The sequence below is a fragment of the Watersipora subatra genome, chromosome 8, assembly GCF_963576615.1.
Source record: "Watersipora subatra chromosome 8, tzWatSuba1.1, whole genome shotgun sequence".
Lineage (NCBI taxonomy): Eukaryota > Metazoa > Bryozoa > Gymnolaemata > Cheilostomatida > Watersiporidae > Watersipora > Watersipora subatra.
Window position 1 is genome coordinate 24,985,686 of NC_088715.1, and position 72,089 is coordinate 25,057,774.

A 72,089-nucleotide genomic window follows, 5' to 3' on the forward strand; every position below is an offset into this window, starting at 1 on the left:
GTGTATGAGAGAGAATGTATATCCATGTGTGAAAGTATGCAGAGCAGTCTATGTAAGTGATTGCATGAAGTGAATGATGAATTATGAAGATTTCAATGTACGCACTGCATGATAAGCGCAGTGACTTTGGATTAAAGTTATTAATCAGGCTTAAACATAATCTTAACCCAGTCTTATATATGCTTTCCATATGCTGTGTGTGTGTGGCTATGAAACAGTGATTAATCATGAGTGACAGATCTGAATGAATGAACCAGAATGAGTCAGTATAATGTGTGACAAGCTAGTAGCTTTTACTATATTAACTAGGCTATGTGCGTGATTTGATTGATTGTGTGTATACATGTATGCTCTATACAGTTCTGACTGTTAAAAAAAAGCAAACTTTTTTTCTTCCATTACAATAATTATGCTTAAAAAGCTTAAGATTTAATGATTCGAATACTTCCTTTCCATGATTTGCTTTCCTATATAGCCTTTCACAAATTAAACTTTTAAACTCGATAATTTAAAACCTTGGTTAAATACCTTACCACGGCTACAGAAATCTAACTTTTTGACCTAACCCTTGAAAAACGTAAAATGATTATACTACATGCAATGTACTATCAAACATGAATGATAATTTTTACTAATATCAGGACTTGCCTGCCCAGTTACATTAAAATATACCGAAATGAAAACTCCAAAAACAGTATCAAATCTTTGGACTGACATCCACATATAGTTCAATAGAAATGGAAAAACATTATCTTATAACGTTTTTCAATCAAAAAAAGGGAAAACAACTTCTCAATGGTACTTCGGGTACCCATGACTATTGCTGGATAACTGACTGGTGACTATGACTCACTGCTAACATACCCTAGCCAGATATGAAAGGATGGCATAGATTTGCATGTGCTTTATTAACCAGTTACCAACCTAACACTACTTATGACTGATGACAACCTTCTTTATCACTGAAGTGACTTCGCATGTTTTACATTAACTTGCTAAACGTTTTAATCTAACACTGCTTATGAACAGACTTGACTTATTATTCCATACACAATTACTTCCATTAACTTGTCTTACATACTCATCTGACCCTCAAAATTATTTTTGCTATCAAGCTGAATCTTTGTTACCTACTTTTCACTTGAAACTATCACGATTCGCTTGCACAGACTATTCTTCACTGCTAAAATTGTGGTCTTTTGCCAACCAAACTCACCTAACCTTTGATAATGCCTTTCCTTATTGACCCCAACTTTGTATTTACTGTATTACATTCAAAGTTTTCTTGATTCATTCACATTCATTCTTCCATTCACCTAACATATACACCCTACTGAAACATACAATTCTCCCCTACCCATCTCAATCACCCCTTTAACCTTTTTTTCTGCTTTATACATGTACTTGAACTACATAAAATTTCTACCTATTATTCGATCTGTTGGGTTATCATGTTCCTGTAGGAACTCCCAGTAGTCTCTTAATTATGAAAATACTTGAGAAATGTGGAATATTTAAACAAAACAAAAACAAAAAAAATCCAAACAGAAGAACAGAAAATGAAATTTTAAGCAGGTAAAAACAAAAGCTTTTTTTATACCTTCTATAAAGATTAGTAAAAAAAAAATTTCAAGTTAAAAATAAATAGCTACTGCTGAATTAATGATAACTATTTAAAAGAAAATGCTGTATTATGGCAGATCATTACCGTTCATCTTACGGTAAACTGTTGTGCAGAAACTTGTATTCTCTTACAGGTATTGTGCCGTATATTTATTTTTTAGAAGTGGCTAATTGACTGTAAATAGAAATTTACTATTAATTGATTTTCTGTTTAAAAAAACCTGTTGCCACATTAAAAGCTAGTGGCGTGCTTCACCCTAATGTTATAAAAAATTTGGTTTCCAAATTTTTAGGATAGATCCTTTGTTGTAAATAGATCGGCACATAGAAAAAAAAAAGACGATCGCTTTATTATATTTTTTTAATTTTTATCTGTGACTTTCAAATTTTTTTAAGATAAGATAGGCTAGTTAAAACATTTATGAGTGTGTTTGAAATAAACTATTAGGTAGCACCCCAAAACGAACTTGCGGATTAAATCATTCATTTAATAATTACTGTTGAATAGTTTCTAATTTATGTAAAGGCACGCCAATTGATGTTTGAAATGTATGAAGTTCCTATTTCAAGATTTAGCTCCTTTTCGTTGACCAACAACCACAGCCCACTGACAACTACCCATGCATAACGACAAATGGGAGGACCCATTTACTTTACCAAAGGAGGTACAATACAAACTGCAAAGCAGTCACAATTGACTCTGAAACAATAATTGACCGTTGCCTAAACTGCATGGCAAACCAACTATTTTTGTTAGTAGGAATTGGGAACTTTATGTTTATTACTGCTTATGACTTTTATGACTAGTTTTTTATGTTTACTGTCGTGAGACAGATAAGATGATTTAGTAACACCAAGTATCTACAACATGAAGATTGACCTCGTACTCACAGGAGGAAATTAACACTATTCTAGAAACATCGACATAACAATATTTACACATAGGACGAATGCCTCATGACACTTTTATATAATCATACATACCTATATGTGGTACATTATTCATAAAATTTGCTAAATTTTAAAAAAATTTTTATGTTTTTTTTAGAAATTATCTTACCTACTATACCTATTTTGTTCTCTTACATTTTTCAAGACCCTTTTGTTCTCACACCGCGACAGCTACATACCAACAACACCAGAACTCACTACATTGAGGACAATGTTCTTAAAGCCGGGAAGGATGTTATATCTGATATCAGCCATGTACAAATAGACGTAAAGAAAATTACAAGTTATATCATCATATGGCTCACTAGACAAACTCCTAGAGTCACGACACCCATAAATCTCATCCTTGAGATTAGTACCATCACATGACGACCCACCCATTCCACTGTCTGAACATTGAGAACATTACATTTGAAAATTCAAAACTATGGCAAAAAAAGCCAGTAATTAAAATCCTAAAAACGGCATCACACCCCAAGCCAACGACAACACCCAGACGATAACAACTTTCGTCATGCGGTACGAAGATCCGCGTCTGGTGCCAAGCTACACCAGACAAGGATTAAAACTGAAGATTAAAAGTGATAAAACCCTTGCTGATGGAAATACAACAGGAGGTAGCTAGGAACCCTCAAAACTACAAAACCCAGAATTGAAGAATAGAAACTTATAGTTCCACCATTGGGCACTAAGGCTAACTCTCAACCCATATATAAGGACGCGTATTTACCCATATACTTGACTCTTCAATACAAGCTTCTTCACAGCGGTCAGACGTGTCAGCAGAAGAAATGGAAGAGTCAACTTTAGGAGAACAAAAGGGGGTGACTATATTCTAAGTCTCTAGAAATTTACTTGTATTACTTTTATAAGTTTAGTCTAGGGTGCAACTTACACTATTATATATCTTTCATGTTCTTAAATAAACATAAGGTATTGCGAAACCCTCTTCGCATACCTTAGTGATTCCCATCTCAGAGCATAGTCTTAGATTCTCACATCTAGGAAGGTCTTTTATAAGATCCTGAATACTTAATCAACAAAACATTGGTTAACAGTCATTAGTCAGGATTAGGCCTATCTGAGTTTATTATAATAATTTAGCAGTGCATCTGCTCGTGACAATAAACCTGAGCTTACTCCCTAACCGTTGTAAGATTACTTGGTAGGATAATCCAATACTATCAATAATCAACACAACAATACCAAGAAATTGCACCGAAATTCCAGTCTTCATTTTAAAGCAGATTGCTGCTGCTTGCTTGCTAACAGGAAGGGAAAAGAGACAGTCGACACTGCATCATCTTAGCAACCCTTTAGCAATATATTCAGAAAGAATGATATGATATTTATTTCATTGATATTTATTATGTTTTTCTTTGTAAATGAAAATGATGATCTGATGGTTGTTTGGAATCAGTTTTATTAACCTTTTTGCAGGCATAGCGACATTTTGTCGTTTTGCGATACTAACGTTAATGGGCAGAGCAACTATTATGTCGCCACACGAACGGTTTATATAAATTGATTTATGGTTAGCTAATTGCCTTTTTTTGTTTAATTTTTTTACCGATTGTAAACTACAATATGTTTGTCTCTGTTAGCAACAAAAAATAAGCCGTTTGCAGAAGAAAAAAACGATCGTTTTTGCAATACTAAACAAACGAAAAATCCGAAATAAAAACGTATTTAAATAAAATTGAAAATGTTGTTTGTAGCTTTTTTTCTTTATTAATGCATGAATCATATTGGATGTTTAGCGGGGCGTGAAACCTGGGCGCCCTCTAGGGAACTCCCAGTGTTTAGGGGGTGTATTTCAAATTGATCAACCAGGTGATTGGGGGTACAATATCAAAATTCAAATTGACCAACCAGGTGATTGGGGGTACAATATCCAAGTCTGGGCCTATCCAGGTGGGTGTTTTTTTCAGAGTATCAGCCCTGGGGGTAGGGGCTGTCCCCACCCCACTTTTACAAGTTTTCTTCAGGTGGCCTGACACTCAAGAGTGTTTTCACAAAAAAGGGTATGTCTTTAGCTTGGTACATGAATACCCCTTTCCACTGTTACCCCTTTCCACACAGTGGAAAGGGGAGTTCATGAGCAAAAACGGGGCAATTAGTCTGTGGTGATGACGTAATAAGGGGTAGTTTTTTTTATTAATGTGTAAGTCATTGAAAAGGGTGCATTTTATAACATCTCAGACTAGCCTTTGGAGATGAATAGAAGAGAATAAACCCCTGGGCTTCAGCATACATGCATTCAGCCACGCCAACCGCGCATTTGGCTGCGCTGAATTGCCGTCATACTTGAGCAAGTTGCAGTTCTTGTTATTTACAACGGCAGTTGTCGATACGCGAGCTAATAGCCGTTTTCATCGTTATTAGCCTCAAATAAAAGTCGCACAACAGACTAATAAAGGAGGTGTGAAAGGCACTCACTTCGCGAATGGGCGGAAGTGGCTTTTTTAACGCTTTAGAGTTAATGAGAAGCTACGATATAGTTATGTTGTAGGGTATTTGAAGCATTGTGTTATTTATAGATTTAGCATGCAATACCAAATATCTACTCCTAAGGTAAGTTGCTGACATCAGATGTTAATATTTTGCGAGTATTTAAGTCATAGTTGACTATCAATACGCATATTTATTAAGGAATTCACAATATCATATTTTATCATTTGCGAAAGGAAAACGTAAGAGGGTTTAGTTAGGTTTTTATACTGCTGCAGAAAATTTTTCACGGACGTTCCTAGTTTTAAAAGCACGATATAGTTATGCAAATCGACCACTGAGCTTGTTCTAGTATCAGTGGTAATAAACTCTAAAGCAGTTATATTATGTAGTAATATTTAATTTCGCTTATATTACTCTTTAGTTTTTGTATTTAATCAGTTAAACTGCGTGTTTGAAAAACGAACGTTATTGTACTTGCATGATAGAGCGCATTCAATAGGTTTTACTAATGTAATATAAAAAATAGATTGTAAACATTGTAGCGTTGCCTTTTCTGTTAATCTTTTTTTTTGTAAAAGTTGCTGTACTGTCTAACACCAATAACCATGAAGTATATTGCTGACTAGCAGTAAGCCCAGAGTTGCCTGGAATTAATTTTCTTTTCAATCAGATAGCCTGCAGCACATGTGTAAATTTTAAACTCAAAATTGCTACACTTTGCAATTGCAAAATTAAGTGAAACTAATTGGTGCAAATAACAAAACATTGTATTAAGCGTTTATGTATGTAACTTATGCAATGGGTTAAGCATTTCAAGAACCTGGGCTCGTTTTAACATTTTCAACACCGGAAACTTTCATTTATAAATAGGCAGCGCTGTGCAAAATTACTTAGCTTTTAATTTTCTTAGACTACCTCTGAAACAAAAAAAAATTTAGTGAGAGCTATTAACGTGAAAATATTTTAACACATCTAATCATTCGTAGGCTTATAAAGCCTATGCATGCAGCAAGTGGGTGTTTAAATGGCTGGTTCTAGGCAACTTGATAGAATTTTAAAACCAAATATCCATGGCGACCTGATGGAAAGCACGGAGCATTGCCTGTGAAGTTTGAACGAAATTTGCCAAAATATGTGAACTGTGGAAAATATGGCCAAAACACATAGTGTTTACCTAGATTGACAGTCATGCGCTAAAACCCACACAATAACAATTTGGTTTTATTGATATAGTTTTCTGAGAGTTTGTTAATAGCCTAATAATTATGTAGAGCAAAGAGACCAGTTAGTGAGTGATTTTACGATTTTAAACGTGTGATGGCTAGTGATGTAGTTTTTCACATTATAAATTGTGCGACTTAGTATGTTATGTACAGCAGAGTGTAGAATTAGATAAGCTCAGGTTATTTAAAACATCAATTTTCTTGTAACTAACTAGAATGTACAATTGTACATACATATTTACCCGCAGTTTGAACAGCAATTGTAATCTTGGTTAGTCATTTGGTGTATACAAATTATTGTTTGCTTGATACTAAAATATGAGTCTAATTTTCTGAGTTTGACATAGTGCAATCTGGTCTGATATAGTGCAGTGTAATCTGATATAGTGCAGTGTAATCTGATATAGTGCAGTTCGGTCTGGTATAGTGCAGTGACTGCAATCTGATCTGATATATTGAAGTCTGGTCTGATATAGTGCCGTCTGAACTGATATGGTGTAGTCTGGTCTAATGTAGGGCAATGTAATCTTACATAGTGCCGTATGATCTGACAAATACAAAGTAATATGATATATATATATATATATATATATGATAATATGATATGGTGCAGTGTGACTCTTGTAATGTATTATATATTCCTGCACTATCTGATGTATTAGTTGTTGTCTGACCTATGTGTGATAGATATAACTCATTGCGAGTTGATGTAACTTTGTGTGGTTGCATATAACCTTTCATGGTCTGATATCATGTCTGATTCATCTGATATCTCAAATGCGCGAAGGTTTGCTCTATCCCAGGGCGTAATTTTGCGTGACCACATACAATAGGGCTGTGCGGTTTTGTATAGCACTGTTAAAGAAAAACATAAAATTTTAGTTCTTTTTATCAGAAAGTATCAGTGTTTGTCTATCATTTGCGATTGTTTTTGATGCTTGAGGTGATCTGTGTGCCAGATTGTTTCAAGATTAAAATTGACAAATTTTTATCACGATTAAAACGTTCATAAGAAAAATACGTGTTGGAATTATGTCACTAGTTATTATTGTTGCAATAGTTAATATCAGCTATTGTGTTCAAGTTGAAGCATTCCATGTCTCTATTCTGTCAGTATCTTTGCAACTATATACATCAGTCCATCTTTCGCTTGATCTGAGCATTTTAACTGCTATCAAGTTTTGTCAATTTTAATCTTGAAACATCCTGGCAGTCAGATGATCTCAAACTTTAAAAACAATCACAAATGGTAGAAAAATACTGATACTTCTGATAAATCGACTAAAATCTTCGTCAAGTCTAATGTGTTAATCATTTTACTTAACCTAGCAGCCAGTTTAATTTCTTCACTCCATTGGGCTGACAACTCCTTTAATATTTACTGACGTAAGAGGAGATAAGCACCACATATTTGATGGCTTCTAAATTGCTCTAGAATATAAAAATGTGTTTATTCAAAGTGACCCTCTGTCTATAGTATTTCTGTCATGGAGATGAGGATTGAATGCCGTCTTATCGACATTGAACTATCTTGTGTCAATCAATAGCTAATTCATCATTCAGTTTGGAGTCGGTTTGTATTTGTCTGTTCGCTGTGTGCGTCTATAAATTACGGATGATTCCATCAGCTTACAATCAATATATGATTAGTGTAGTGTATTCCGCTGACTACCTCTGTGCACTCGTCTACGCTGTCGCGATGAATCGGTCAGTTTGTGGTTATATCTTCTCTGATTACATTCCTCGTCCGTAGGATCATCACCGTGGATTTGTCTCTAAGATTAAATTAAATATAATCAATATTGCTTGCACACGCCCTCTTGCACCGTTTACAACGCCGCCAGCTGTATTATGTTTGTGGGCAACTTGCTGACTAACACCAGGCATCAAGCTGGAAATATGCTAGATATGGTTAAAAACACTGTTGAATCGCTCTCGGATGCCGTGGTCGAGTCTGTAAATAAATTGGAAAGAAAGATGAGCTCTAGCGATGAGCCTACGTCTGCCGGTTCAGTTTTGTCCTTCTCATTGGGTGCAGAGCGGATGCTTAGGTGTGAGATAGCGGAGTTGGCCTTGTTGGAGGTAAGGAAATTTGCTCTAGGAGCTTAAATAGGAACCTACACAGCATTTAATAGATTTTGTCAGAAAGTATTACTATTTTCTAAAATTTGTGATGGTTTTTTATGTTTGAGTTGGTCTGACTGCCAAGATGTTTCAAGATTAAAATCAACAAAACTTGATCACGGCTTTGATTGAAAAAAAAAACGATCATAAGAATAATACACGTGTGCGACATGATGTCACTAGTTGCTATCATGGCTATTGTGTTTCAGTTGAGGCGTTATACATCTCTATTCTGTCGATCTCTTCGCGACAATCCTTCGTTTTTTCGTGGCGTCATTTTATCGTTGTCAGCCATCTTTATAGACAATTTTATCATTATAAACACAAAGCTTTTGCAATGAATTTTTGAAAACGATGTTTTTGTTTGCAATTTTTTATTATAGTATCAAAACAACACCAAAAGGTACTATTGAATAAAAGAAAAACAATCGTTTTCTACAAATATGGCGGCTTGTTTGTGAGCGAGCGCATGTACAAACGGCTTGATGACGTCAAAAAAACAATGAATAGACACCATAATTGCATTTTCACTTGATCTGAGTGCTTTTATCGTGATCAAGTTTGCAAGAAAATTCCGCACAAGGTATTCCATTTTAAACATTTTCCACATTTCGATTGTTCCTATTTCGAAAGTGTGCTGCTAAGCGAGACAGGAGTACGCCGCTATGACCTCTGGCGTAGAATTCCATATTTTTAACAAAGCACCTGAGTTAATCCACAACATGCGGGTCTCTATTGAAACACTTATTGCAAGGTAATTCAACGAGTGCACGACTCTAAGTCCGTATTATTCGCACAGTGATTACATTCCAACTTTGCACCTCCGAAGTGGTTATTGATTGCTTCCATTTACTGCTGGCTCTATGGTACAGTGACTCTTTTGGATCTGAAGTACATCTAAATTGCATCCGTGAAAGATATCCACTCTCAATGCTTGTTAGTGATTTTTCAATTGTCTCACCTATTTTGGTGACTACAGAATGTTTAGTAAATAATTCACCACGGTCGGTAGTCTGTAGACTATTCGTAGGTCTACACCGGAACATAGCAAAATATATTGTTCTCTTTCATTCTTTTCATTTTGTGCTGCTGTTTTATAACAACTAGCACCCGGGCAGTCCGGTGTTAAGTACTAGCTGCGTAATTATTCCAAAACATAGCAAGGCGGTTAATTGGCCAAAGTGGTGGAGTGTTGGTTTACCAAGCTTAAAGGTGTCAGTTCAAATCCTGTTGAGAACAATATTTCATAATAACCTTAAAATGTGTTTCCGCAAAAATGGATAGACACGGCTCCTATTATAGTAGTATGGATGCTTATATCTTCCGAAGCATTTGTTGATCACATTAGCAAAAATGCTGTACAAGATATTTTCGGGGCATCATCAGTTAACAAGTTCTGTCCATGCCACTAATTAGGGAAATTTCACGCGGCAGAAGCCACTATTAAATTTCAGGTGAGCCATGTTAGTAACTTCTAGCCTTAAATGCTAGGTGTTACAGGTTGATAGCCGTATTTTTGTTGTAGTATTGCTAGGTCTATGTCATTATTCTTACTATTTTCATCACCAGCAGTGTTGTCTTTCTATCTTGAGAAAAGAGCAAGAGAAAAGCTCATTAACAAAATTTGCTAACAGAAGTGCAACCTTTTGCACAGTTTGTATTGGTCTACATCATCTGGTCCACTATGCATGCGCCCATTTGAACTAGAATCTTGCTAGTTCTAAGAATGTTCCAGAAAAACTTACTTGTCACCAGCACACAAAGCAGGTCTCGCCGACCTAAACCCTCCTCGAACAGGCTTTGTAACTAGAGTATACAACGGATTTATTTGGAAAAGGTACAGTGGTTAACTGTCACGATATATCAGACGTTCAAGATGAACTTGTACAAGATTTTATTTAAAAATATTGGTATTTTTCTATTGTGGTTGTTTTTGATGTCTGAGGTGATCTGACTTCCATGATGTTTCAAGATTCAAATCGATAAAACTTGATGCTGTTAAAATGCTCAGATCAAGTGAAAGTGTGATTATGACGTGATTATGATTAGTGGAAAATAGACCAACGAAATAAAGGCGCATTATTACTGCAACTTGAATACAATAGCTGATATCAACTATAGATTGTTTTGACTTTATCGTTGTCGGCCATCTTTATAGACAATTTTATTGTTAAAAACATGAAGCTTTTACAATGAATTTTCGAAAACGATGCTTTGCAATTGTTTTATTATAGTATTAAAACAACACCAAAAAGTACTAGTTATTAATTAAAAGAAAAACGATCGTTTTCTACAAATATGGCGGCTTTTCCGTGAACGAGCGCATGTGCAAACGACTTGATGACGTCAAAAAAACAATGGATTATGGCAACTAGGGACATCATTTCAGCACTTTTTTTCTGAGCATTTTAACCGCAATTAGGTTTCATCAATTTTAATTTTGAATTTTCCTGGCAGTCAGATCGCCGTAAACATCAAAAACAGTCACCAACGATAATAACATACTGTTACTCTCTAATAGAATCTACTGAGATTTGATGCAAGTTGATCTTTTTAAACTGTAGCAATATCGGATATTAAACTAGTTACAGTAAATGAGCATATACAACAGCATCTGTCAATAACTCAAAGGCTAATTGATTGAAGCAAACCACATAGCTGTAGCTTATTTTAGTCCCATTACCCTTTGCTTGTTAATAATATACTCTATCAGGTCACGAACATTTTCATAGATCAATACATGTTCACCTTTCCATGACTCGTGAGAGCTCCATTTGTGTGCCCATCACGTTTCACCTCATTTCCTCTAACATCGTCCCAATCTAACATTATGCCTCCTAAATGCTGGAATACGCAGGTGCAAATGTCATTTTATGATTACTTACTCGGGCGATAAATAATTGACTTTTTAGAATATTTGCCAGGTTACAGTAGATATGCTTGTCTGTTAGTGTCAAGCATCAACTCCTGATGACTGATAAATATACTACAGCCATATTGATATAAGAACAAACAGTCAGTTTCAAAAACTGTCTAGTTATTCTCCATTGAGGTTTCGTTTAAAACTACTACTGGTTCAGTCATCTTCCAGTTTCTCTTTTGCTGGAGTTTCTCTTTTGCTGGAGTTTCTCTTTTGCTGGAGTTTCTCTTTTCCTGGAGTTTCTCTTTTGCTGGAGTTTCTCTTTTGCTGGAGTTTCTCTTTTGCTGGAGTTTCTCTTTTGAATTATATTGAGCAAAAGATAAGCATATACTAAAATGAAAAAGCATGGTTGACTGACTGCCATTGATTGTAAAAAAGATTTATTTTAATATGAAAATATTTGGAAGATTAAAATATGTTTATAGACATAAGCATCAATTCCTTAGAATAATTTTTATTGTTACGGGTGACTAGATTTTCTCTTTGAAAATGACCTTACACAAAATTTTAGTAGATTTTATAAAAAAATATCGTCAATTTTCAGTCACTTGTGATTGTTTTTTATGTTTGATGGGATCTGACTGCCAGAATGTTTTAATATCGCAATTGACTAAACTTCATCGCTGTTAAAACACACGGAAGAAAAATATGTCCGAAATAATTTCACTAGTTTTTATCATTGCTATAGTTGGTATAGGCTATTGCATTCGAGTTGCAGCATTACACGTCTTTATTCTGTCAGTCTCTTTGCATCTTTGACGTCATAATTACACTTTCCTTGATCTGAGCATTTTAACCACAATCAAGTTTTTTCGATTTTAACCACCATTTTATACATCCACGCAGTCGGATCACCTCAATAAAAATAATAGAAAAATACCAACACTTTCCGATAAAATCTACAAAAATTTGATCTTCAAGTACTGGCTACTCAATAATCTGTAATAATTGTAAGGCTCTCTTACTTTCCGACATAACAAAATGTTTATTATTTTATTGTCGTTACTTGACAGGGTCAATAATTCGTTACTTGGACTTTTTAGTATTCATTCGCTTTATCATTATATTTTCATCATATTTTGTTTTTAGGGTAGCGATATTTTGTTTCGAAGTGAATATTCGCACAATTTTTGCGTCGCATGTCAAAAAATTTGTAGAGAAGTGATCGGAAGTGGTTAACTACATTGATATACCTAATTTATAGTCAGTCCATGGTACTTTGTGGTCCAGCTTTCCTTAGTCAATACTTCGCGGTATAAAAAAGCTTTTATCGAAAACTACAGAAAAGGACTTAAAGTACATCAAATCATAAATCTCTCTCATACTCTTGTTTGGTTAGGTATATCTACGAGCGTCATTGTGATAACATTCATCAGAGTTCACTGTTTTCTTGATAAGTTTTGTGAAGTGTAAAATCGTAAAGTGCTTGTAAAGCCCTTGAAATCATGCCTCTTAAATGTCCTTCACTCTTAAAGTTGTTTGAATTTAAGAAAAAAGAAAAATGCTTACCATTAATGGAAAAGGAACTTTATTGGAAGTGAGTTTGTTATTTTCTATTTGGTGATTTTTCACATTTCGCTGGGAGGGGGGATGGCACCCATCCCGACTGTCGCTAAAAATGAAGTGTTGGTATACTTTTGCTGGGAGTTTTAGTTTTTTTACAGATGTTTTAATTTCTACTGAAAATATCAACATCCAAATGAAGAAGTAAAACAGCTGGCAACAATTATCTCCTCTGCCAAAATAACCATTAGTAGTTTCAATAGGCAATTACAGTAAATAACAACTTGTACTGTATCCTTACAACACCCGTACCAATGCTAATCCTAATATACTCAATAGGCAGCTGTGAATGACAGCTGCCACGGGGAGACATTATTACAGCTGCACAAATATTACCAGTTAATCATTGCTACACTAAGTTATTGATCAGATGTAATTTGTACTTATTGCTGCGTAGTGATGGCATTATAAGCAACAACTATCTTATTGATCTTGCAACTTCATAAAACATGTAGAAACTCGGCTTCCTGCCTCTTGGAGACCTCATTGTGTTTAACTTGTTGTTCGCAAACCCAATCAGTGTTGGGAATAAAGATGTTGATACTAAACTAGTTAGAAAACATATCATAGTTGGAAGATTCTATCAGATCTAGTGAGAATACGTCACTTCTCTGTCTAGGGAGCGCGTACACTAGTGTGTTTAACTTTTTATTGGCATTGGGATTCATCAACAAAATTACGGTTTTCATTACATGCCAAAAGAAAAAGGACAGAAATCTAACAATGGTGTTTTAAAAAGTTGATAATCTAGATATATTGTGGAGGAGGCAAGAAAGTGATATGAAGGTTGTAGTAACAAAAAGTTCATAAACTGAAACATGATAGAGGATGTTGGTGTCATAGAATAGACAAGGATGTTGGTCATATGTGAAAGGATAGACACAAATATTCTGGGTGTAGACTACGTAGAATTTTGAAATGTGTAACACTGGTGCAAAAACAAGCAATTTTGGGATAAAGGCAAATGTTCAGAGATTGTGTGATGTGATTGGTGAAAGTGATATACGTGATTGGTAGTAAACAAGCTTTAATATTGATTTTTGTAAAAGAAATATCCTTTTATGTTGCTGGTATGTCGAGGCCTTCCCTTATGTAGGTCTGAAGTGATGTTTGGTTTTTTCTCTTTCATGCCAGGCGTCCATGTAACAGGTTTAACAAAAATTACACACAGTAGGCCTACATACTTTATCAGGCTCTATAGTCTTGTCATTCGTTGGATCCTTCATTTAACTTTTGTGTCCTTTAATTCTATCGGCCATCTTCCTTGTCTATTGTCCAATCTACTCACCCCTACTCTTTCTTTTCATTCCTAGTTGCCTATTGTTCTACCATTTTTAAATTTCTATAGTGACAGGGGCTTCCAACCCAGACTCAATCATGCAGCACACTCTTTTTTTCATCTTTTCAAAGTTTTTTGGCGGACAGCTTACAGCTTACTGATTATTGTTTGCCTTTATACAAATTATTTAAACCCTTTGGTGTAATCATCTTCTGTTACACACTGCGTTTCCATGACGCATTTAATCTGCAATTTCGCCTCATCCAAAAGATAAAAAAGCAGGAGTCTGCAAGTTAAGTGAGTTTTGTTACTCAGAAATTTTTGTCCGATTGCGAAAGATGGAAAATATTCTCAACAATGATGCGCAAGAAAATGTCCAGCCAGCTATTACATTTCAAGCATTTCCCATACTTCAGCCATTCATTCCTACTTCGATTTTAGTAGTTCCGAATGTGCTTCTATGACCTCTGACTTAGAAATCCTTATCTTTTGTAACAAAACACTTACATTAACCGCAACATGACAGTGTCCATTGATTCACTTGTCTCACGATAATTCAACGTGTGCAATTCTAAATCCCAAATCTGTATCGTTTGCACAATGGAGACAGATACTTGAATTAGGTGACCTGAGTGTCGTTCACTTGTACGATTCAAATGGTATTTCAAATCTCTGTTAGAATTTTGTACATACATGTACGTGTCAACAAGCTTTTGTTTTCTATCTTTCATCTTAATATCTCCAGCTGCAAATTTCTCCCTAAAGTTTGAAGTACCAACTTTGAGTGTTTCAACAGTATGATCAGTAATTAGTAGGTTCCATGAAAAACTTATGTTATTAAACAGCGGGATCTGTACTGGAGCGACAAAAGGTTACGACCACTTAATTTGCTGCGGAGATATCTTCTGCTAGATTTCAATCAACAAAACATGATTGTACATGTAGTTTAAATGCTCAGGTGAAAAACACATGCGCGATGACATCACTAGTCGCTATCATTGCTGCAGTTGATATCAGCTATTGTGTTCAAGTTGCAGTGTTATTCATCAATATTCTGTTGATCTCTTCCACTATAGAAGCCCCTTTGCGCAAGATTACTTAACGCATTGAAGCCTAACCTTGTATATTCAAGCGAGTCCTCTGATCCTTGACCGTATTAACAACTTTCCAACATCTGTGAAAGCTCTTAGAATAGCACAATTCTTTTTGATCTGAACATCGTTTTGAAGCTGCAAGCTAGTAAACTCGAAATCAAACAGAGTAGATAGGTTTGTAAAGAAACATAATGGTTGTAGTATACCGAGTCCGATAGAGTCTGTATTTGTTATGAATAGAGAAACATATAATTTTGGTATAAAGCCCTAGTTGCTGGGGAGAAGAAGTTTTCTAGCTTTTGATCCTTTGTTACCAAGAATTTCAATCAGCTTGTCATTAGAAACTAGTGTTCTGTCTGCAGCCATTTTTTCATTTCTTGATCGATTAGAAGTGCTTTCAATATTTTAACCTTATCTCAAGAACTAATAGTCTGATTGGCTAGAAACTTTGGACTTACAATGAAAACGTATAACACACAGAGCGACCAAAACTTTGTAATTCTGTGTAAACTGAAAGTGCTGAAAAACAAAGGGAAACTACAAGGTATTCAAGTTTATTCAAGCATATAATCACATGGGAAAACAATTCTCCGAATTATTTCAGCCCCAGGCGTGTCTTTAAAAGGCTTTAGGTTGAAAGCTATTTTTAATTATCCTTTTTTTTAATTTTATTTGTATTTCATTTTACTAAAAGTACGCTCGTTGATAAGAGAATTAGCCTAAGAGGCAAAAAGACTATCGAGCTGAGCTAATTACTAATGCTAGTTAAAGCAGCAGCCAACTCTTTGGTGGGAACGAACATGCTGACCGCATAACTCCTTAATGCAATTGCTTGTCTCTTCGAAATAATCTCTCAGTTTTCCCTGGAGATATCTTCTGCTGTATCTAATCATGCTTGTGAGATGGTAGATCATATAGCATTTCGTGACTAGTCAGTGTCGAGGCTGCAAGGGGGGAGTTCGCATTGATACTCAAACCTTGCAGCCTGTTAACGAAACTGTTTTATATATTACTTTATTGACAATAATTTCAATTCGAACAAATGTTTTGCAAGCTATGCCATACAAAATACATAAAACAAAAACAAGAAAGGGCAGCAGACAGCCAATAAAATCAAATAAATGGTTTGACAAATCTTCTCACCAAACTCCAGTTAGGCGGTTGCCAGGTTTGACAAATGACATTTAAAGTTTATACCTTTCTCTGCTGAAGAGAACAGATATTAGGTAGAAGATAACAATAATAGTTTCAAAATAATTATTAGATGTTGTATGCCACAAAATTAGGCCATACAACAGTAGTAAAACAAAAAAAGGAAAAAAAAGCAACATTTAGCCATTAAAATTGAATAAATTGTTTGACAAACATTGTTTAAAATGCCTTTTTCTGCTAAGAGAACAGATATTAGGTAGAAGATAACAATAATAGTTTCAAAATCATTCTTAGATGTTGTATTTCCCAAAATTAGGCCATACAACAGTAGTAAAACAAAAAAAGGAAAAAAAAGCAACATTTAGCCATTAAAATTGAATAAATTGTTTGACAAACATTGTTTAAAATGCCTTTTTCTGCTAAGAGAACAGATATTAGGTGGAAGATTGTTAAAGTAGCTAGCAAAGACAGTTTCAAAAAAATTCTTAGATGTTGTATATGATTTGTTCATATCATGTAATTTGAAAGTAGTTGAAAACCTGTAGGCCCATGTGTCATGCAAAATTTGAGGACACAAACCATGAAAGATTTTGAAACCTATAATTGACATAAATAAAAACTTAGCTTAGGTAAGGTAAGAAGATCCAAATATTTGGAAAGATTATTCGTTGGAATAACGTATGTACTAGAATATGATGTAGATTTGCAGTTAGTTGGAATGCTCTTTTTCGTAACAAAAATAAATCATTAGTACTATATCTTGGAGCTAGATTATAATAAATGTGTATACAGACGGTTCCCAACCTACGAACGAGTTACGTTCTGAACGATTGTTCGTAAGGTGAATTTGTTCATAAGTTGCTTCAGTGCTATATTAGTAGGGTAACCAATAAAGTAAAGGCCGGCAAATTCCTTTACAATACGTACAGTAAAAATAAAAAAGTTCTTTGCGCACTGGAGATACGTTCACGCACTTATGCGCTGCAACGAACTGGGCAGAGAAAGGTGGATGCTGGATTGGGCTTCTGAGTAGTGCCTATTTCCGCCGCTAATACGTCGGTAATACCGTCGGTATTAGCGGCGGACATACGCGCAGACCTGTTCGTATGTACGGGTTGTTCGTAACTCGAATGTTCGTAAGTAGGGAACCGTCTGTACCACAAATAATATATGGCAAAACATAAACCAACAACAAAAGGCAATGGCATGTTTAGAATTCATGTATGTCCTGCCATTTTGATGCATTTTTTTATTTTAAAGGATAACTTCCTCAGACTTAAATTTATGCTCGAATTAGATTTGTCTCCCCTGATATGTCCTTTTGCCGTGGCCCCCTTCACATAGTGATCACTATTCTTTATAATTGCTGAATACACAACGCTGTGTTCATTTAAGCCTACATACATGAAAAATTGAGCTGTTTTTGATACTTTTGGTGCAGTTAACATTATCGGTAGTTGCATATGCTGCTTTTATACTATTTAATTAAGTTCGATGAAAAGAAAAACTAAACTAGTAGTAAATTTGCTGGCGTTTGAGCTATTTCGGGATCGATATGATATTGCTTATACCGATAGACAGCGGCCAGCGTTGGGCCTGAATAGTTCAGGTCCAACACACCTGACTATTTTTTACATAGTATTAGTTCTTAGTACTATGTAAAAAATGAGTTAGATGCAATGACAATCCACCAATCATTATATTAGCGATAAAATGTGTTTTTGTGACAAATATTTGGCCTAGCTATCTAGAAGGCTGAACCTGCAAACAACAAGTTGGGGTTCAATTCCCCAAAAAGGTCACTAGTGGTAACAGTAATGACATCCAACCTTAAATTGCTCTCTGTAGCTGGGCATGTCTCTAGTTGTTGAAGTTCTCTTGCCTTTGGGCTCAGACATGTCCAGACAAGACTATAGAGGTGTAGTTTGTGTAACAATACTTTTAAAAACACGCACAGCCTTTGCTCGCAGTAGGCTAAGCAGGCATGCTTGATCTTCACACATCTCAAGCACATCTGGCTATCTTAAAGAATAGAGAAAGTGTGATATTATTATGCTTTATTATTTATCTTGAGGTGTTGACTGATGTTCTAAAAAAAGAATCAAGGAGATTGACCCACCAGAAGCTGAGATGTAGCCAGCCAAACACAGGTCTACCTAATAACCAATCATAGGGAAAACCCTTCGAAAATCCCGAGAATTGTGACGTATGAAATCGACTTATTGGACATGTGCCGGAGTTGCGTACCCCTACCGCCGTTACGTTTACTGATTGTTTTAGGCTACGAGATGTGAAATGCTTCTCGCTATAGCAAAGAATTTACAGACTAGCTCTGGTTTCTCAGGAAAACCAAGCAAACATTGTGTGGTAAAGGCAGTTGCCCACAACCCCTTGGCATGATTTTTCAAAACAGAAGAGCAGATTTTGACTATTGTGCTTCAAATTTTAACTCGATCTCCACGGATATGCTCCGAAGGTCCTCTGTTCAACGAACGGCGCGTGTATAGTCTATATTATACGATATCCGTGATTTGCAGTTTGTTTATGTTTGCAGAATAAGAAATGGGAATGGGAATTTTTGTTCATTCATCACCTTTCTACTGTGTACCTACTGCAGCATTCAGTAGATTTTCATGATTATCGTCACTATTAACAGACTGTAAGTTCACTACAGCCATAATTTTAAAAATAATAACTTAACCGTGCTGCTCTTGCTGTAAGAAAAGAAAACGATAACATTTGATTCTTCTATTTATCTATTATCTTATCTATGATTATTTTTATGATTAATATAATAATCATAATGCATATTATACAAAATAATAATATAACTGCGTATAGAAGAAATGATGTAACTAATATAATTTGTAGAAAATTATAAGTGATAACCGAGATTGATGATTGATTTAATTGATTCCATTTATTAGCTATAGATAAAATAAATCTGGACAGCGCTAAAGATGAGTCAGAATAGGGAAGCTAAGTGGGAGAACAACAAAACTGAGCTGAACTAGCAAGATAGCGAAATGTTGCGAAATAATAGACGCGTGTAATTATTTCATGTTAAAACTAATCTACACGTCAGAGGGACTGGTTTGGAATTATCAGAGCAATGGTTGTTAGGCCCAATTTGATTGTTCTATACTTCCAGGGATTAAACCAATTAAAACGCCGTGATTGTTATAGGAGAGCGCATTAGTTGGCTTAATTGACCAATGGCACACAAGTCGATTTCATACGTCATATATTGATGCTAATATGAGTATTACCAAAACACTTATGTATTTTGGTAGACCTGTGTTTGGCTGGCTATATCTCAGCTTCTGGTTGGTCAATCTCCTTGATTCTTTTTTAGAACATCAGTCAACACCTCAAGATAAATAATAAAGCATAATAATATAACACTTTCTCTATTCTTTAAACAAAGCGTTTTAAAATCTTCAATCAAACATAAAAGCCAGGGAAATTACTCTTAAAATCGAGGTGCTCTTCCTATAGCCATGCCGCAGTCACATCAGAGACTTTTTTTCGAATGTCCAACCATCAAATATTGGAGCAGATATTACCATTTGAATACACTATATTCTTTAATTCAATTCTCAACTCGAATAAGTAACGCAAAATAGTTCTCAAGGAGAAAGGTTGGTCCTGAGCTATTGACCTGATTGTACAAAAACAGTCTTGATGTCGCACATCAATAAATATGGCTGAATATTTGCAGACACGAGGCTGAGTCACCATTTAATTCTACTGCTGACAACACACTGTTTGTGTGATCACTGTAGCTAACGCTTTGACATTTATCAACACAGAATGAGCCGCCATGGTTTAGATGAAAAATTTGATTTCTTGCAAGTGTCAAGGACAACACTGACAGTCATAGTTATTACATTTTTAGAAGGTCTTCTAGAAGATTGATCCATTTTTAGTTGTGAACGATAGCTAAACGGCATAGAGTTACTCACAATGTAAACAAAATAGGATTACTCACAATGTAAACAAAATAGAGTTACTCACAACGTAAACAACATAGAGTTACTCACAATGTAAGCGACATAGAGTTATTCCCAATTAATTAGCATAGAGTTACTCACAATGTAAGCGATACAGAGCTACTTGCAATGTAAATAACATAGATATACTTGCAAAGTGAGTGACATAAAGTTACATGTCAGTAAGCTTTAGCTTTTCATTATTAAAGTGAAATAATTTTGGTAGTTTAGCAATTTTTTCAAAAACATGCTTTCAACTATGATTGCTAACTAAAAATAATATGTAAATATCCACGATATTGCCTTTTAATTCAAAGACCAAGACGTGAGCCTGAGTTTTGACGAATACAGCTTGTCATTTGCAACTTTTTTGAGCATGGGATGAGAACAAGCTAGCGTGTTTTTGTAACATGCTAGTTTGTAATCATATGGCAAATATCATCCATTTACAAAGCAGCTGAAAATGCGCAAGTCAGATTCGCGAAAAGAAAGTTTTTTCATGGTGGAAGTAAATTTATGTGCTTTTATCATAAAAATTTTGTATAAAAATTTAGCTTGGCCATTTTTGAAATAATGCTTATACAGTGCAACCTCGGTTCTCGAACACAATCCATTCCAGAAGGTTGGTCGAAAACCGAGTTGTTCGAGATCCGAAACAGGTTTTTCCATTAGAATTAATATATATAAGTTTTAATCCGTTTCAACACCTTGAATGTTTACCTTTTTAGTATTTTATACATTATTTTATGCATGAAATTGCACATTAAAATGCTGACCAACACATAAAAAGCAATGTATATCTCAGAAAATGTTAAGCAAAATGGCAAAGACACAAATAACATAAACATAAATGTAATCCAGGCTAATCGTACGTTCGCGTTGTTGTAATCTTCCATACGAAAGATTACGCTAACATGAACGTGTAAAAATAAAAAAAAGGATAAAGAAAAGAATTATGAATAGGATTTTTTACTCGGCTACAGGATGTTCTTTTCTCTTAAACTATCTATCCAATGACACTTGTTTCTGCCTTTTTTTTAGCACTTTTCGGAAGTGGTTCATGATAGTGTCGTTAAAGTCATTGATGACTCTGGTGGCTGCAGCTTTATCGGGGTGGTGGAGTTCGACGAAATTCTGTAACTCGGCCCATTTGCTACACATTTGTTTAATCTCGGACAATGCGACAACAGTTGGTCACGGAGAGAGCGATCTACACCCGTACGCTGCTCAGCATCCCACCCTCACGTACGCACTCACGCGTCGTACCGGCGTTCGAACTCCGATTTTTGTTCGAACTATGAAGCAAGAATTTATTGAATTTTTTGTTTTGGACTCCGATTTGTTCGAACTGCGAGTCGTTCGAAAACCGAGGTTCCACTGTATTTTACACCTCAACCTAATATAGAATGTGGTATGGGTCTGGGCTGTTCAGTTGAAGTAATCATCAGGTTATTATGCCTGAAGCAGCTAGCTCTTCTCTATCTGTAGAAAATAACTTTATTTACAGGTGGAGAATGTGAAACTCATGGACAGGCTTGTCGACAGGGTGCTGGTGGTGGGTACACTCTATATAACAGACAGCCACCTAATATTCGTTGACCCCCAGTGTCGTCAGGAGAAATGGGTAGGTACTTGTGGTGGGTACACTCTATATAATAGACAGCCATCTCATATTCATTGACCCCCAGTGTCATTAGGAGAAATGGGTAGCTGCTTGTGGTGGGTACACTATATATAATAGACAGCCATCTCATATTTGTTGACCCCCAGTGTCATTAGGAGAAATGGGTAGGTACTTGTGGTGGGTACACTCTATATAATAGACAGCCATCTCATATTCATTGACCCCCAGTGTCGTCAGGAGAAATGGGTAGGTGCTCATGGTGGGTACACTATATATAATAGCCAGCCATCTCATATTTGTTCATCCCCAGTGTCGTCAGGAGAAATGGGTAGGTGCTCATGGTGGGTACATCATATATAATAGACAGCCACCTCATATTCGTTGACCCACAGTGTCATCATGAGAAATGGGTAGGTACTTGTGGTGGGTACACTCTATATAATAGACAGCCATCTCATATTTGTTCATCCCCAGTGTCATTAGGAGAAATGGGTAGCTGCTTGTGGTGGGTACACTATATATAATAGACATCCATCTCATATTTGTTGACCCCCAGTGTCGTCAGGAGAAATGGGTAGGTGCTCATGGTGGGTACACTATATATAATAGACAGTCACCTCATATTTGTTGACTCCCAGTGTCATCAGGAGAAATGGGTAGGTTTATTTGTGGATACACTCTATATAACTGATAGTTGTATCATATTTACTGACCCCCAGTGTCATTAGGAGAATTGAGTAGGTGCTTCTGGTGTCCTTTGGTCATAGATATTTTTGGTTACCCGGCGTTTTTTTCTTTTTGTTAAAAGTATATTTGTAAGTAGGTTTACTGTGAGACCAGGTTCAGGTCTACTTTATACCTGCTGACACAAGTTTATTAGAGACCCTTAATCTTTAACCGCTGTCAAAAACCAAAATTAAATTGATTCGGATTAATGGATCTCTTGGATTCATTAACCACTGTCCTGGACGACATTAGGTGAATTTCTTACAACATTAACTGTGAAAAAACCGCAAACTTTCGATATTTGTCAGTTAGTTCATATCGTTTTTTTAAATTAACTATTTTCATCACTCTATGCTCTATCATTTTAGGTATTCTTAGCAATTATAGCTGCCAAAATAACCGATTTAGGGGCCAGAACAGAAGGCTAAGATCGGTATCGTAGAATGCCAAGTTATTTTATTATTAATACTTAACTTTTGTTATTTTATTTTCTAGTTTTATAAATTTCTAAAAGATAAATTTGTAATCTGATATACTTAATCCTTATATTTACTTGCTAGTATGACTGCTTTACGGCAACTTGTCGATCATTCTTTGATCGACTTTCCTCCATGAGCAATGTTTTTGCCGTAGGATCGATCTATAAAATTTCACCGTAGCAATCGTATCAGCCCAATTTTGATCTCAGATGATGCAATGTCGGTCCATCGCTATATCTGTATTGCTCTGCTGATGTAATGACATGTGGTTGGTCAACTTTGTATCATGAACACTGGCACTCTTACAGATTGTGCGAATCCGCGAATATAGTGTACATAATTCTGTATATCTGAAAGCTAGGCGTCTGCATCAATGAGTTTAAATTTTGAAACTCCAAAAGCTAAAGTAGCGAATGTATGACTTGAATTTATCTTTTCAGATTGTTAGGCTGGCTTAATGTCTCACTTTACTGTCATTGCAGGTGTTGTATTCACAAATAGCTTCAGTGGAGAAGCTGCCACTAAAGGTCACCGGCTGCCCTTTGAGGGTGAGGTGTAAGACCTTCCACATGCTTACTTTTGTCATACCGAGGGAAAGGACTTGCGTCGAAGTCCTTACAGCCCTCACTCGCCTTTCACAGCCAGGTATGTGGAATTGCTGTTTGTTCCGTTTCTGTAAGTTTAAGACTAGTTTGGTTGTGGGAGCAGTGATTCCTCTTACTTTGCTGTATCATGGGCTCTTTGGGCTTTGTATACTAGCGGAATGCTCGTCATTGCACGGGTATTAAAAATCAGCTTATAAACGATGACAAGTAATGTAGTTGCCACTTGCTATCAGCCTGGCACATTGCCAATGGATAATTTGAGTAAGCTTACTAATAGGAGCCAACTACTTGCTCTCACGATTGAGCATGCATAAAATTATGCTATCGTTCTCTATGACGTTGAGTTGTAACAGAGAGCGGTAGCGTATTTGCAATCATATAACGACCTATATCGATTAATGAATCCATCAGTTTTCACCTGTGTCAAGCTCATGTGGCTTATTTGGTAAGGGATTGGACTGGCGAATGGGAGTTTCCAAGATTAAATCTTGTGCTTTACAGATTCTTTATTCCAAGATTGTAATAGCTATAGCTGGACAAACACAGACGCAGAAACACAGACAAATTTTGATAAATATATAGAGGTGTTACCAAAATCTGTCAGTATCGTCTCTCAAGGCTTGAGTAGGCTTAGACTAAAGTAAGAATGCATCGATAGGAAAATGTAAGAAAGCTCCAAGTGAAACCCAACATTTCAACTTATTAAACATGCTGATAAAAGCACACATTTGGGTGTTTTTAAAAGTTCTAAAGCGAAGTACTGTATATCAAGTTTGATGCTTTTATATTGTTTGTAATTCATCAGTTGCAGTTGGGTGTCTCTCTGATCATCAGGGTTTGCTTGCTAACAGGCTCAGAGATGCCTGGCATAGTTAAAGGTTAACTACCGGTAAAAACATTTTAAAATTATATATTATATTATAATAAGTATATATAATAATAATACTTATTATATATAATAAATTATATATATAAGTATATTTTGTATTTATTTTGTAAATAATAATTTTATTTAAATATTTTATGTAAATAAAATACATAAAATACATTATTATATTTGTATATACATCTATTTAATTAATAAATATATATGAATACATTTTGTACTATATATTTTGTTTGTCATCAGTGATTTTGATATTAGAAGAACAAAAAACCAGTTTTGAAGACAAAACGCTCGGGATGCAATCACTAAATGATGACAACGTCGTTTTATTGGCAAAAAGTAGATGTACGATATACGATGTGAGTGCCGATGATTAGCCAATACAAGTACTTGTGTTTGTCACTATTATTATACATTTTCGTATTATCTAGTCACTCGGTGTCATTTTGGTTGCCCAACTATGAAGATAAATACAACACAGGGTCGATGCAGACTCCACAGATACCGGAAAATCCGTGTCATATTCACATGTCCCACAATAACTTCTGGGTGGTTATAGAAGTACATCAATTGGCTTGGTTGTACATTTCGTGGAGTGTGCTAGCCAAACACCGCCTCCTTTGCGCAAATAGAAATTTTAAAAATTCTTAAAATTAGCTATTCTCCGAAGTCATTTATATAAAACTTGTTAGAGCATCATCCGCTTTCATATATAGGAATTTTGAAAGGACCATTTGCACATAATCTTGTGAAAAACCGAGTGATTTTGGCATAATTATACGGCATTGCAGCTGTTTCCACTCGATATTTTGCAAAAATCGCGAATCTTTCTTCAAATTTTCATATATATAGTAATTTGTTGGCAATAATTTCATTTCAAAAATTAAATTGTTTTTTAAAAAAAATACAACTTTAGTAACACAATAACAACAACAACATAAAAAAGCAGTTAGCCATTAAAATCGAACAAATAGTTTGACAAATAGTGTTTAAAATGCCTTTCTCCGCTAAGAGAACGGATATTAATATTAGGTAGAAGATTGTTAAAGCAGCTGGCAATGATATTTTCAAAATAATTGTTAGGAGTTGTATGCAATTTGTTCACATCACGTAAGTTGAAAGTGTTTGATTTGAAAGTGACGATATAACCTGGTGTTTAGTCAGTTAAACAAAAATATTACACACCACCAATCGGCCGTGTGAACTGCTACTGTTTTTTTCCTTAAACTTTGGACAGGACTCCACTGTGCAATGGAGTCCTCATCATGCATAATTTCTGCTTGCAGTAAGCAAGTAGAGATAATATACATAGAATGTTTGACTTTGGTTAGCATTATCATGGTATGCTCTTTATCTGGATATGTTTGATAGGAGAATTATTTTTATTCTCCCACACGATATGTTGAAATCTATATTAATAGATCTGTCATGATTTGTTAAAATCAATATGTGAAAACAAATGTGAAAATAAGTGTTTTCACATTTTTGCCCGATTTAATTCAAACTTCACACATATGCTCAGTACCTTCCACCAGGGTATTAAAATATCGGGTTTCAAAACTCCATTTCGTTTCCAAAAACAAGCCTCGTAAACACCACCAAATTTCAGACGTTGCCAGGCTTTCTGCTATTGTAATTTAATTTTTAAAAATTTACTAATTTTTCATAGTTCCATTGCTGTACATAACATTCCTGTGAATTTCTATTCGTTTATGTTAGCTGTTATCTGAATAAAGCCTAACATTTTATCTAAATAAATAAGATATCTAATATCCGGATAACAAGAACTTATGGAAACAGCGCTTATCGATCTTCGTGTGTTTTCAGAGAGGGTGGAGGATTTATACGCTTTCAAATACAAAAGCCCGGAGCTGATGGGTAACAAATCGGTTGGTTGGAGCTTTTTTGATATAGAGTCTGAGTTCTTGCGGATGGGTGTGCCAAACGCCCTCTGGATTCGAAGTTCAGCCAACAGCAACTATGAGGTGGGCTAAAATGTTATTACTTCTCATTATTAATAATAATAATTAGTATTCATGCGTCACGTAGTACTATTACTAGATATAGATGCTGCAGTATATGGTAAATCAAAAGATTAATGAATAATTCATGTGTTGATGTCAACATATTCAATTTGAATTCACGCAAGATATTAAAAATTACTGTGGTACCTTGACAGGCGAGCTCAATGCGTTCTGGTACTGAGCTCATATGTCAATTCTCTTGTATCTCAAAGCAATATTTCCTATATACAAGAACTAAATACAAATTGATCCATTCCCACACTGACAAAATCACCTAAAGCATGGTATTACGATGGAAAAACTTGTTCCAATTTACCTCCTACGCTCACAAAGTGACACATACTTATTTAGTGGTTACGATTTGCGATAAAATACATGTGCAGTGCTGTATGAAGTTCTTTTATTCAAGACAGATGTAGTGGCTAATGGCGGTGTGAGAGAGACTTGACAACAACACGTTCGGTACACTAGACTTTTTGTGAGGATACATAAAATAACATGAACTTTGAATTTAATTTAAATAAGTTTAGCTTTCTAAACACATACTTAAAGTTAAGTTTTAATCTTTTACTAAATTTACCGTAAAACCTCTCATTGAACGCCATGGCGCTCTATTTTTCAACCTTTCCACTAGAGTGACGGTCATTTGGAGGCGGTGTTCAAATAGTGGCTGACGGTCTATTTTTCAAATGGCTCGTCAGAATTTTCGGAAGATAATTTTAGCCCTACTACGGGCGAAGCGAATGTCGCCTATATTTTGCTCTTTCTTTTCGGTGGAGCGATATTAAACCTTTTGTGTGCGATAAATCTGCTAACTTACCTCTAACTTGTCGATCATCTCTTAATAAATGTGCATCAAGAAACTGAGAAATATCTCTACCAGTTGATATCTATTGCTTACAATTGACCTGCGATGATATTCTAGCTGTGTCCTTTGCAATTTGTTGGCATTTTCAATTTTTATTTTATTCTAAATTTGAAGACATTTTTATTTTATATCTATATTTAACATTGTTGAATAAAGGCTCATTGCACTAACTGATATATTTGCTACAGTTTGCAGCCAAAACCAGCTTTCAATGTGCAATAGAAGTGGACTTATGAGCATCGATCCATTGTGAGCCGTGTTAAGATAGTCGCAATGATGTTATTAAATAACATGCTATAAATATGCACAGTTATAAGTTATACAATAATAACCTATCAAATGATACAAATATATATTCACGAACAAGTGACATGAACGAATCATACTCACATGTACATGTATATTACATGCAAAAACAAAAATTAACGTTTTTTGAAAACCAAAATATTTGCATCGTTTGCTCAGATAGCTGCCTTTTCATTGTTGCTTTCGATGGAACAAACATCTTCTAGTTGTCCAAAACCTTCCACAATATCTTCTGACCTTAACTCTTCTTCTGCACTGCTAAACTAATCGATATTAGAGTCCAAACAATTTTTTGGCAAAGCAAAACTTTTATCCGCTACATTTAGCACAATAAAAGTAAGCCCAGTAAACTTAACCTTTGGTCCAAAACTTGCAAAAAACTTGCGAGTATTAGGGCCGCGTTAAACAAGGAGCTACTATTAGCCTGAGACAGTAATTGTTTCTATAATGTTGTTTTGAAAATTCATCTACCATCGTAAATTTATGCCGTTTTTATATATATGTAGGCTACTTCGAAGTAGAAAGACCTCGTTAAACAGAGAACTACTACTGGCCTGAGATCGTTATTGATTATTGCTATGGTGTTGCTTTCAAAGTTTTAATAACGGAAAAAACGAAAAGCTTTGGAATTGGGCGATGAGAGCATTAATGGTTATTGATATAAATGATTCATTATTAATACGATTTTGTGGACACTTTTCTACTGGTCAGTTGGTATTAAGGGCTCGTAAAGATCAAGTAATGTCAGTGGCTGTCAAATAGAGGTGGCGTTCAATTGGAGAGTGGCGCTCTATTTTTCAGCCCTTCTCTCAGGGTGTCGGTCAATTAGAGGTGGCGTTCAAATAGAAGTGGCACTCAATTAGAGGTTTTACAGTAACATTAATTTGGGTTTCATGTTAATTTTTATTATCTATAAAAAATGGCTTTTTTTGCCTCGTTTTTGCTACATCTGTCAGTCGGCCTTTTTAAAACTTCTTATAACCTAATTCGACGAAAAATACTGAGTGATGCTGTTCTCGGAAGCGGTCACTCGCATACTTGATCGCTTAGTGGCCACATGGAGAACCGGCTCGTATGGTCGTATCTCAAAGCACATCAGGTGGACTCCTAAATGCTGTCAGGCAATTAGGAGCTGATATGATGTTCACCTTAACATATGAATTTTTGAACATATTTAAAGTTCAAGCAAAAATTTGTCTCTCAAAGTATTTGGGATTTCTAAAATCTGGTACACACTATATCACAGTATATTGGTAGTAATCCTACGCTATATCGGTGATCTATTTGTAAATTGTATAAATTTTTGTCTATTTGTAATGTAATTAGAAACATCAATATGTTTGCATTAAGTATATTTTCATATTTTTCCATTATTGAATATTAAGCTTTGCTTTTTTTCTTTCATAGCTTCAACTATAAAAATACGTCCTGTACATCAGATGATTACATTATTATTACGATTTCTATGTTGCATAAAATTACAATAAAATAAAAGTAGATTAATTTATAGTAAGTCTGTATTTTTACCACGACCTTCACCTTTCCTGCACTGCTTCCATTCACCTATCTCTATATAGGCCTACCTTCTTTATCCAGTGTTTAGCTGTTCTTTATCTATCTACGTCTTTCTTTATCTACATCTGCTTACATTCTTTATCTGCTTTCTTTATCTACATTTCAGCTGTGTGATACTTACCCAAAGCACATCTACGTGCCTGCAGGTGCAAAACCGTTTCAAATTATTGGCAGCTCAAAGTTCAGAAGTCGTTGCAGGCTGCCGGTTCTCAGCTACCTCCACAGAGACAACCAGGTGGGTTTTGGGTGAAACAAAACTGAGAGGATCTAGTTTACAGAGTAAGCCTAAAGGAAGATGGCAACGTGTGTCTAGTGGGGCCTTGGATTATAGCCGATGTGCGGCAAATATTAAGAATAGGTGTTCGACTGGGGGGGAGTTGAGACCCTCTCAAAATTAAATGGTGAACTATAATCGCTAACCGATTCACTATGTTCAGTGAAACCTGTACTTGTGAAATTAATTCATTCTGAGAATTTTGTAAGTAGAAACATATTTTTTCATAGAAATGGCCTAATCTGTTCCAAACCTCCACAAAACTCAGATATAACATTTTTATAAATTACTTGCCAAATGCCAGGGGTTGCACAGGTATTAATAAGCAGCTTAACACTGGCAGGTAACGTAGCTGCTTGCCATTAGCCTGGCACATTGTCAATAGCTAATTTGAATAAACTATTCCCATCGCTCAACTTTCTAATAAGAGCTGTGAGAGCAAGCTTTAGTGAAGTTGCGTAACGCGGAGTGCTATGCGTATTTCCAACCCTGATAACGACTCATATCACTCGATGAATCCATTCATCTCCTGTAGCTTAATTGGTTAGGAAATCGTCTTGTAATAAGAGGTACCGAGATTAAATTCTCTGCATACGGATTTGTCATCGCTACATACCAATCACTATAGCTGGACAGACCGAATGGCAGATGACGGGAAAACTTTGAGATTTATATATATAAACTAGAAATTCCCCTGTCATACAGCCAGAGACCAAAGTGATATTGGAAAAAAAGAAAGGGTACTGATGGTTGAGAAATGCAATATTAGCAGTCAAATAGCACTGCAGTGCAATAGGATAACTGCAATGGTAGCTGTAATGTACTGGCTGTGGGTGTTATTATATACAACAAATAGCAATAATGAAAGGAAAAGATTATATGTTTTTATCTCTCCCCCTGCAATAGGAGAAATGCAATATTGGCCAGTATTACAAGTAAAATGCACTGACATTATTAGAATAACCAATATTATTAATATAGTAATAATATAAAACTAATGCACAATTTTGTTTACATTTCAAAACGTCATAGCTAACAATATCACGAAGTTGTGATATTTATATAGATTTTTATAACATCTGTACTACGTAGTCATCGTTCTGTAGTCATCCAAACTTATAATTAATTATTGTAATAATCTCATAAGAACCGTTAGAAAAAATATCATCATCATTCCCTTTACTTACACTGCGTTGGACATCAGTTAGAATACCCAAGTACTCAAAAGTTTCCAAAATATCAGTTACTTTAAAATCGGCAAAAATGAAACGATTTCAGTACTTCTACATTAATTACAGAAACCTTTGGCAATGCTATAGACTGGTGAAATGTGCACGTTATTTCTTTCGTGAAATGCTCACGACTTAATCATTCTATTCTCTGTCGCTCGGCGTTTTAATTTTCGGTCTTAACTTTGATAAAAGTGAGGATTAGCAAGTTTTAATAACGATTTTCGGCCAAATAAATCTGTCTATGTATGTATAATCCGATCAGATGGGTTAGTTTTAGGAATTTGCGGTAACCTTTCAAAGGCTTGGTAACATATTTAAATAGGTTTATATGCATTTTGTATCATTATTATACTTAAACGACTTTACTGAAAAATAGTTAAAGAATAGAGAAAGCATAATATATTTATGCTTTATTATTTATCTTGAGGTGTTGACTGATGTTCTAAAAAAAGAATCAAGGAGATTGACCAACCAGAAGCTGAGATATAGCCAGCCAAGCACAGGTCTACCAAAAAACATAAGTGTTTTGGTAATCATCAATATATGACGTATGAAATCGACTTGTGTGCCATTGGTCAATTAAGCCAACTAATGCGCTCTCCTATAACAATCACGGCGTTTTAATTGGTTCAATCCCTGGAAGTATAGAACAATCAAATTGAGCCTAACAATCATTGCTCTGAGAATTCCGAACCAGTCCCTCTGATGTGTAGATTAGTTTTAGAATAAAATAATTACACGCATCTATTATTTCGCAACATTCTGCTATCAATTTCTACAAATTATATTAGTTACATCATTTATTCTATACGCAGTTATATTATTATTTTGTATAATATGCATTATGATTATTACATTAATCATAAAAAATAATCATAGATAAGATAATAGATCAATAGAAAAATCAAATCAAAAGTTATCGTTTTCTTTTCTTACAGCAAGAGCAGCATGGTCAAGTTATTCTTTTTAAGATTACGGCTGTAGTGAACTTACAGTCTGTTAATAGTGACGATAATCATGAAAATCAACTAAATGCTGCAGTAGATACACAATAGAAAAATGATGAATGAACAAAAATTCACATTCTCATTTCTTATTCTAAACGAACTGCAATCGCGGATGTTGCATATAGACTATACACGCGCCGTTCGTTGAACAGAGGATCGTCGGAGCATATCCGTGGAGATCGAGTTAAAATTTGAAGCACAATAGTCAAAATCTGCTCTTCTGTTTTGAAAAATCACGGCGAGGGGTTGTGGGCAAATGCCTTTACTACAGAATGTTTGCTTGATTTTCCTGAGAAACCAGAGCTAGTCTGTAAATTATTTACTATCGCGAGAAGCGTTTCACATCTCGTAGCCAAAACAATCATTATACGTAACGGCGGTAAGGGTGCACAACTCCGGCACATGAACGTTAAGTCGATTTTATACGTCACAGTTTTCGGGATTTTCGAAGGGTTTTCCTCTGATTCTTTATTAGGTAGACCTGTGTTTGGCTGGCTATATCTCAGCTACTAGTGGGTCATTCTCCTTGATTCTTTTTTTAGAACATCAGTCAACACCTCAAGATAACTAATAAAGCATAATAATATTATGCTTTCTCTATTCTTTAAATTTGTTGATAAGATTTTGTAACAAGGGTTTGGTGACGGCCGTTAACGGGTAATTTTTCGGGAGTTGTGTGCACATGTGCATTTATCATAAATCTCCCAAACCAATCGCTTCGCTCGTGTTTTGTCGTGGGATAAATGCATGTAATGATTAAAACCCATAACAAATACATGCTAGAATTATATTGCTATATAATAAAAAGAAAAAAGTACAAATGAAAGGAGAATTACGAAGAAAAGCTACAAACGGTTTATTTGTTTACATTTGCCATTGGCCATCTAGAAAAGGCCATCTAGAGAAGTCCGCGGGAAGTTTGAGGGGGGCGGTCAGAAGAGATGGGTGTTGTGTTGTTGTCATGATTTCATTTAGAATAAATATTCCTAAGAACATAAGTAAAATAAATTATGTGCATCAGCTTGAGCTGAAAAACTGTAATTATACAAAAAACACAGAATGTGAATTAATAGAAACAAAAGTTGTCCTATTCTGTATGCGGTACATGATAACTCCAAGTTATACATTGAATAAAAACAACACTTGTCATTTACTGATTTTCGCTTCTCTAGCAAATGAAACTGGGTAAGATGCATTGTACGTAGTACCCAGGGTAGCCGAATGGACCAAAATACATCACAAAAATATCAACAATATCAACAATACGATAGGCTCTTCGTATCTAAAAACATTTTTGCAAGTCGAAGCAAAATTTCTACCATAGGTGTTTCATAACTTAAAAATTTTCTTTGCAGTCTTTTTTGAAGTAGGGGTTCCATTGCATATAGTCGAACTCTCCGCCGTTGATATTTCTGAACCTTCGCCATGTTCTCTAAGGTTTTGAGTACACGTACCTTTGGCTTTGATTAATCCACAGATTAGCCTTAATTCACATTAACCTTTGATTAATCCACAGATTAGCCTTAATCCACATTAACCTATGATTAATCTATAGATGTAAAACATGAGTCATTCTGAATGCTAGAACATCAGTACCAGGCGTATCTTTTATCAGAGTAAATTAAAATTCAAGGACTAAAGAGTACGATTGTGTTTCAAAGGCTTTCCTGTTGATAAGTTTATCATTTCTACACTGAATACCAAGGCAAGTTCTATAGCTGTTAGACATGCCTTGACATGTTAACAATAGTCATGTGGCAAGTAGATGGCGATTGGAAAGGTAATATGTGCAGTATCGGAAATGCAGAAAATAATTATTTTAGAGAACTGGAATGGACATTTTATTGCAACGGATCAAGTGTAGAAGGTCATACTTTCCATTTTAAAGTCATTTTCTATCTACTGACTTAGGAACTTTTGACCAAATATAGTATTTTTGATCTTTTGGTAATATTAACAAAGTTTTTCAAGGAAAATGAGCCTAAATGCTGTTATAAATGCTTTTAGCCATATTCCAAGATAGTTTACATTTTGTAGCATATAAAACAACAATATATACATGTATATCCATATTGCCAAGCCAAAAGCTATGCATCTTTCAGTTTGGGAGTTATCAGCTTTTTATGCCTTGTAGGCAGCGCTGACACGGTGCAGTCAGCCACTTGTTGGACTTAACGCAAGATGCATAGAGGATGAACAGCTGCTACAATGTATTTCGGAGGCTAACCCTGGCTCCAAACATTTGTTTGTGGTCGATACACGACCGATGGTGAGTTGGATAGATCTTGAAAGTTAATCATGATATTGATAGATAATTATGGTGTATTTAGTATTAAAACTGGTTTATTATGTTGTGCCATGCTCAGGTCAAACTATCTGTTTACGCCATGTTGTTAAAGGGTCACTCATGTCAAATTTCAATAGATTTCGTTCATCAGAAAGTATAGATATTTTTCTATCGTTTGAGGTTTTGTATGTTGTCTGAGGTGATCTGACTGTCAGGATGTTTCTAGATTAAAATCGGTAAACTTGATCACGGTGAACTCTTTCGCTACCATAAGCCGGTGTATCAATAGGGTTTCACCTTTCTTTTCATTTGCGAAGCCCACATATTAGTTAGACCAATCAAATTTTGTCTCAAACAAAACAACCTTGTTGCCAATCATGTGCAACCAACAGGAAATTTTTTGGCTCTGCAATTCCATTTCTAATTATTTTTTAAAACGGGAAAACCAGATCGTTATCGTCATGGCAATAAAAAATGCACCGCTTTTGTGCAAGATATAAGATAAGCATAAAAAAAGCATAAGATATTTTGCAGATTCACTAAATAGTTTTATATTTATCTTGTAGAGAATTTTGTTCTAAATAAGATGCATTTTACAGTAAAACAGTATCTGTTCTGATTCTTGAGATATTGCTTAAATACTAACGGTATATCGATTTTTCGAAAATCCATTTGAATTAATTTGGTCAGAATAATGAATTTAAAGTCGTGGTGAAAGAGTTAAAAGTGGTACATATACGATCTCATCGGCACCAGGTACTTTTATGTTTACACAGCATTTAGAGGAACAAAGGAACCATTTCTAACCAACTTATCTTTAAAACATCTACAGCAATGTATCTGAAGCTATATTTGAAGGTTTTATTCTTACGTGAACCAATAAAAGATAAAATATATGTCAATAGAGACGCATAACACTGCAACTTGACCGCAACAGCCGATGTCATTATGCCCGGTACAAACAGGAAACACACAACTTTAGTAGTTGTATTTCTTGTTTGTTTTGTTTTTCAACACTTTTGGCAGTGATCAAGTTTTTTCGCAATCAAGTTTTGCAGATTTTAATCTTGAAACATCCTATCAGTTAGATCACCTAAAACAATAAAAATAATCTCAAATGATCAGAAAATATCTAAATTTTCTAATAAAATTCTTTAAAATTTGGAGTGAATAACACTGTGTGCAGATTCCATTGTGTAGAATCACCAAATTTTGGGTTCATTTGATGCATCAGTTTTCTTGCAACTAAAATATACGAGCACATTTGTCATGTGCTCAAATCTATGAAATATCAAGTTATTCTACTCTCTTTGAAGCGGGTCATAGCTCTTCATAGCGAGTCGATTGTATCTGTTTCAGATCAACTCTTCATAGCGAGTCGATTGTATCTATTTCAGATTAACTGTTCATAGCAAGTCGATTGTATCTATTTCAGATCAACTCTTCATAGCGAGTCGATTGTATCTATTTCAGATCAACTCTTCATAGCGAGTCGATTGTATCTTTTTCAGATCAACTCTTCATAGCGAGTCGATTGTATCTATTTCAAATCAACTCTTCATAGCGAGTCGATTGTATCTATTTCAGATCAACTCTTCATAGCGAGTCGATTGTATCTATTTCAGATCAACTCTTCATAGCGAGTCGATTGTATCTATTTCAGATCAACTGTTCATAGCAAGTCGATTGTATCTATTTCAGATCAACTCTTCATAGCGAGTCGATTGTATTTATTTCAGATCAACTCTTTATAGTGAGTCGATTGTATCTATTTCAGATCAACTGTTCATAGCGAGTCGATTGTGTCTATTTCAGATCAACTCTTCATAGCGAGTGGATTGTATCTATTTCAGATCAACGCTGTGGCCAACCGAGCTGCTGGGAAGGGATATGAAAATGAAAAACAATATTCAAATATCAAGTTCAAATTTTTGGGAATCGCCAACATACATATAATGAGAGCGAGTCTTCAGAAGCTTCTGGAAGGTGCGTATTCTTGTTCTAGTGTTAGTTGAGTGCGGAATGTATGTAGTGGGTGCATACAGCTGTTTTCTGTTAGTACTCTCTAGCCTAATCTAGTATATACATTTATAAAAGTTTGCCATCTGTCCTTCAGTATGTCCAGCTGTAGCTATTAAAATTTTGAAATTGAAATTTCAAATTATGCTGGACTTGAACTTACGAAGATTGCGAATGCGGTTTAGCAATCCAGTTCTCTAACTACGACACCACGAATGCTCTTACAAATCATTGCTTTTACTATAGTACATGTATACATAATGTATACATCCTTTTCCGTTTTCACACCCAAAATGATGTATTAGTTAAAATTCTATGAAATCTTTTAGCTCTATGAAACGCGATGCTTTTTTGCCCTCACTGTACTAGTGCTAATTTGTCATGTATACACAAGCAGGTCACTTGAACCTAGACCATATAAACAACTTCTCATTGACTGGGAAAGTACTTAGAATAGCAAAATTCCTTTTTAACTGAATATTGTATTGAAGCTTTAAGCTTGTGAAATGAAAAGAAAAAACAGAAATCAAATAAAGCAAATAGTTTTTTCACACTCTTTCAAAGAATTGATGTAGAGGTAACTGAAGAATCGTAATGGTCACAGAACTCCGAGACTGATAGAGTGTGTATATTTGTAATGAATAGAAATACCAATGGTTTCATTGTAAAGCTCTTGCTGCTGAGGAAAAGCTTCCAGCTTTGATTATTTTTATCCTTCAGTACCTAGAATCTAGCGATAAAGCTAAGGCTAACATTAATCGCTAGGATCTGATTACACTGGTTCACACTATATCGTCGTATGTCTGTTAACCAGACAATACTTCGGTGATCATCTAGGATAATAATGTTCAGATTATCACAAACCCATCCGTGTTTAGTTTTGTCTATTTCTGATCCATCATTACTGCGTTAGCTGTACCATGACCATAATATTGATGTACACATAGGTTGTTAACACGGCACAATGAAAATCTATAAATCTTGGTACTCATATCATACCAGAATATAACATAAAATTGGCAGGAGTCAAAGAGTTGATTGAAGCTTTAATCCCTGGAATGCAATTAATTGCTCCTCTAGCCTCAACTTCTAACATGTTAATGGGTCCTGCCTAAGGTTCTTCTTACACACGTCTTTCATTCTTGCAGCCGTCATATCTATGGTTCTTAGGCCAGCAAAGTTAATGCTTCCTGTAGTAAACATATCAGTTGGTTCCGTGATGTGTCTGTTCATGGTTCTTTTGATGTCTATTCTTCTATTGTATTCATACCTGTGTTACCTCTGGCAGCCGTGATTCTGGCAGTATAGGCAAGTGCAGTAGTTGTCTTCCCTATACTGAACGCACAGCTAAAAAGGTATAAATGGTTCCAAGTATTAATAGGTTAGCTGAGTGCTCAGCCAGATGTTACAGTCTGGCCTTGGTTGAGAAGAAACATACATGATATAAATATGTTCTCCTTAGCTCTAACTTCTAACACACCTTCTAACAACCTTGTACGCACAAGCAGATCTCTCGATTCTAGATCATATTAATAACTTTCAATCGACTGTGAAAGCACATAGAATAGTTTCATGAAAAAATAACAGAAAGTGAATAGAGTAAATAGTATTTTTTCATGTTCTTTCAAAGAAGTGATGTGTTGGAGCTAGCTGAAAAAATAAACATGATAGCGGTACACTGAGTCTGATAGAGTGCGTATATTTGTTAGAAATAGGAAAGCAAATATTTTTAGTGTAAAGCTGTTGCTGCCAAGGAGAAGAAGCTATTTATTTTTATCTATTTTTGATATTTTGTTACCAAGAATGTCAATCAGTGTATCATTAGAAACTAGTATTCTGTCAGCAGCCATTTTTTATTTCTCACTCAGTAAAAAGTACCCTCGGTGTTTCCACAATATCTCAAGAAATAATTGTTCAATCGACTTGAAACTTCAGAATTAGACCAGAAATGTATCATGCACAAAGCGACCAAAAATTCACAATCCTACACAAACCGCAAGTGTGGGATAGGATGTGGCGGCGTGGGATCAGGTGAGAACACAACTCCCGAATTGTCTCAGGCTTCAGTCTTTCAATTTCAGTTTTTTAACTTACTGTCATTGTATCGGGCTTGTTTCTAGCTACTGGCAGTTAGATCACTTCAAGGATCTAAAGCAATCGCAAATGACAGAAAAATATCGATTCATTCTGATAAAATCTACTAGAAAGTTCATCTTGTTAAAAGTTGTTAAAAAGCCCAGTTATGTATAGGATGACTTCACTAGATGAGTGCCTGGGTAATAAAAAAGTTTTTACACAGAAAAAAAAAATTTTTTTAATTATTATTTTATTATCTTTATTTTATAATTTTATGTAGCGACAGTTACCATTATTAATTAGCCGGGTTGCCACGAAAAATTACGTTCACAAAGAGTTAAACTCTGTTCAGGATCTCTGTGTGCACATCTTTTCTAAGAACTCTTGACTTTGTAGTTAGTGATATGAAGTCTCCCACAATGCACAGCTACTTGAAAGCAGTTGACGAGTCCAATTGGTTGAAGCATATAAAAACTGTTTTGGAAACATCTGTGTTTATAGCTAATGTAAGTATATATGATGTTTACTAGTAATGTAAGTACTTATAATTTTTACTTTTTTTTGTTTGAAATGTGGATTTTTATGTCTGTTTAGTAGGTACCCAATTTTTGTTGTGAAAAAGTAAATTTAAATTTTGGCAAACATATTGCATGGGCACCACATCATTTTAGACACATTTTACAGGTGCAATTAAAGCTACTTACCGTTAAATCTTGATTGAATGCTACCTTTATTTGAACACCACCTCTATTAGAACGCCACTATGGGAGAGTGGGTGAAAACATAGGGCCACCCTTTAATTGAACACCATCTGTTTTTGTCGTCTACTTTGACATTCTTTGATCGCCATGAACCTATATTAGAAAGTTATCAGTAGAAATATGGTATTAATAATGACTTGGCTACATCAATAACAATTAATTCTTCAGTTGTTGCTGTAGTGGTTGCCATGGTTTTAGTCACAGTATACCTGAGAAGATCGATCGTCACAATCTTCAAAACTAAAGTTTGATTCGAAGTCACTGCGGTCTAAATGTAATCCATTGTTTTCAGATTCATCCATAATGTGGTTTACAATCTGACCTGAAGACTTTAAATAATTTTGATGAACGATGAGAATACTCTTTAAAAACACTGTACGACCTAATAGCAGCCATTTTTATGGCGTATCGAAGTTCTTTTTCTAACTCCAAAGCTTTATGGTTTCTTCTTTAAAATGTTGAAAGCAACACCATCGGAATAATTAATAACTGTATCCAGCTAATATTTTTGACTCAGAGTAGTTCCTTGTTTAACTCGATCTGATACTTGGGCAGATATAAAAAAACTATTTAGTTAAAATGCTGAGACTGGCGGCATTAATGTCACTCCGAATGAAAGCGCAAAATATAGGCAATGCATTAGCATCACTTCGCTCGTAAAAGGGTTAAATTTAACTTCCTAAAATTCTGACGAGTTAGTCGAAAGATACAGTGCCACCCTCTATTTGAACATCATATCTAATAAAACGCTACTATAGGGGAAGGGTTGAAAAATAGAGCGCCATAGCGTTCAGATAGAGCTTTCATGGTATATATATATATATATATATATATATATATATATATATATATATATATATATATATATAATTATATGATTTCATTTTTCATAAGAAGCTTTCATCTAAGCTTTGACACCTGTTTACATGTGTTGTACTCTCTGATGGTTAGGTCTCTTACAACTTTGAGCACTCTAAGAAATCAGCATTATGTTTTTCAAAATATGATGCTGATTTCTTAGAGTGTTTTGTCATTCTGGTGTATTCTAAAATAACATTAAACATGTTTTACTAAATCAATTTATATTGTGTACTGTGGATCCAAAACAACCTACTTTTCGGCAATCGTTCTTTTAAAAAGTTTGGATATGCTCAAATTTTTTCATGTTGTTATATTTTACTAGAAAATAGTTGAGGGTACAAGCGTGCTTGTGCATTGTTCGGATGGTTGGGACAGAACGGCGCAGACCTGCTCTCTCGCCTCCCTCATGCTCGACCCCCACTATAGGACGCTTCAAGGATTCCAGGCTCTCATAGAGAAGGAGTGGCTAAGCTTTGGTCATAAGTTTACTGACAGATGTAGACACCTGTTTGTGGTAAGCCAGCTTAATAATAGCTACAATTTGAAGAGAGTATCTTTGGTGTAATGAAGTATAGCCATATCTCGACATAGCTTAATACGTTGTTGGACTAAGCTCGTATGTCAATTCTTTTGTATCTCAAATCAGTATTTGTTGTATATAATAACGCTTAATACGTTCTTGGACTAAGCTTGTATGTTAATTCTCTTGTATCTCAAATCAGTATTTGTTATATATACCGTACAGGATGAATCTATTCACGGAGTTATATTTCGCGAAAATTGTCTTTTCATGCATATTCGCGGATGAATTTATTTGCGGCTGAAAACTGCCACTCTCTAGGAAAAGTTAACTCTATTGCGGCTAGTAATAGAGTTATTCCTACGCATGCGCACACCGCGTGTTCCGGTTTATATTTAGCTTACAACTGCGAGGCGATCATGCTAAGCTACGGTAAACAATTTTTGCTGCGTCCAGAGGTTTTCACGAAAATTCATCGCTTTGGAGGCCTTTGATAAGCCAACAACTTGTGGTAAGTAAGGAGTTGTTTTTTAAACCATTTACTAAATTAATAATTGAATTTTACTTTAGTAAAACGCAATATTTATTTTTTCCATCCCTTCCGCTTTGTTATTCGTTTTAGTGTGAGAAAGAGCCCAATAATCTACACAAACCATTGACAGTAAGGCTAATAAACGCAGACTGCGCAACGGCTGGTCATCTACCCCGTGAAATAAGTATAGTAAGCAGCTTTTTCATCATATCCGGAGGTACAATGACTGCAAGGGTTGTAGATGTTATTCCTAGAAGATTACCAATCATTCAGGGATGTCTTGAAGTTGAAGTGACCGCAGCTGCTAACGAGGAGAATATATCTGTTTTAAAAAAGGAACAAGAACGCCTTTACGATCACAAACTTTTGGCCAACCAGCGTTGCAATAGTAAGCCACGAGGAGATTTTTGATGATAACTAACTTACCAGCCACGTAGTAGTGAGAGAATTGCCTTTAACATCTACCCAAAACAGTGACAGCGATATAGAGCTGCTATTACCAAAATAACTAGTCAGAGAGCGCCATTATACGCTGGTATTCATTTATCAAGAGTATCAGTTTAATTTTATTGCTCTAGACAACCGCCATATAGACTAAATTGTTTATATTTACTCCATTCATCGTTTGTAAAATTGTATTTGTATTTGAAACACTTTATTTGTACACTCAAGTTTGTAATAAATTATAATATATCTATACATGAAATAAAATATATAATTTAATCATGTTTGCTGCAGTGATATCAAGGAGTTGATGTCGATGAAGGGGTCTAGGTTGACTGGTTGCTTCTCTGCCAATATTTCTGCCTTGATGAATATTACTGCTTGTCTCTAGTTTTCGTAATCGGAGTAGGTTGTTTCATTCTCAATCTGCAGTAAACACAAAAAAGAAAAAATATTAATAAGTGTTAAGAAAGTACAAAAACAATAGCTGAAGTATTTAATGAAAGGGATCGGTTTTTAAACAAACGAATTAATTAATGCAGTTAACTATAGAAAAAACGTATCTGCACTACAAAGCAAATACATACCATAATGTCCAGATCAGAATCATGATCGTCCTCATGTTCGGTATTAGAGATTGATGGAGTTGATTTCAATGTAAAAAGACTAGGAGAGATTTTTTGCGATGACGAAGCCATGCCGAATAACTTGTAAAAACCTTGAATAATTTTGTAAAGTTTGATGCAATGGCAATAAAACTCGAAGCCCGGCGATGATTTTAAAGAAGTTTTGGAACTCGGCTACGTTTAGTACTTCTGCCTAATGGCTATTTTTGCGATGACGCCATTCTGCATATCCTGTGACAACCTTGAACAATTTTGTAAAGAAATCTGATGCATTGGCAATGGTGTTAGCTTAAAGCCCAGGCAATGATTTTTAAAATGTTTTGAAACTCAACTACGTTTAATATTATATTAAAAACCAGCCTAGCGGCTAGTTTTTAATTGGATGCAGTAGTTATTTTCCCTTGTGATTAAAAATAGAACTAATTATTCGCGGAATTTTATAATTCACGGAGTTGTCTGTTCGCGAAATCGCGAATTTTTATAACCGACGAATATTTTCATCCTGTACGGTAATAACGCTTAATACATTGTTGGACTAAGCTCGTATGTCAATTCTCTTGCATCTCAAATCAGTATTTGTTATATATAATAACGCTTAATACGTTGTTGGACTAAGCTCGTATGTCAATTCTCTTGTATCTCAAAGCAATATTTGTTATATATAATATCTAAATACAAATTAATATATTTCCATCCTTTGACAAAAACACTCAGAAACAGGATATTACGATGGAAAAGCGTGTTTTTCATTGTTCTAATCCATCACCTACATTCATGAAGTAACAAATACCTGGTTAGTGGTTATGATCTGAAATAAAATGTAACAGTATTATGTACAGTACTGTATAGAGTTCTTACCTTTGAGACAAACGTAGTGACTAACGGTGGTGTGAGGTGGAAATGCGTTCGATGGGCTACACTTCTGTGACACTCCCTAATATAATATAAACCTTAAATTTAACTTAAATGAACTTAGCTATAAACACACTAAATTGAAAGTTAGTTTTTTGATAGTTTTGTTTATTGCAAGTACTTTCTGCAAGTTTGTTTGTCTTCTAGGAGATCATCAACATTCGAAATTTATAGCTGTTGGGATTTATCAATGATCATTTCTTTGTTTTAGGTAGAAAGCAAAGAAGAGTCTCCTGTTTTCACCCAGTTCCTCGACGCCACATGGCAGATGATGTCACAGTTTCCGGCAGCATTCCAGTTCAACGAGAGGTTTCTCCTCACCCTTCATGATCATCTCTATTCCTGCCAGTTTGGTACATTCCTCGGCAACTGCGAAAAAGACCGACTAGACTTGAGGTTGGTGGAAAAGATTGGCAATCTGATTGGTTGGTACTGAAGTTGATATTTGTTTTGATTGGTTGACTCACTGATTTCAATAGAACTTGAATACTAATCATATATCGTGTTTGTTTGTTTTATTTTACATTAAATCATAACATAACAATATGATAAAAAAGTAAAGTGCAATGAGGGCCCATATGCGCATTAGCATGGCTATTCGAGGCGCAGAGCCCGGATAACAGATGAGATCATTAATGGGGAAAACATAGTTTTCTAAGCAAAGGAAATCAGAACAAATCTATTCCAGAGAGTCCAGCAAGTACTGCTTCAAAGCAGCCTTAAAAGTTGATAAGTAAGATTTTTTATGATATACTATTTTAAGCAATCGCTTCTTGGTGACCAAAATTTTGTTTAAGCAGCTCTTGGGGCATTTCCCCATGCTTCCAATCAATAAACTATCTTACTGTTAATTATAGTAGTATATAAAAGCAAAAGAGTCGTTTCTGGTATCTCAACTCAGACTTGTTCATTGTTGATGTGAAATTCTGAAGTTTTGAGTTTTCTGATTTCCCTTCACATACCCTACAGGATGAAAATATTCGTTGGTTATAAAAATTCGCGATTTCGCGAACAGTCAATTCCGCGAATTATTAAATTCCGTGAACAATTAGTTCTATTTTTAATCACAAGGGAGAATAACTACCGCATCAAATTAAAAACTAGCCGCTAGGCTAGTTTTTAATATAAATACTAAACGTAGTTGAGTTCCAAAACATTTTTAAAATCATTGCCTGGGCTTTGAGCTAACACCATTGCCAATGCATCACATTTCTTTACAAAATTGTTCAAGGTTGTCACAAGATATGCAGAATGGCGTCATCGCGAAAATAGCCGCTAGACAGAAGTACTAAATGTAGCCGAGTTCCAAAACTTCTTTAAAATCATCGCCGGGCTTCGAGTTTTATTGCCATTGCATCAAACTTTACAAAATTATTCAAGGTTTTCACAAGTTATTCGGCATGGCTTCATCATCGCAAAAAATCTCCTAGTCTTTTTACATTGAAATCAACTCCATCAATCTCTAATACCGAAGTTGAGGACGATCATGATTCTGATCTGGACATTATGGTATGTATTTGATTTGCATTGCAGATACGTTTTTCCATAATTAACTGCATTAGTTAATTCTTTTGTTTAAAAACTGATTGCTTTCATTAAATACTTCAGCTATTGTTTTTGTACTTCCTTAACACTTATTAATGTTTTTTCTTTTTTGTGTTTACTGCAGATTGAGAATGAAACAACCTACTCCGATTACGAAAACTAGAGACAAGTAGTAATATTCATCAAGGCAGAAATATTGGCAGAGAAGCAACCAGTCAACCTAGACCCCTTCATCAACAACAACTCCTTGATATCGCTGCAGCAAACATGATTATATTATATATTTCATTTCATGTATAGATATATTATAATTTATTACAAACTTGAGTGTACAAATAAAGTATTTCAAATACAAATAAAATTTTACAAACGATGAATGGAGTAAATATAAACAGTTTAGTCCATATGGCGGTTGTCTAGCAATAAAATTAAACTAGTACTCTTGATAAGTGAATACTAGCTTTTAATGGTGCTCTGACTAGTTATTTTGGTAATAGCAGCTCTATATAGCTGTCACTGTCTTGGGTAGATGTTAAAGGCGATTCTCTCGCTACTACATGACTGGTAAGGAAGTTATCATCAGAATTCTCCTCGTGGCTTACTATTGCAAAGTTCTGCTGGTTAACCAAAGATTTGTGCTCGTAAAGGCGTTTTTGTTCCTTTTTTAAAACAGATATATTCTCCTCGTTAGCAGCTGCGGTCACTTCTACCTCAATTTCAAGACCTCCCTGAATGATTGGTGATCTTCTAAGAATGACATCTACCACCCTTGCAGTCATTGTGCTTCCGTATATGATGAAAGATCTCTCTCTCACACTAAAACAAATAACGAAGCAGTAGGGATGGAAAAAATAAATATTGCGTTTTACCGAAGAACTAAAGTAAAATTCAACCAATTTAGTAAATGGTTTTGAAAAAAACTCATTACTTACCACAAATTGTTAGTTCATCAAAGGCCTCCAAATCTATGAATATTCGTGAAAACCTCTGAATGCAGCAAAAAATTTATAGCTTAGCACGATTGACCCGTAATTGTAAGCTAAATAGAAAACGAAACACGCAATGTGCGCATGCGTAGGGTTAACTCTATTGATAGACGTAATAGAGTTAACTTTTCATAGAGAGTGAAATTTTTCAGCCGCGAATAAATTAATCCGCGAATATGCATGAAATGGCAATTTCCGCGTATTTTAACTCCGCGAATAAATTAATCCTGTAGGGTAGGTTGTTCATGATCACAGTTTATTGTACAATGTAATAACCACTCGGTTAAAATAATCGGTGGTTTTTTAACATCCCTCCCCTCGTTATTATGGCTTGAATATCAACATTTATATCTTTTTCTGCCAACCTTTTTGTTCATTCATCTTTTTTATTGTTTCCGTATACCTAGCGATCTCCCACTCTGGCATATTGCTAGTTGAACCATCAGTATTACTTGTTTTCTCTAAAGTCTTTTTTTCTTCTGAATTCGTTTATTTTTCTGATTGCATGCGTTGAAATAATATCTAGTTTTTCTGCTCTCACATGTAATAGTTGTTCTGATTGGCCGGTTGTAGTTGAAGTTATTTTCATTGGCTGGTGAGATATAGTTTGAAGTGAAACATTTCGCTTTTGTTCTATCGATAATGTATTCAATTTTTCCTGAGTTTGCTCAAATTTGTAACCATTTTTTTCAGGCGTTGTTTCCCTCAAATCATATTTTTGAAATTAAAGATTTTTTAAAATATCACATGATAAATCATTAGAAATACTAGTGATTTACATAGCAGGTGCCTCTTTTTAGACTGAGTGAGAAGACGTACTCACTGTGGGGCTACATTGCCAACAACATCACAGACTTCATAAATCCACTCTACCGAAAAGAATATGAAATGGAGAAGTCCATTCTTATCCCCAAAGTCTATCCACAGAATATCAGGTTGGCAGGCATAGACATATCACTTTTACTTTTTATTTTTAAATATAAAGAGTTGAATATGAAATTTTATTTTTAAATTGTGTTCAAGCATAAAAAGTTTATTTTTAAAAAAATATTATTTTATAAATAATTTAAATATTATAATGTTCATGACTGATGCAAGTGAATTGTCAGAATTAACAACGCTGTTTATGTATGATCGACCAAAATGTCACTCCGGTTAAAAACTTGAAGAAAGTGTCAAAAAGTATCCACATTTTGATATACTATTTAAAGTTACATTAATCTTCTATTTGCATCACTTTTAGTACCTGCTGTCATGTGCCATTGTATTGAATGAAGGTTTACTATACTGAGCTAGAGCAAAGGAGGGCCTGACAAGTATTTAAACTAATTTCCTGGCGCCAATGGCTCTTGTCAGGGCCACCGTATTACAAAGAGCTGTTTAAACCTCTTGGAAAAATATTATTAGGGAATTCCGATCAGAGAATTTTTTTTATTAAAAATATGGCAATTGATGATATTTGCAAATATGCCCTCTGAATGGTGTCTAATGTACAAAAAAAGTGATATAATTAAAATCATTAGATTATTACTAGTACAGTGGACCCCTGGATACAGTAGACCCTCTCCAAATGATTTCAACTCGTTCTAGTTTGGTATCATAAGGCGAAAATATTGTTTAGAGGAGTACAGAGAACCATACTAAATGTCTAATGCAAATACCGCCATGGGGAAGAAAAAATCAAAGCTTTATATACTCACTGTACATTTTAAAAATTAGTAACAAAATAATATGTTAACCTTAGCAACTATAGTTACCTATAATAAATTTAGTGGTTTTGATCTGCAATATTCATATTATTGTATTTTTACAGCTATTGGAAAGGTATGTACAACAGGTTCGATGCGAATGTTCATGAAAGAGAGAATATTCCGGATATCCTTTCAGCTCTTGTAGACCACAATGCATCACTTGAAGATCATATTAATCTCCTAGAGAAGGTAGATGTTGATGTTAATGTTGACTTTATTTGGATATTCCTAATTATCCGCTATTTGTTGCTGTTATAATTTAGGGTGGTTAATTAACATCTGTTGCTCGTCAACATCGGTGTCTACCATAAGTCCTCATGCTCAAGCCGCGCGGCTTGTGCTCAAAAACAGATGTCTCACGAAAGAAAAAATAATCCTCCAACAAGCCGCGTATGCCCACAGACCGCGGCTAATGACTGAAGTTTTGTCATCCTTGACCCCCTTCGGGAGCGAGAGTGTTAAGACGGGTTTCGCTAGACCTCGTCCTCTTGAATAAGAAACCAGGCTACATCAGTACAAGTGAAAAGAATTTTCTTTTACTTCCAAGTTCGAATTAAAATTCCCAAACCCTGGCATCAATAACTTATTTGCCATGTCTCAGCTAGATTTTTATTGCAATGTTAGAGTGCTTCACATTTATGGAAATATGCTGGTCAAGAATGAAATGGTGTTAATTACCTATGACTGTGGTGAGTTAAACATGAGCGATAAATTCTTCTTTATTCTAAAGTATTCCATAAACATAACCTTGAAAATAAACGAGTAGGTCGCCAAAACCCCCTTACATAAAAGTGTATCATGACTGCGATTCTATGGTTATAGCGCGGAACTGAGCAGAGACCGCATTTATCGAGAAGCCGCCCCTGAGCCCCGCGTAAGTTTTAAACACTTGGCTTTAGCCACGGCTTATGATCTTAAACCAGAAGCCGCGCCCAACGACAGGCCGCACGGCTTGAGCATAAGGACTTACGGTACTCACTTTCATAACATCGGCAAAAGAGATCTTGTAAGCCTCTTTTTTTGGTTTTTTTAAATGAATTCTAAATAATATGTGTTACTCATATGAATGACCAGACTCACCCACATTGTCTGAGAACCTGATTTTTAATTATTTACAGAACTAATATGAGTCAGCACGTGAGCTGTGGTTTATGCTCCCACAAAATTATGTGCTTACATCATTGGAAAAGAATGAGGTTCAATATTTACTTCGCTTTTTGGTATTCTTTGTAAAGGTGAAGATGAAGCTGAAATTTTTGTCTGTTTGGCGGAGATTTGAAAGAGAAATGTTCAATCATCACTGCAATTTCATTTTCTACCAATATTTTATAGAAGAAAAGTTACATATTTTTAGTCAGTAAGTTTCATTCAATTTAATCAGCGTTTATTGCCAAGTTATTTGACTTCATTACTTGCTGCTTGTGAAGTTATCTTCTATTACACTAAGAGGATAACTCCTTGTCTACTTTCAATAGTCAGCAAGGCCCATGCAATTTAATCTTTTTTTTAAGTCGGTTTCATTCGCTTCATGATTACACGTACTCTGGCAGTCTATTGTGTTGTGGGAGAGCCTCAGGTGTACCTTGGGAAATTATTAATATATGGACCTTTTCAAACATGATCGATATTATCTCTGTTCATTTGTTGTGTCATAATACACAGAGAGCAACTATTTGCACAGTGCTTATACAATGCCTGATTTTGGTTGATCAGTGCAGGTGTTAGAGTTTCCATCTACGAAGGCGAATGTCATGAGTTCTAGACCTATATAAAGCCATGTTTTTCCTAACCTCTAACCCTGGTTGCTGACAGACACCGCTTTCAAATTAGTGGTAGTAGAGATTAGCTGTTTGTAGATTTTTCCCATTTTACATGGGAAAATAACTCCAATATGGTCTTTTTAGCGGGTGCAGGAGTTGGCGCGACTTCTTGGCCGCCCAGTTGCAGATATCACTCAGAAGCTTCAAGGACTTCTTTCTGCTGAGTCACTCTACTGTTTGAACACTCTCCTTGAGACTGATGGAGCAGATCCGCTCACATTCGGTGCTGTCGAGTCGTGTCTCCCTTCCTACACTAAAGCTTCCCTTAGCGATGGCCTAGGGGACGCACCTCCAGCAAATGGAGGAGGCGATAGCAAATTAGACCAAGATGATTTGGTAGATGACAAAGAGTCTGGTTTTGAAGATGGCAGCAATCTGTCGAAAAGCAATGTCATGACAGATAGTATAATAATGTAAGCCTCTTCTTGATTGGATATCACTCTGAACATATTGTTGTACAACTTGCGCATACTGATACCGAGTCTATATATATATATATATATATATATATATATATATATATATATATATATATAATATTTATAAATATACAGTACATACTGTTTGTATATATAAACATAAAAACAGCAACATATAAACAGCATATTTATAAGCATATGTAACTATATATATATTTATATATAAGTATAAAATCAAATTTGAGTAAAAGTTACCAAAATGGTGAAAGCATTTTACTACTAAATAGTTGTGTGCATAGTAGGTTATAGTATATATATATATATATATATATATATATATATATATATATATATATATATATATATATATATACAGTGAAACACGGATAACTCAAACTTCAAGGGACCGGAGCAAAAGTGTTCGAGTTATTAGAGCGTTCAAGTTATCAGGACAGTCATAAGTGCACGTATTTATCAGTAGATACATGTACATATACAAACTATATATCAATCAAAAGCATAGATTGCTTGTTGCAAGTTAAAGGGTCTCTCGTGTGAAGTTTTAAATATTTTTAATCAGAAAGTATAGATATTTTACTATCACTTGAGATTTGTTTGTTGCTTTAGGTGATGTGACTGCCAGGACGTTCTCAGATTAAAATTGGCAAAACTTGATCGCGGTTAAAACGCTAACCAAGATCAATTTTGCAGTAAGTCAGTTATTACAAAACTGCTTTACTATTAAAAACCCATTATCAGTTTTGCCGATATTACTTTAAAGTTATCCAAATTTTACCTCGCTTTTCTTGCTTTCGGAGGGCTTATCGCTAAGCGGATGTTTGGTAAAATTTGATTTTTGCAAACCTTTAAAAAAGTCGTTAATGAAAATATTTGCCGATGTTGGTAATAACGAGGCCTAAGAACTACTAAAAGTCGATGTTTATCTCTATGGCTTGGACTAAAGTGATATTCTAAAGCGATAGTGACAACCGTCTCGGTAGCCGTTTGGCAAAAACTGTTCGAGTTAACGGAGTTTCGGTCGAGTTATCTAAAGCCATTTATCATTGCGTGGGAACGGACCAAGCAAATCCATTCGAGTTAACCATGTGTTCGATATATCCGAGGGCGATTTATCCGAGTTTCACTGTATATACATATATATATATATACATTATATATATATATATAAACTATATGGTTTTTTGTGACTATATTTCTCATGGCAGCGCATGAAACAGCTGTAGGTGCCACGGGAAAATGTTGTCACACAACTGTCTATTTTACTATTCTCTGCTTGCAGAGTTCAGTTACCTTATTAAATCTCATGGTTTGTGCATCTCATATTCTGCATTTTTGTAAATTGGTTTGTCCAGCAAAGGCTATTAAAATCTTGGAATGAAAAAGCCGTGTTGTGCTGGGTTTGAACTCTCAAAGATTGCAACCGCATGTTTGTGAACCAAATCATTTAACCACCAGTCTACAAAGCTCTTACGATTGCATAGCTGTTACTATATACTGTATACCCTTTTTACGATTTCACACGCTAAATGACGTTTTGATTGATACATTGCGTCTATGGGTTACGATGCCACTGTTAATAAAATATTTTTTACTCAACTCTATAAAACACGATGCTTTTTCATTCTCGCCATACTATGGCGAATTTGTTTTCTGCCATACGATATCAACAAAATGTTCTCTCGACGTAAAGATTTGGCGATTGTTGTACTGATTAAGACGAAATAACGATTGTTATTGGATTTTTTTCAGTTGGTATTAGTTGCATGATTAAAAAATAATCTGTTTGGTAGTTTACATACTTGCTATTTATTTCACATCTACATTTACTCGGTCTGATCCAAAAGTTCCCGGAATGGAGTTGTATACTCGTGCTTATTTGAACGATAAAAAAGCCCATTGCACCGTTTGCTGGAAACCACCTCTGGAGTGTTGTCACAAAAGTTCAGGTTGCTATGACAACGCGGTCTCATGTGAGCCGACGATATGTCAAGGTCTGTCCGGTGCTTTCGTCGATTTTTTATCACATTTATCGTCATGTCTAATCAATCGGAACAGCGTATTTGCATTAAATTTTGTGCGAAATTAGAGAAAACAAGTACTCAAACAGTTGAAATGTTAACTATTGCTTTTGGAAATGCTGCTCTAAGGAAAACACACATTTTTGAGTGGTACAAACGTTTTTGTGAAGGTAGAGACAGCACTGAAGATGACACAAGGTCTGGCAGACCAGCGTCGGCGAGAACCTGCTCGTAAATTGACAGTTTGAGGTCACTAGTCATGCCAGATCGTCGTTTAACCATTAGATATCTGGAGAGACTGGACTTAGTTTTGGAACTGTTCAAAATGTTTTAACTGACATTTTAAACGATTTTTTTAACAATTTAAACGAGTCGCAGCAAAGTTCGTGCCAAGCTTGCTAACTGATGACCGAAATGAGCTCAGGATGCACGCTTGCAACGATTTTAAGGAAGCTTTCAGGAATTATCATAACTTTATTTCAAAGTTCATAATATCCTTGTTTTCCTTAATTTCACACAAAATTTAATGCAAATGCGCTGTTCTTGTTTATTAGACATGACGATAAAAAAAATTTTTAAATAGACAGAAGCACCTGACAGACCTTGACATATCGTCGGCTCACATGAGAACAAGTTGTCATAGCAGCTTAAAATTTTGTGACAACACTCCGGAGGTGTTTCCCAGCCAACGCTGCAATGGGTTTTTCCATCGTGCGAATATGCACGAGTATACAACTCCATTCCGGGAAGTTTTGGATCAGACCTCGTATTTGCACAGCTATACTGCATTTTCCTTGATTCTGATTATAGCACATTTATTTATAGGGATTTCTTGGTGCTCACCTTGCGTTCCACAATTATTAAATACTAATAAAATCCGCTTTTCTTTATATAGATTACATTTTGCATTTGTTGTTCTTTAAAAAGTTTTTTTGAGTTATAATCATTACCTTTTTTAATTTTTAGTTTTTAAATGTGTGACTATAATGGCACAATTTCAAACTTCATTTTCCTGTTTTTCCAAAGGGAATTCGCTAGAAATTGCAAAACTAAAAACTGTTCACACGAAAGTCTCAAGTAGGATTTGCCTTTGCATTCTCTCTGCATTCAGTCTCACAAAGTACCGATGCGCTTCACTGATGTGTTTAATTTCGAAATCTCGTTTTCATGTTTATACCTGTATCGAGAAAAATCAGCATCGTCGTATTCAAATTTTTGATGGATAACTTTTTCTGCAACAGCAACCTTTTTTCATACACACACTTATGTAATAATACTAATTGTTATTATTAATTCAATATATTCATGATTTTTATTTTGTTTTCTCAGTTCGTATTAATTGTATCAGTATCAAATCATTTTTCGCGGTAATAATTGTAAAACAGATTATCTAGCCATCACTTGCCAATTATTTCACATTCACACACCTATACAGTTGTTTTATTTTTTCTTTTAGTTTATGTTTTCCTTCAATTTACTGAACAAAACACTCATGATATGAAGTTTAAAAGTTAGAATGGTAAATGTTATAGAATTGCATATGTTAAATAAAAATAAAATTTTTTTGTGCAATGACTTCATTACACGAGCAATGCCAGGCATTCAACCGGTATATATATATATATATATATATATATACACTGGTTGAATGTATATATATATACATATATATATATATATATATACATTGTATATATAATCACAGAGGCATTGATTTATATAATATATATATTATATAATATAAAGAGTAGTTTGTACTTAGCTTTCAACTTTGTACTCAGCGTCCGAACTTTTCGGACTATTAGCCGCTACCTTTTGCTGACGATTTGAGCCATGCGGCTTTATAGAAGGGTGCGACTATTCTGTGGCTTTTTCTTTCACCGCTAGGGCGCATTAACCAGAATCTCCAGTTAATGCGCCTTCAGTGGTGAAAGAAAATACGAAACAATGCCTAACGGTACTGTTCCGTTAGGCACGAGGTTAAAAAGCGTCAGTTAATACAAAACAATGCCTGATGGCACTGTTTCGTTTTAAACAGTAAAGTTGCTGCCGTTTTAAAAAGCACCGTCCTGAGTTCTGCGGCCTATACAAAGGTGCGGCCTATGTATTGTTTTATTATCGTTTTTTGGAAAATAAAGCAGATGCGGCTTATATAGGTGTCTGGTTTATTGTCCGAAAAGTACGGTATTTGGCTCAGTAGTGTATATAATACACTTATAAATATATTATATATATATTACATTTACTAGTACTCTTGCCAGTCTCATGTACCATGAGAGATCGTCATGAGTGATCATTACGTGCTTAATTAATCCCTGCAGTGGCAAGGTGGCCAGTTGGAGTAGTGGTTGACATACAGGTCTATAATCTAGTGAATGTAAGTTCAATTCCTATGCGAGGCATCGTTTTTGCTTAACTTGTTATGAAAAAGTTGTTGCGTCAGTTGGATGTGTTGTCTATAAGATTAGCTCAATGGTCTGTAGACCTGGAGGTTTCGAGTTAAAATCCTCTGCGAAGTGATTTTTTGCTCTTAAAACCTTTTCGTTGTAACTGGACAGACGACAGACCAACACTGAGATTTATATTCAAAAAAAATTTTCGACAGGAATTTTTTGCCAAAAGTACTGTATCCAGTTTTTTTGTAGTTATATTCAGCTAGTCTCGTGTTTCACCATTAGCTGTCATTTATTGGCTGCTGTCACTATCTATTCTTGCTGTGATTGGCTAATAATAATTTGCTGGTGTAAGAATTGATAAAGCACTGATTATCAAGTTTATTTGGATACCAGTACTTCCGCTAGCGTGATTTAGACTAAGTTTTACTATTTCTCGATTGCAGAGCGGATGGCCTGGATAATGTGACGCTAGAAGAGATAAGTCATGAAGCTAATTCAGTTGCCATAAACCTTGAGACTCTCAGAAACCAGCAACAGTGCAGTTGTTCCGCCCCTTTCCACCACTTTAGTAAACGGGTGAGTCAACTTGTACACCAGCAGCTGTTGTAAACTCCTGTTTGCTACTCAAAAAATCTGGTTGAGATTTTGTGAATTTTAAGGTTCATAATAGCAGCAGTGGGAAATTTCTACAAAAGAGAAGATAACTTTTATTTCAATTTTGGTTTGTGTTTTCTTTAATTCTGACTCATTTGTTTTGGGAATCTTAGAGCTCTGGAATCCCAAAATATTTCAATAATTCTACAAAAAAATGATTGCTTTTTCATAGTGTAATAGTGTTTGCTTATTGCTAGTTACATAGTCACATGTAAAAGTATTCCATCATGCAGTAGTTTCAAGTTATCGCTCATTAAATATGTTACAGTTCTATGTTATTGCATAATGCTATAAGTGATCAGTTGTTGCCTATTTCATAATGCTATAAGTGATCAGGTATTGCCTGTTGCATAATGCTATAAATGCATAATGCATAATGCTATAAATGCCCAGTTATTGCTTATTGTATAATGCTATAAAGGCTCAATTATCGCTTATTGTGTAATGCTATAAGTGCCCAGCTGTTGCCTATTGCATAATGCTATAAGTGCTCATTTGTTGCTCACTGCATAGTACTATAAATTCCCAGTTATCGCCTGTTGCATAAGGCTTTACATGCCAGGTTATTGTTTTATATATAGTCTATAGTTCATGAAATAATATCCATCGCGGTGCTCGGTAAGGGTTTATAATGCTACTCATTTTCATAAACTGGGAGTTATCTTCTGCATACCGTTTACAGCATTGTATGACTGGCTGGTAATTATTGTATTGAAGACTCCGGAAAACATCCTTTAAAATTTTAGCATACACCTCGCACCTTTGTTATAAACAATAAAAATTAAATTCGTTTAAATTAAAATAAAATTTAATTAAAATATTAATTAAAAATTTACATAGTAAAAATCTGAAACATAAAAATATGTATAAAGATCTTGAGCCACGTGCTTTGTTTTTCTTCCATCAACAGACTGCTCACGTCAATCATTTTGTTTTCCAAAATAGGCAGAAACCACCATTCTTCTCCTAACTTTGTGAGAGACATGCCATTGTCTGTAGATAATTAGGTGACACTCTTGAGATATTCACAAAATGCGGTGGTTGTCTGTCCATCGTTTCTACGCTTTATTAAAGGAGACCTCGGAATCTGTTATACTCTGTTATTATCCCCTTTTCTATTGCCATAAATTTTCTTAAATTTATATGATATGTCTCTCGTAAACCGCCTTAGTTGATATTCGCGATTAGTCTCGGCCATAAACTATTGTTATTGATATGCCAAAAATAGTTATGAATGAAAATTTAAATGATTTTATTTTAGGTGATTTATGTTTTGTGTTACAATATTGACTGTCACTTGGAATGAATCTTTTTTGTGAATAGATGCTGATGATTGGTTGCTTTATCATCTATTTCTGTAGAAGAACCTAGTAACAATAATAATAACATCAGTAATAATAACAATAAGAGTGATCTGATTTGATCACACGTAGTTTTGTTTTCATTTTTAAATTTTCATTATCTTGTTCCGGCTTGCCTTTTTTGACTCACTTTTTTTGTTACTTTTAGCTTTCATTTCACTTTTAGCTTTCATTTCACTTTTAGCTTTCACTTTGCTTTTAGCTTTCATTTCACTTTTAGCTTTCATTTCACTTTTAGCTTTCATTTCACTTTTAGCTTTCATTTCACTTTTAGCTTTCACTTTGCTTTTAGCTTTCATTTCACTTTTAGCTTTCATTTCACTTTTAGCTTTCATTTTACTTTTAGCTTTCATTTCACTTTTAGCTTTCACTTTGCTTTTAGCTTTCATTTCACTTTTAGCTTTCACTTTGCTTTTAGCTTTCACTTCACTTTTAGCTTTCAAGTCACTTTTAGCTTTCATTTCACTTTTAGCTTTCATTTCACTTTTAGCTTTCATTTCACTTTTAGCTTTCACTTTGCTTTTAGCTTTCACTTCACTTTTAGCTTTCAAGTCACTTTTAGCTTTCACTTCACTTTTAGCTTTCAAGTCACTTTTAGCTTTCATTTCACTTTTAGCTTTCATTTCACTTTTAGCTTTCACTTCACTTTTAGCTTTCACTTTGCTTTTAGCTTTCATTTCACTTTTAGCTTTCATTTCACTTTTAGCTTTCATTTCACTTTTAGCTTTCACTTTGCTTTTAGCTTTCATTTCACTTTTAGCTTTCATTTCACTTTTAGCTTTCATTTCACTTTTAGCTTTCATTTCACTTTTAGCTTTCACTTTGCTTTTAGCTTTCATTTCACTTTTAGCTTTCATTTTACTTTTAGCTTTCATTTCACTTTTAGCTTTCACTTTGCTTTTAGCTTTCATTTCACTTTTAGCTTTCACTTTGCTTTTAGCTTTCACTTTGCTTTTAGCTTTCACTTCACTTTTAGCTTTCAAGTCACTTTTAGCTTTCATTTCACTTTTAGCTTTCATTTCACTTTTAGCTTTCATTTCACTTTTAGCTTTCACTTTGCTTTTAGCTTTCACTTCACTTTTAGCTTTCAAGTCACTTTTAGCTTTCACTTCACTTTTAGCTTTCAAGTCACTTTTAGCTTTCATTTCTCTTTTAGCTTTCATTTCACTTTTAGCTTTCACTTCACTTTTAGCTTTCACTTTGCTTTTAGCTTTCATTTCACTTTTAGCTTTCACTTTGCTTTTAGCTTTCACTTCACTTTTAGCTTTCAAGTCACTTTTAGCTTTCATTTCACTTTTAGCTTTCATTTCACTTTTAGCTTTCACTTCACTTTTAGCTTTCACTTTGCTTTTAGCTTTCACTTCACTTTTAGCTTTCAAGTCACTTTTAGCTTTCGCTTCACTTTTAGCTTTCAAGTCACTTTTAGCTTTCGCTTCACTTTTAGCTTTCGCTTCACTTTTAGCTTTCACTTCACTTTTAGCTTTCACTTCACTTTTAGCTTTCATTCGCCTTTAGCTTTCACTTCATTTTTAGCTTTCGCTTTTAGCTTTCACTTCATTTTTAGCTTTCACTTTCCCTTTAGCTTTCAAGTCACTTTTAGCTTTCACTTTTAGCTCTCACTTCATTTTTAGATTTTACTTTCAGTCGGCCTTTTTAAAACCTCGTCAAACTGATTGGAACTGAATGGAATAGGAAATACAAATGGTGAAAATATAAGGCGCCTGTTCTTATATCAATCACTAGCCGAATGTCTGGCGTTGCAGGGGTATTAAAAACAGCTTATAAACAGTGGCAGGTTGTGTAGTTGTTTGCCACTTGCCATAAGCCTGGCACATTGCCAATTAATAATTTGAGTAAGCTGCTATCCGTATTGCTAAACTTACTAATGAGAGCTGTGAGAGCAAGCTCCAATGACATTTCGTAATGCAGAGTGTTATGGGTCTTTTAACCAGCATAACGGCTTGTATCGCTTAATCAATCCATTGCATCTCGGGTAGTTCAATTGGTTAGATTATTGCTTGGTGAACAGGAGGTTCCGAGATTAAATCCGGCACGAAGCGGATCTTTCATTACTAGATTATAATAACTATAGCTGGACATATCAAATCACAGACTGAGATTTATATATATATAGATGAAAAATAACAGAACAATCTAGAAATTCATTGACTTTCAGATGAATTTCGTTTATGTGAATTACAGCAGAGTTCTTGAGAAAGGCAGCACTACTCCTGTAGTCAGCTGTCAGGTATTGCGATTATGCCATCATCATGCTCACCTACGACTCGTAGGAGCAAGGGGAGCTAACTCTTAGCATCTGTATTTTGTAGTACCACTGCTGTAAGTGTGGAAGTGTTTTCTGCTCTAAGTGTATACAGAGACACACACCCCTAGCCGGTCATTACTCACAGAAGCCTGTTCCAGTGTGCAAAGACTGCTATAAAGCCATCAAGTCTCGAAAATCAATGCTCAATCTGCAGAGATATTCAGAACAGCATACATCGGCAGGGGAGATTACTCCTGTGTCTAGCAATTGAGCTGTTTATAGATTACATAGATTTCCTAGCATGTGGTCAGATATTTTTGGAGTTTAACTAGTTTTGTGCCCTCGATGATTCAACTGTACTTACTGTGGTATGTGATGATTCAACTGTACTTACAGTGGTATGTGATGATTCAACTGTACTTACAGTGGTATGCGAAATAAACTGGACCTCTTTATTGGAAAATTAAAATTCTCCTTAACAACGTTGTTACTCACGGCGAGTTTAGTCAATAGCCACGAATTTGGTATAAAATTAATCTTTATTTTGTCCTGATTTCCAATGTAGTTATACGCCTGCATGATTTGAAACAAGCAAATATTATAAATGTAGGTGGTGTGCTCATATCTGTACAAATTTTCATTTTCATATGACAACTTTGGTATTACATTAATCTTTATTTTGTCCTGATTTCGAATGTGTAAACCAAACAGCTGTACAGTTGTTTTTTGATGATTATGTAGGCTGAATTCTGAACATTCCATTTTCGAAAAGTTGATAACAATCTGTACAGATATGGTCACTGCACACACTTTTATTTGCTTATTTCGAGTCATATAGTTACACACATGACTAGATTGTCTTGACAAGTTTTGATTATAGTACCATATAATTTGTTTGTTTGTAACAAAGATGAGAGCAACGATGTATGTTTAAGAAATTTCTACGGTGATTAAAGGGAGTTGAGTTTATTTTGCATACCACTGCAGTTCAGTTGGTCAATAGCGAATGGATTCGCAATCCTAATGGCTGCCAACATCTCACCAATGAAGCAATTATCTTCTTTCCTTTTGTGATACATTTTACTGCATCCAAATATATTCACACTTTTGAATGTTTTGTCTTGGTATTTTTATACTATACCTAAATATGCTACATAGCATATATATGCTATATAGCATATATATGCTATGTAGCATATATATGCTATATAGCATATATATGCTATACAACTAACTATATGCTTCCTTTTATTCTGGCTATTGAAAAGTTATTGAAGCATTGTCTATTTGGGTTGGGGAAGAAAACAAAACCTTTTCTCGTTTTAGAAAAAATAAAATAATAATTAATATTAGTGAACTCATTTACTTTAACAGATGAGAATGTGAAACATTCAGTAGTTAGTCACATAGCTTATGTTTCACATGGTACCAACAACATAGATATACGTATTATATAATGTGTTATACATGGCTATAAAGTTTAATGTGACGAGTGTATGCATAGTCAGATGTGACTATGCATGACTATTATAGTTACTAGTACCATGGCAGTCTAGTGTGACGTTGCCAGGATCGTGAGTTGTAACTGCACAATGATTTCAGGCAGATGGTTATTGCTGGTGGTAGTGTCAGTCTAGCAAGCTGACAGCAGCAAGTTCAACACCCATTGAAATCAATATGTTTCCTAACCTATAAACCTGGCTTCAGGTGAATGGTTGGCAGTGGTACTTATAGTAAAGGTTGATCACTATTCTGTACTGTAGTATGCCTCTAAGTTAGTTGGTTTCAGTAATGATAAACCTATATATGCTGAGCCACGATTCATTTCCTGTAAGTCATTTGTTTGGTCAATAACAAAAGCAAACGACAAATAAAGTATGATTCTAATGTATCAGTGTCAATAGCCTGAGTTCAGGATAGTCTGCACTAAGTTGGAAGGGAATAGAGAGGGGGATACAACCACTCACTGACAGGTTTAATATGGCTTCAAATATTGCTATCTGAAATTGCTGTGGCAGGAATGTCATTAAAGAACAGCTTTAAAAAACATCCCTTTGATGTATTCAGCTGGTTCGCAAATACACATAAACCTGGTGATCCAAGTAATCTGATACCACCGGCACATGGGTAGAACTGACGGCAACTAAACCGTCAATTTCTTTACAAATGGGAAGGGTGAACTGGAAACCTTAAAGCGCCAAGAATAACATCTTTAAAAGCACTGCGCTATACCAGTGATGCATGTTGGCAGCATAAACAAACCTACCTGTTGGTCAGCCACTGCAACAAGATGGGAGTATTAGCATCCACAATTTGTTTTTGCTCACTTGGTACCATATTCTTTCTGTTAAGAAGTTTAATCTGGTATAGCAAAAGCCAGAAATCACTTCAACATTTGCATGCATCTCTATGGGAAAAATGGCAAATTGATATCATACATAGCCATAGACAGTGTTAGTTGCTTCGAGAGAGAGAGGGGAGGGAAAAAGACAGAGGGAGGGGGAGAAGGAGAGAGTGTGTGTGTGTATGTGCGCGTGTGTGTGAGAGTGAGTGTGTGCGTGTGTGTGTGAAAGCGAGTGTGTGCGCGCGTGTGTGTGCGCGCGTGTGTGTGCGCGCGTGTGTGTGAGAGAGAGAGCGAGTGTGTGCGTGTGTGTGTATAAGAGAGAGCGGTGTGTGTGCGCGTGTGTGAGAGAGAGCGAGTAAGTGAGAGAAAGAAAGAGAATGGAGGAGAGAGAGAAAGAGAGGGAGAAGGAGAGAAAGAGAACAAGGTTCATGTAATTGGGCGAGTTTAGGTATCGCAGACGTATAAAGATACAACAGTTATGTGGTGTGTACCTAATGCATTTTTGGCTGATAAATTTAGTAGTTTTTCAAAGGCTCAGCTCGTGAAAAAATAGCAAAAGATGCTTTGAGATGAAAATGCTTTAATTTGTGTCGTTATTACTGTTTGATGACCCGAAATGTTGACCTATTTGTTCTTAGCACAAAATGGAAAATACATGTAAGTAAATGAAGGTAGTCGATAGTCATCGTCATCATACCGCGTGATCAGCTGAAAGATAGAGGTAGCTGACGGTAGATGCCGAGCTGTCTGCATGGAGATGTAACCTGATTGTCTGTAAATTGAAGCCTCATGAAGCTTTTGTCGTCCGCTTCTTTTAACATTGCAAAAGACATGACTCCTCCAAGCTTAAATATTCTGCAAATCTCAGCGGGATTACCAGGCTTCTTCTCTAGAACCACTTGACTTCCATTTTGACGATCAATGTAAATTGTTTCTTTCAAACATCCTTCAAAAATGTTTTCATCTGTAAATATTCTATGTTGTGTCACATGTCCTGTCTCTGAAAAAAAAGTTTTCTATTAGTATAATCATCAATACGTCCAAAAGGGCCGCAAATATTAGCCTGATAGTCAGTAACCTGCTGCTGCCTTTTAACCATAGCAACAAAATGAACTCTTCTGTTAGCGTGATCAGAAATGGTAAAATATTTTACATTATTTTGTTTGCAGCTGGAAAAATGAAGCATAAACACCATAACCGTGTCTCTGTCTCTCAAGAGTTTCAAACAATATATTTTGCATTGAGGGCAGAGTCATGGCTGTGAAATGCTCATGGTACTTGTATGATGAGTATAAAAGTCGTAGACCTGCCTGTAAAACCAGGAATCGGTTAACAACTGCTAAGTTTTGTTAAAGTTGACACTAACTGCTGACGAGTGTTGCCAGCTTTGTATATTTGCCACTTGTGCTGTCAAGTTCTCACCAGAAATTACCAAACCTATAACAAAGTTTTTTTCAATGTATTCCATGTATAATTGAATAACATTTTGCAAGCTATGTTTGCTGTTATTCTATTGGCATAGATCTGACCTAGTGATTGACCTGTGATAGTTTAAACTTTTATGGGATTTTCGCTTTTAATTAATTTGCGACTCGATATGGCGAGTACCGAATGGTCGTCCTTGAAACTGACATTGTTATGTTTCCCATAGTAGTGTACGAGTTATTTACACCAATCGACTCGAAAATGCCAAATATTAAATTATTGAGTTGAAATAAAAAAAATTTCTGGCTCTTTTTATCAAGTCTAAAAAACCAAAAAGACGTGCTGACACTGAGAGCAGACACTGAGAGTAGACACTGAGAGCAGACACTGACAGCAGACACTGACAGCAGACACTGACTGCAGACACTGACAGCAGACACTGACAGCAGACACTGACAGCAGACACTGACAGCAGACACTGACAGCAGAAACTGACAGCAGACAATGACAGCTGACACTGACAGCAAACACTGACAGCAGACACTGACAGCAGACACTGACAGCAGACACTGACAGCAGACACTGACAGCAGACAATGACAGCTGACACTGACAGCAGACACTGACAGCAGACACTGACAGCAGACACTGACAGCTGACACTGCTAATGAATTGTGCAGTTGTTTAGAACTAAACACTTTGCTAAATACTATTAATTATCTTAAAGAGAAAATTAACGTTTCTTGATATTTTGGAAACTATTGGACAATGAGTATCTTGTCTTACATTCAATAAGGTATTTTCATATTTTTGCTACTGCGCTAAAATCGCTATTCTGAGCAAATTTATTCAAACGAATTTTCTAAAATTCGATATACCGCTATTATTTATGCAATATCTCGAAAATCAATGCAGATATAGGTTTACTGTAAATTGCATCTTATTCAAAACAAATTCTTTACAAGATATGTACAAAACTATTAGTGAACCCCATTCTTGCAAAATCTCTGACTCTTCCTCTGCATTAAACGAGCATGGTAAACTTTTTATTGCCATGACGATAACGGTCTAGTTTCCCGCTTTGGAAATAAGAAGAAGTGGAGTTGCTTAGCAAAAATACTTTTGATTGATTGCGCGAGATTGGCAACAAGGTTATTTTGTTGGCGACAAAATTTGATTAGTCTAGCTAATGTCTAGGGTTCGTAATGAAAAGAAAGGTAAAAACCTATTGATTAGCTATTGACATCGGCTTACGGTCTGCACTTTTATTACCGCAATCGCCAATACATTGGCTCACGGTAGTGAAAGAGTTAAATGCTACAACCAGTTGCAATAATTTTTCATTTTTACGCTGATAGCCCATAGGGGGTCTTTAAGAAGCTGGCTTTCAGAAACCAGACCCGATAGAGTTTTAAAACGAAATATTTTTAGTAACCTTGCGGAAGGCATGGAATATAGGGGTGTGAACTTTAGACAGTTTCAGCAAAAATATGCGAAAGCATATAGCGTTTACAAACACACACACACACAGGCGCACACACAGACAGACAGTCACACACACAGGCGCACACACAGACAGGCGCACACACACAAGCGCAGACACACACAGTTACAGACAAGCGCGACGCAGGCACACACACACACGCACAGATACTCACATGCACTGGCAAAATGGAACTTATTAATAAAGATATTTCACAGATAAAAACACAGATGCTTTTGATTGTGGTGGCCTGGCACTGTATCACTTTTTTTTATCTTTTTGGCTTGTTGTTTTAACACCATAACCTAACTTTGGTTGATTGATGAAAACATATTATGACTACCTGTGCTAAATGTTTATTTTATATCAACTTAAAGGTTTCATTATCATCATGGTTTGTAACCTACATTTTACATGGCAACCACAATTTTTCAACTCATTTCACCTTCTGCAATATTAACAACTGTATCCAACTTATAACCAGGCCCGTATTTCCTGGAGCGGCTGGGCGGCTGAGCCGCCCCAACTTTTTAGCACTTTTTAACGGCTAAGTACTAAAAATTGCAGTCTAAGCTCATTCACTTGGAATTTCCAACTACTAATTACGAGCACTAGTTGCGCTCTAGTGCAACTAGCGATGAAGTTCACTAATCTAGTATTGGTTTTGCCTGCCACTAATGCAGTGAGGGAGAGATCTTTTTCTGCATTGAAGCACTATCAGGCAGGCTCGTCTAAATAATCTTCTAATATTACACATATATATAAAGATGTTGAATTACATGTACATGTAGATACAGAATCAGTTGTGAAAAATTTCTGCCATGGACACATTGACAGAACAAAAGCTAATGCAATAAAGAAGTAATAGCTTTTGTTCTTTCAATGTTTTTTACAGAAATCTTTATTGTCATGAGTTTTATATCATTCGTTGAATAAAGAAAAAGTTTTGCCTACCATGAGCCATAAGCAATATATTGTATTTATGTAGATTTCAATGCTTACAATTGATTGCATTTATGCATACTTTGAGAGTTGTTGATGCCTAAAAGGTCCAGAGCTCCGGGGCACTGCCCCATATCCCGTTGAAGAGGGGGCTAACACTGCCCCCTAAACCCCCAAGTGTTTATAACTAGTCACCTAACATTTGCAGCCGCTACTTGCAACCAGGGATTACAGGCCTGCCTCTAACAACTATTTTGAAAATATTATTGCTAGCTCCTTTAATGATGTCCCACCTAATATCCGTTTTATTAACAGAGAAAGAAATTTTAAACGCTACATGTCAAACCATTCATTTGATTGTCCAACTTTTGCTCTTGTTTATGGTTCTTGCATGCCGTAACTTGAATGATATCAATAAATAATGAAATCTAAGTTGCTTCGATGGTGTAATTCAGTACAGTGAGGTAAAGTTTGTAACAGTAAGGTTTTTACTAGGAGTAGAAGTCGCCAGTCTGTTTATAGGTACAGCATAACTACAGTATGCCCAAAGTATACTGACAGTACACTCGCGGTATACCTGTGGTATACTTGCTTGTACCTGCAGTATACTTATAGTATACCCACAGTATACCCACAGTATATCCACAGTATACCCACAGTATACCCACAGTATACCCACAGTACATCCAGTGCACTATTATTGATCAGACAAAGAAACATCTTTGGTAATTATGGTTGGTTGGCTTACCTAACTTACTTACTCAATTAACTTACCCAATCCTAATATAGCCTACTTGTGAAGTGCAGGTTTTTTACTGTATAAAAAACAAAATAAATCAAGTAGAATCATAGTCACTCATAAGTTAACAAAATTTGGGCAGCATTATCAAAATTTTGGCCATTTTTTGAATTCTTGCAAAATAATCACTAAACAAATATTTTAATAAACTTCAAAAGAAAAACATGGCAGCTGCTATGGATGAGCTAAATGTTGAGAACTTGGTGCTAAGAGCATTTGGAAAAGAAGCAAGTGGCTTTGTTCACTTTACTGCTGTGCAGGAAGGTACTAACTGCAAAGATATTCTACACTTTCGAGTCATTCAAAGTTCAGAAACTGTGCACTACTTTGGAAAAAGCAACTACATTGACTTTAGCAACAATACATCTGTGAAAGCGACATCTAGTGGAGGACTGTTGAGTAACAATGATGAAATGATTATTAAAAACAACTCAAACCAGCTAATCGGTGCGATAAATTTCCAGTCGACCTCCGTAGGAAATGCCCAGATTGGACTTCAAACGTTACACTTTAATTATGTGTGGAGCGTACCATGCAGTAACTTTGAAGTACAAGTTCTGCTTCCTAACACAAAACTTGTAGGAGCATATATTCGAGGCTGGGAGCATTCGACAGCTGTCAGTGTCAACTTCAGTAACGATGTGTCAACTGTTAGCAGGTTTTGTTTGTTATTGGCCGGCCTTCGATTCTGGCATTGTCTCTACAAGTACAACCAGCACTCTATAGCTGTCTTTACACTATCTTTGCAACTTCAAATATCAGATTCTGAAAACATGGAAAAGATACTTACCAGACCTAGGACATACCGATTGCGCATGTTATGCTCTGGAATAGGGAACGTGACAGATATTGGTATCTCGGATGATTCCGATGGCAAACTTTATTTCATTGCCTCCGTTGTAAACAATAAAGATCGGCGCGAAGTAGAGATTAAATACTATGACACATTTGAAGTAGTACATTTTTATATTTTGGGAACAAAAGATCGAGAAACTGGTCAAGTCGACACTTTTCGCATTGGTACTACAAGCACTCGCATGCAAGCAGCGTTTGAGAATTATTCTTACATAGCAGGATTTACGGTACGCCTAATGGATGAAAGAGTGGCTAGTCCACAAGAGATTTGCAAAATTTGCCGTTGTCACCAAGTTAGCGCATGCGCTATCATAAGGGAAGGAAGCGACAAGAGCTCCTTATGTCTCGAGGTCATAGACGAAACAATGGATTATTTACCAATAAAGATGCTAATCGCTCGGGCGACTTGCGTTTTCCTAAATCTGTATAAGAATGCTGAGTTTGGCTTGCCATCTCTAACCCGCCATCCGTTTTACAAAGAAGCTTCCGAACAATGAATAAATAAATTTATTTACTTTTCTGAAAGAATGTGCATTTTAATGCTAGTTTAGATTGCAGTAAAGCAGAAAATTTATTGGATTCAAAGAATTTCCCTCTAATCCACAAGGATTATAGAAAACCTTGTTAAACTCTGTCTGTATGGTAACTCTTTCTTACTGCCACATGTTTGTCTATTGGCAATAGTAAAACCGGAATGCTTTAAAAATACTTTAGGACATCAAAAATCAAAATGGTAATTTATAAAAATAAATACAATATTTTTTGCTTTTATCTGGCTGGTGATTGCGTTGAACGAGCTCGCTATGAAACACACAACTTTTGACCTCAAAAAACAAATTAAATCCAACTTTTTTCTCATCAGATAATCAGCCGACATAGAAAAGTATTTCCCAAATTGATCAGCAAAAATTAATGGCTGACATTCAATTTTGTATAAGCACAACTAATTAGCACTTCATAGCAGTAACATTAGTTTTGCAACATCAGGTACAGATCCTGAAACCATGAAAAAAAAGCTAATCAAGGGCAGAGCTTATCAATTTTGCACGCTACACTCTAAACTAGACAACGTCACAAAAGTTTTCACAGGCAAACTCTACTTGCTTGATTGCTCGTTTCATGTATGTGAGCAAGCTTTGACCCATATTCTACAAATGTATTGCAGAAGAAGCCAGCCGGTCACTAGTACCGAGTGTTCCTGAAGTGGATTTTGATTAGCATGTCAATTGAGTTTGTCTAATCCCCCGACTCTCTGTTTGCAGGATCGCAACTCCAAACTTGCTAATACTTCTTTAAGGAAAAACATCACTTTCTCTGTGTCCTGACAAGTGAAAATGGCCAAGGATACACAACTGAACTGCTGGAGCACTGTGACTTCGGTGAAATTTAGGAAATTGCTAGCTTAGTTGCTTGTTGAAGATGATGCTTGCTGGTGTGCTGTGAATGCTGGTGCAATGCAGACTTTCTAGCTAGTTAATGTCTGTAGAAAGATTGAGTGAAGGTTGTAGTATGTTTTGTATTGTGCACGAGAATAAATTCAGTGCACCTTCAGGATACGATTGTGATCCACTCCAGGGTTGACATTGTATGGTGAAAAAATTGTATGTAGGGGTATAGAAACCATAGTAATTATATAATGCAAACATCCCCTGGTTAAAATCGTCAAAAGCTTAAATAAGCATTTGTAAAGTAAGTACATTAGTACTTACATGTACATTAGTAAAGTAGTAACAAAGTAGTACTTTAACATTAGTCACTATAGTTACCTACAGTAACTTTATTACAATTAGTGTGTTTGGTAGTTATGATCTGCAATATAATGTAGTATTATAATGTGCCAGTACGTACTGTAGAGAGTTCTTACGTTCAAATATATGAGCGTATAACATAAACTTTGAAGTCACACAAGCACACACACACACGCACGCACACGCACGCACACACACACACGAGCATGCACACACACACACGCACGCACGCACACGCACGCACACACACGCACAAGCACACACACCCACACACTTTTGAAGCTAAGTTTTAATATGTATTTTGGACTATTTTACTAAATTTCAACTTTTTGTCACTAAAATTTTATCACTCATCGGTTTCTGTTTTTGCTTTCACTATAAATTGCAGGAAACCTTATTAAAAACTTTTTCAGCCCAACTTGACAAGAAACCCCAAACGATGCTGTTTTCGTAATAAAGTGGATTCTTATTAGCAGATTACGAAATGTTGTCTAACCACAGTTTGACGGAATCCCAATTTCAATTTTGCTACTGGTTTCAAAGCAGAATCTTACCGTTTTACATAAAATAATTGCTGAATTGAGAAAAAATTGGTTGGTGTGTTTCTTTCAGGAGTTGTGAAAATATTTTTGGTAAACAGAATTTCAGTGTCTTCATTATTTTGATGTACGTAATAAACCGTACATCTGCCATACGACTGCCAAATTTGAACTCGGGTGAAAATTTTATTGAATTTGTGTGGTGAAATAAGATTTGTATGGTGAGATGAAAAAATCACTATGTTCCACTGCGAAAAGTGAAAAAATCGTATATCAGGGTAACCATATACTGAGGGTGGACTGTATAACTATACGTGCAAAGGTATTTAAACCCTAGAAGGCAGACCTTAACAAGTTCCAGAGAGTAAAAAGGTTTGATAGTTATTCATGAGTTACAATGAAAACAAGCCCTACCCTCAGCACTTGATTACTTATGGCTACCCCTAGTCTACGTACATGTATGTACATTGTATATAAATCTCAAAGTTTGTCATCTGTCATTCGGTCTGTCTGTCCAGCTATAGCTCTTAGTATCCAGCAATGAAAAATCTATATCACAGATTTTTTCTCTCTTAAAATTCTCGATCACCAGGCAATAAGCTAACCCATTAAAATCCATAAGATGCAGTGAAATCAATGAGCGATATGAGTTGTTACCTGGGTTAAAATACAAATAGTCACTCTGCACTACATGCCTTTGTCACTAAAGCTTGCTCTTGCGGCTCTTATTAGTAAGTTTAGCATTACTAATACTAGTTTAATCAAATTAGCCATTGGCAATGTGCCAAACTAATGGCAAGCAGCAAGCAACTGTATTACCAGCAACTGTTTATAAGCTGTTTTTTTAATAACCGTGCAATGCAGGGCATTTGGCTAGTCTAGCAGAGTGATATGATTTGAGTTTTTCCTCATTCGCAATGGTGATAATGTCACTTTGCTTTATTCTTTAAGTACAATTATTAAATTGTTTAATTATTACATGCGGGTCGTAATACTTAGGTTGTATTTGGGTATTGCTTTTCTTTTTGAAACACTTGGCCAACATTCTTACTTGATCTCCTTTCACAAATTTGGGTTTTGTTCGTCACAAACAAATCTAGAACTACTAGCATCCTTTCAGAGGGTTTTCCTGAGTACTCTCTTCTTGACTGCTTCGGATGTTTTGACACAGCAATGAGATTATTTGGTAAGTTAACTTCTCACTCAAACATAAAGTTAGCGGCTTCGTTGGTGTGTGAATGTGGTGTAGCACGTAATGATTGCATGATCTGAGATAGTATCAGATCCCATTCGGTTTCATTTCTTGATAGCAACAGGGATCTGAGAGAATCCTCTAGATTACAATTGCCATGCTTCGCCTCTCCATTGCCTTGTCGGTGATAGCTAGTGGTGTGGCTTTTGCTGACTCTCCACATGTTACACCGCTCATGCATGAGCTTCGACTCAAATTGCGTCCCCATATCACTGTAGATATGGACTTGTTTATTTTGGGCTACCCATACCTCAGGCAGCCCAAAATAAAAAAAGACCCTTTTATCTAATATGTATGCGACTGCCCAAGAGGTCCTATCTGGGATGGCGATGGCATCTCGTCCTCTGGTAAAATAATCGAATAAAACCAAGATCATTTTATTTCCTTTCGAGGTTTTGGTAAGGGGTCCCACCAGGTCGATAGATACAACTTGTCAGCAAATCTGTGCTTTCCGCGGCTGGGAGTGTCTGTTGTTCTTTGCTGCCTAACAGTTTTTACAAGTCTTTACCATCCTACAACATTGGCGGACATGCCTGGCCAGTAACATGCAAGCCGTAATCATTTGTCTGTTTTTTTATTTCAGCATGATGTTGAGTGTGTGCTTTTTGCACCCCGAGCGTGATCGCACCTGTGGGGCTGACGATTACCCAATATGCTAGCTTGTTATAAGTTATTATGAACTGTAAGATCCCGTCTTCTATTCAACATGCGTGCAGTTTTTCTGTTAGCTTTTTAAGTTCTTGGTTGAGCGTCTCTTTGTCGATCCCTTGATCTGACTGTAAGGCGGCAATGAAACAAGCCGTGCTGCTACTAGCTTGCCGTTGTAAAGCAGGAATTTCTTGGCTTACTCGGTCTGTCAGTCTGATTTGACTGGTGATATGTTCTTCTATATCTATACTCTCTGCATGGAATGTAGCTTTGAAGTCGTGTTCCTGTGGTTTGGTTTGAATAGGCTCTTCATCCCGGTTTTCAATACGTTTCCATTGTTTGCATTCCGTAAATTTTGGCTGAGCTCGTCAGCATTGTCGTGTTTGTTATTGGCTCGGTGTTGGAGCTGAAATCTGAATTTTTAGCCACTGAGCCACTTGGGTGAGCTGGCTCTTTCCTCATGTATAACCATGCCTGGTGAGGCATGGTCAGTGTGCAAGATAAATTGTTGCCCATTGGTCTGAAATGCTTCATCGCTGATACTAATCCGAGGAGCTCTTCTCATGATGCAGTAGGCATTCTTGCTATTAGAGAGGACTTGGAGTAATAAACAATCATTCTTTCTTCCTTTTGCTAAATTTTTGAGAGTATGGCCTGAGTAGGCTAATACCGGTGCTTCGATTGGACTTTTTTCAGCTTCTGAAAGAAGTTCTTCTCTGTTTTACTCCATTCAAACTTGGCTCTTTTAGCTATCAGGAGATTTAGTGGTTTGGCTACAGTCACTTAATCAAGACTGAAATTATGATAATAAACCATAAATCCAAAAAATGTGCGCAATTCTATCTGGTAGATGAGAGTTGTCCACTCTTTCACATTCCTGATTTTGTTTGGATCTGTTTTGAATCCTTGGTGGTTGAGTACGTGCCCTAGGTACTTGACTTTTTTGCAGCGACTCACAATTGCCATGTTTGAATTTCTAGTTGGTTTGCTTGAACCTTTCCAACACAGTGGCCAATGTATCCAAATTCCTTCGCAAAGATTGCAACGTCATCAAGGTAGAGCAGTAGGGAGACATAAGACCACGCAAAACTTTGCTCAGTAGTCACTCGAATATAGCCAGTGCTGACGTGAGCATAAATGGAAAGCGTTGTGGTTTTCATTGTACGCTTTTTGTCGCAAAGGCTGCCTTGTCACTGGCATCCTTGCTCATCTTGAGCTGCCAGAACCCGGATACATGATCCAATGTTGAAAAGTAGACGCTACCTGACATTGCTTCTAAGCTGTCATTTATACGCGGTAGTAGATACTCATATTTTCTGGTAACTGCATTGAGCTTCCTGTAATAGATACATAGTCTCTGGTAGTCGTCTTCCTTTGCCCCAAATCTGGTACATGTAGTTGCCATTTTACCGCTTGGTCCTCTTCTATCTTTATGTGCCAATTTAATAGCCTGAGTTCTTTGCAGATTAGAGATTCTATGTGTGACTAGCTCAGTCACCCCCAAGTCATCTTCTCTTGTGCTAAACCCATTTGCATACTTCGTGATCAGTTGTGTAAGCTTATCGGGTTGTTCTGTCTCAGCGCAATTCTTGAATGCTTGTTTAAAAAGTTGCAACTCTTGGATGCTTGGTACACTCACGGTATACCCATGGTTTACTTGTGGTATGCTCACAGGATACCCATGGTTTACTCGTGGTTTACCCGCGGTTTACCCGCAGTATATTCGTAGTATACCTGTAGTATATTTACAGTATACCCACAATATACCCAGTGCACTATTATTGATCAGACAAAGAAAC

At 35.6% G+C, this 72,089-nt stretch overlaps 1 protein-coding gene across 3 annotated transcripts; it reads left to right on the top strand.

The window, feature by feature from the left end:
• Positions 1-5,019: 5,019 nt before the first annotated feature.
• On the top strand, positions 5,020-59,550 carry LOC137402866 (myotubularin-related protein 8-like). 3 transcript variants are annotated; one of them, XM_068089375.1, is made up of 15 exons: positions 5,020-5,148; positions 21,883-21,999; positions 23,687-23,849; positions 26,523-26,680; positions 29,575-29,703; positions 34,116-34,250; positions 36,122-36,254; positions 38,760-38,869; positions 40,308-40,499; positions 43,231-43,415; positions 46,351-46,485; positions 47,364-47,490; positions 49,206-49,534; positions 54,419-54,551; positions 58,321-59,550. In XM_068089375.1, exons 1-15 carry the CDS (start codon positions 5,122-5,124, stop codon positions 58,525-58,527), a joined length of 2,280 nt encoding a protein of 759 aa, XP_067945476.1. In that variant the 5' UTR covers positions 5,020-5,121; the 3' UTR covers positions 58,528-59,550. The 3 variants fall into 3 exon arrangements, with proteins under 3 accessions (XP_067945476.1, XP_067945477.1, XP_067945478.1); XM_068089376.1 differs by lacking the exons at positions 5,020-5,148; positions 21,883-21,999 and adding an exon at positions 22,558-22,573; XM_068089377.1 differs by lacking the exons at positions 5,020-5,148; positions 21,883-21,999 and adding an exon at positions 22,652-22,655.
• Positions 59,551-72,089: the final 12,539 nt, after the last annotated feature.

Coding starts and splice junctions, on each gene's coding strand:
- LOC137402866 (XM_068089375.1), top strand. CDS start 5,122: ATGCAATACCAAATATCTACTCCTAAG. Junction 29,704..34,115: donor ACCTCCACAGAGACAACCAG/GTGGGTTTTGGG, acceptor TATGCCTTGTAG/GCAGCGCTGACACGGTGCAG. Junction 47,491..49,205: donor ATATTAATCTCCTAGAGAAG/GTAGATGTTGAT, acceptor TGGTCTTTTTAG/CGGGTGCAGGAGTTGGCGCG.